This window comes from Schistocerca gregaria, chromosome 5 (genome assembly GCF_023897955.1).
Source record: "Schistocerca gregaria isolate iqSchGreg1 chromosome 5, iqSchGreg1.2, whole genome shotgun sequence".
Lineage (NCBI taxonomy): Eukaryota > Metazoa > Arthropoda > Insecta > Orthoptera > Acrididae > Schistocerca > Schistocerca gregaria.
This window is the reverse complement of record NC_064924.1, coordinates 393,015,837-393,087,925: the sequence shown is the minus strand read 5'-3', so window position 1 is coordinate 393,087,925 and position 72,089 is coordinate 393,015,837.

Here is a 72,089-nt window from a genome sequence, read left to right as displayed (position 1 = left end):
TGTGGGGATTTCTTCACTACCGAGGCATGGATTTGTAATTCTATACGTGGCTGGGTCCGTTTCTGATCGCGAACGTTTACTCGCAGGTGCTTTACATTTCATGTCAGCGAGGACACATGTGAGCTTGATTGTTCTTAGTTACATCGGCCAGGGTGGTCCGTCTGACTTCCTGTATCCAAAAAACTGAATAACAGTGGATTGTTAAACAATGGAACAGTTTCTAACCTAATAGGACTTAGATTCCACCTGTTAGCCACTGTTACAGGAATTACCAGGTTACACTCGATGCAGTCACAGTTACTCTGACCACATAACCCACTAGAAGTGCTCCCAGTACAAAATGTGACCTATCTTAATCTTACACTAAAACCTAAACTGCCCTCTCCCTTAAATAGAATGTAGAGGCCGAGGGTGGCAAATTTCTGCAGAATGGATGCTTCAGCATGTGTAGCAGTACAAGGAAAGACAGCGTCGTATGGTTGTTAAATATCCTCCGTTGTTATGTCTGACTGTGCTCTTTGTAGCGTTAATCTAATTTTAGCAGAGAGTCTATCCAGCCATGCGACACTCAGCGTACCAGGTAGATGCAGCCTTGCTCACCAGTTGTTCGTAAGGTACAAAGAGAGGTACTAGAAAGTTTGACAGGTTTCTTTAGGTGAAAATTTCGAGAGAGTTACTGAGCGTAAATGAACGACGAGCCAGAGAGGTTTAACTGCAGAGTTAGTTCAAAGCTCTGTACCTTGCGGTTCAAGCTGACTAGTACTTTGGAAGAAAACTATAAATACTGTACGTTGTTGTTTCCAGACTGCCCTAGTGTAGAGACTTGGGGGCTGTGTGTTCCGAAGGAGGAAGGTACTGTAGCAATCTCATTATTTTTTTGGCGTTACTTTGGAAAATGGCAGGTCAGTCACAGCAATTGAGGAAGCCACCAGCAGATGACAGGCGCTAAGACATCAGCATGCCTCTTGTAGCTAGAACTCTTTTTACATACTGTGGGGCTTTCTACACCGTCGAGGTGTGGTTTTGTTATCCCATACGCGGCAGAAAGCAGTACATCAGCACAACAAACGAACATCTAACCAGTATACGAGGGTGAGTCAAATTAAAACTTAAATATTTTTTTAAAATATTATTTATTGTGCAGAAGTGGTACAAAGTTGTATCACATTTCAACATAATCTCCCCCACGCTCAATGCAAGTCCTCTAGCGCTTACTACGTGCATAAATTACTCTAGAAAGAAATTCTCTTGGTAGTCCGCGCAACCACTCATGCACCGTGTGGCGTATTTATTCATCAGAACGGAACTTCTTTCCTCCCATTGCGTCTTTGAGTGGTCCAAACATATTAAAATCTCTTGGTGCAAGGTCTGGTGAGTACGGTGGATGAGGAAGACACTCAAAATGCAGGTCTATGATTGTTGCAATTGTTTTACGGGCAATGTGGTGCCTTGCAATGTCATGTTGCAAAAGGTCACCTGATGACAGCAGTCCACGTAGCATTGATTTTATTGTAGGCCGCAGATGATTTTTTAGGAGGTCTGTGTATGATGCACTGGTGACAGTGGTCCCTCTAAGCAAGTAATGATCCAATATGACGCCTTTTTCGTCACAAAAGAGTGTCAGCATAACCTTTCCAGCTGATGGTACTGTTTGAAATTTCTTTGCTTTTGCTGATGAGGAATGGTTCCATTCCTTGCTCGCTCTTTTCGTTTCCGGTAGGTGGAAGTGAACCCAGGTTTCGCCCCCAGTAACGATTCTTGCAAGGAACCCACCACCTTCTTGTTCAAAGCACCGAAGTAGTTCTCCACAAGCATCAACATGTCGTTCTCTCATTTCAGGAGTCAGCTGCCGTGGCTCCCATAGTTCAGACACTTTGCGAAGCTGGAGAACATCTTGCACAATGTGGTGTGCTGACCCATGACTAATCTGTAAAAATGCTGCAATGTCATTTTGTGTCACTCGGTGGTTTTCCTTCACTATGGCTTCAACTGCTGCAATGTTCTGTGGAGTCACAACTCGTTGTGCCTGACCTGGACGAGGAGCATCTTCCACTGAAGTCGCACCATTTGGGAACTTCTTACTCAATTCGTGGACTTGCTGCTTTGGCAAACATGCATCACCGTACTGAAACTTCATTCGCCGATGAATTTCAATAAGTTTTACACTTTCACTACGCAAAAACCGAATAACAGAACGCTGTTCTTCCCTGATGCAAGTCGCAAGTTGGACGACCATCTTTGTACTGATACTGCGACAGTATGTGTGCATCTGCACTATCTGCACTATGCTGCCACCTACAGGCCATTCTACACGCTGTTTGTGGCACGCTTACCAACTTACAGGATAACGGCGCGAAATTTCTATTTTTTATTGAAAAATTTAAGGTTATCATTTGACTCGCCCTCCAAAATACCTGTCAGTTCTAGCAGAGGTATTTGCATTCTGGCCACACCACCAGTGAAAACACGAAAAGAGGACTACACCAGGTGCTGGAATGATATGGGTCAGCAAACAGCCACCACGATGTTGGACCTCCACCGCTACCAAGACTTCTTCCCTCACCGTGGTATATATTTACTGGTGATCTGCCTCCGGGCCTACTTCAGCAGCAACCACTCATAATTCCTGCTTTTAGGGCGGGGGGGGGGGGGCAGGGAAGGGAGCAGCAGATCGTGAACAGGGTGGTTCGGCAGCTCTCCCTCTTATGCTGGTGTGGGCATCCCGGTGCCACGCGCCTACACCCATGGGGCGAGTTCAACCAATAGAGTCTGTCACATCATGCGAGAATTCTAGTGCAGTTCCGCACCGCAAGGAGCCATGCCGCTCCTGGAAAGGTCACGTGTCACTGTGCGGGCTTCTGTGCATCAGCAACACTTGGCGCCAACGTCAGCACACCGCAGCTAACCCACACCACCTAGTAAAGGTGTGGATACGAAGTCACAGCCCTACACATGTAGTAACACCAACCCCAATAATGTATTTTACTTTGTGATACTGTTTTTGTGAGCTACCGTTGGGCTGCACACTCGTTGCATCTTGTAACACCATAGCTCTGATACTGTACGGATTTATTTTGCTTTTATTTAATTTAATGTTACATCATTGAGCTTCTGTATGTGTGTTTGATAGAATAGATAACACAAAACAGTATACTCCTTTCTTGATGAGGTTCTATGCAGTGTAATATATCTGTCATTTAAATTCTTTGTCCCATTTGGAGGGAACAAAACTTATTTTATATAATTGTAATTTTGTGTGAATAATTTTTGGTAGAAATGTCAATATGTGCAAATGTTCTGTTTTATTTATTGTATTTGGTTCATGTTATGTAAACTTCTGATCCTCACTTAGGGTTCTTAGTTAGTTTGTATGTAAAAGGTGTTGTGGTTCCCCTCGGGAACGGAACTGTGTAGCGCGCGCATATTGTGGTTGTCCTAGGCAGAAAAGGTGAAACAAGAGCCAGTCGTGGAAGAGCCAGAAATCGGGGGCGAGCCACCAGTCGGGGACGAGCTACAAGCCGGGGACGAGCTTCCAGACTGTGCACTGCCATGTGAATGTTGCATATTGTGCTGGTTCTGAGAGAGGCTTTTTCTGCTACTTTCCAGTGCCTCGGATGGATGGATAAATAGTTGGAACTATTCTGGAATTTGTATCTATCATCGCTACCAAGAAATGACAAGAGTCCAGCAATTCTACCTGCAAATCCATCTACCAACATGCAGTTGCCACCACATTGCGCAATCACTGTGTCGGAATGCTATAATAATGTACAGTGAAGGATGAGCTCATCGGATGTTTTAGTGTGCACAAATATGAGGTAACTTATAACTGAATTTGTGTACCTATCTTGATTTTTCCTTATCAGGTTCCTCTCCATTTGAACTAAAGTGATTACCAGGTGTCCCTACTGAAATAACATTAAAGACCAGTGTTTTTGCTTATTAATGCCTCTTGAACGTTGAAAGAAAGTTAATGTGGCGAGAGAGTGAGTTTAAGTTAATGATGCTTGCTGAAAATAATTTTCCTAGTAAAACTGCTTATTAATGTGTTGTTGCCAACTTCAAATTAAGAGTTCGTAAGACTGAGGCTTATAAAGTTTTGCTGAGTAAATGATCACATTACTGCCTGTTGTAAATCGCAGAAGGTGAGTCAGTATCTTACATATATGTTAATTTTGTCTCTCAATGTAGTAAAGGTGGAAAACTGCAGTGTGAAACGTTATATACTAATGTTTGCTAAGTGTTTGTCTCTCTTGTGTATTAGAAGTGCATATTAATAATATGACAGGATCCACAGTTTGTCTATTGTGTTAATGCTAGGTAACAAGCAATGGTAAGACCACTAATTAGGAAAAACATTATTTCTTTATTCAAAAGATAGTGAGAAACAACCTGTTAGTGGATTCCAATTGACTTTCATTTTAAATAGTAAAGTATTTAACTGAGAGAGACTAAACCTATATCCAATTAATGATTCTCCCGTGAATAGTAATAATAACCTTATAAAGACCATTCAGTTTCTGTAAGCCCTGAAAGTAATAGTGTATTTCGGTATCTATTATAATTTTGCAAATAGTTTGTGCTGCTTTAACTGTTAGTTTCACTCTTACCATACATATATGTATGTGTCAAGAGTTCATTGCACTCGCGTGTGACAAAGTATAGGTTGTGTTTATCCATTAAAGTTATTAATAACTATGTTCTTGAACGAGAATGTTAATCATTCTCTTGCCTAGTTAGGCTGGCGACCGTTTTCTTTATCAGTTAAACTGTGCAGATAGGTAAAATGTTGTTTGTTACTATTCAAATATTTACGTAATTTTGACTTTCATTTCCGATAAGTCACCTCCATTAGGTACAACACGGTCAACATAACAAAATTCCTCTTAGAGGGTAACACTGCTCTGTTGCTTTATACCATAATTGCTTTAACAAGATAGTTTTATTTCACGACCTGCCTACAACTTTAAGGTTATGTTACAGCAGTATGAGCAGACGCTAATGTTATATGTGGCGACCGTGACAGGACGTTGTTCAGTTTGCACCTATAGACGGAAAAAATTATAAGTAATTAGCCATTTACAAGCATAGAGTGAACATAAAACGTCCAGCAGCACGAACCTGTACCTTATTTGACAGAACGGATAGTGAAACTTCAGTTTAAATTGAAAATAAGAGGTATCAATACTTAATAATAGCTTAAATGGACAGGAAACTAGAAATAAATCTAGACACGGGAGAACAGGATGCAATCGCGAGCAGTAAAGGCAGCACACCAACATATGGCATTACGCGCGAGTTAAATTACGTACGTTATCACGCGGAGGTAAATAAACAGATAGACGCTATGAACGTGGCGCATACTAAGCAAGACAATGTAGGCGATGTTGTCGAAGACTGTGGCTATGCTGATGAATCGCTGGATATGTTTGAATCACCATAAACTGAAAGGGAAGTAGGACTCGAACACAGAAATCTAGCAGAACCTAAAAGTGAAAAGACACCAGATCTGACTGACTTACTTAGAATACTGTCTGCGCAATTTGCAGCGCAAAATGACAATATCAATGACAATATTAAGGCACAAATTACAACACACAGTGACAATATTAATGCACATATTGCAGCACAAAGTAAACAAATCGAAATGCAGGGTACCAGACTTAGTAAACAAATTGAAGAAGTCATCTCAAGGGTAGGAACAGTGAGTAATGAAACCAAAAATATTAAAAGCGAAATTACTGTCATCAATGGCAATATTGCCAATGTACAAGGGCAAATTGATGACATTAACGAAAGAATTGTCTCTGATGTAATTAGAATTCAAGCTCAAATAGAACCCTTAGGCTGTACTAAAGTGGACGAAAAGGTATTCGGTATTAAATCCGGAATACAAACAGAGTGTAACGTGGAATTCGCACAGATTAAACAATCTGTAACAGAAACAAGTAGAGAACTAACCAAACAGATTGTTACTTTCGAAAAGAAGTGTGAACATAACACTTCACAAAGCCAAGGCAAAATGTATGAGTTGGAAAGAAAAATACAAACAGGACCTACACATTTTACTGAAAAAATGCCTTTCAGTACAATCTTAGAGGACGAGGAAAAATTCGACCCTGCAAAGAGGCATAACGGATGGCACCCTCTTGATTTTGTAAAGAATTGCGAAAGAAATTTTCCTGAATATTTGACTGACCAGGAAAAAATTAATGTGGTAATCAGTGCCTTAACGGGAGAAGCAAAAAGGTGGGGGTTGAATCTGAATACAAACCAGATGTCTTTTGAAAACTTTAAGCAAAAATTTATTGACGAATACTGGTCGGAACAAAAGCAAGACCAGCTGTGGCGTGAGTTCCTAATGGCCAGGCTGTATGAAGTCAGAGGCAGGCAAACCATGAAAGAGTTTTGCGAATCACGGTACAGGAAGTTGCTACATCTGAAGGCTAGGAGGACTGAAGCCGAGATCGTTCGGGTTCTTTGGCAGAAACTGCCTGAGGATTTTAAACGATATGTTGGGAGTACCCACAAAAGTTTTTCTGCGTTCTAGGAAAGGGTAGAGGATGAAGATCACTGGCGAAGAAATCGCGAATCGCGTCCCCATAATAATAACAATTATTCGTACGAAAGCAGTGACCAAAACGAACGAGAGATAGATATCGTGTAAATACGATTCAAAGAGGTCGTGCGAGAGGCAGGGGAAATTACACTACGCGCGGTAGAGGATACATGGCGCGGAATTTTCAAAATAGAGACGAAATGGAAAACTGAAAACCGCGTGTGTTACAGGCCGGATTCACGCGGAAACCGGTTTTGGGCCCAAATAAAAGATGTCAATTAATAAATTTGAGAAGGAAAGATATAAAATACGGGGCAGGATGGTTAAGAGCGCACCTAGGGAAGACGGGCGTGGAGTGATACATAGTGGTGGTCTCAGTGCGAGGTCATGTGACCATTTGTATACGGGGCAACGCTTGCCGGAGCAATATACCTTGCACCTGGCAGCACACACAAATGGCAGATGTCAGAACAAGATGGCTGCCGTAGAGAGAAACAGAAGAGGCGGGATCGAACACTTCCGTTGGCCGGTTTCAGTAATAGATGAATGTAAAAAAGGAAATAAAGTGAATATGTCATATGACAAGGATAACTCAATATCTGAATCGTACGAAAAGACATTATTAAAGAAAGAAAGGGAGACAGAAAAGGCATGTGAAAAGGGTAATATTTGTACTGTTAATGATGTGTATGAGGTAATAGACGTAGACGTGGAGGAGGTTATGATGAATAAAGAGGAAAGGAAGGTAGAATATGCCACGCAAAAGACGTGTGCACAATTAATAGTAGGTGAAAGTGATGTAAAGGAGGACGTTAGTGAACATGCCATTATAAGCAGTGACGTTGAAGTTATTGTTGATGGAAAGGTGTTCTGTGATTCTAAGGCAGAAGGGTCTAGTAGGAATTTCGCCCGATTGTCTGAAACTAATAGTAAGGAAGAAAATGAAATGAAGGTTATCGAAGTATATTACGATTATAATAAGTATGAAGTTAGGGCTGAAATCGTTCAAAGTGATACAACAGAAGTGTCTGAGTCTCCAAACGATGTGCAGTGTGTAGAAAATGAGTCGAAAAACGAAGTGGCTGAAAGATATAGTGATAATCTGCCTCACTGTTTAAAAGTTGCTTTCCTACTCGAATCTGATAACGAAATAGAACCTAGTGATAGCTCAGACGAAGGAGAGACTACAGATTCAGATACAGAAGAGTTTTCGGAGGAAGACAAACATACTTATACCTTTAATGAAAGAGGTTACGAAAAAGTTAATGACATCTTTTCGAAACAAAATCCGGAATGCGTAACTGAAACAAAACCGAAAGAGCTGCCAGATGACACTATATTAGGGCAGGCTTTACTTGATGTAATGAAAGACATAGATTTACAGAAACCTAAAGAAACTCCAGATATATATATATTAGAACGTGAACTGCTGAAAATCTGTAAAGATGTAGAGGTTAACAAACCCAAAAAGCCCCTGATATGCAACAGAAACCAATAGGTAATTTCCTGGAAAGACATTTTGTTGAGCAGGATCTGTTATGGGAAGAACAGGAGGAAAAGGAGCATAGAATTGTTAAACAGACTACAATACCTACAAATGTATGTAACATTGAATTGCAAGTGCTTTTAGACACAGGATCCTGAGCAGGATCTGTTATGGGAAGAACAGAAGGAAAAGGAGAACAGAATCTTTAACAGGCTACAATACCTGTAAATGTATATATAACACTTAGTTGCAAGTGCTTTTAGACACAGGATCCCAAATCAGTGTCATATCAGAATCTTTCTTTGGTCATATTTCATGTAAACCAGGACTAGTAATAATGTCTGTGAGTGGAGTAAAAATTATAGGAGCTACTGGTAGGTCCAGCAAACCCATTCAAAAACAAATATTGATGAACTTTGAAATAGCAAGCCAAAAATTTGAACATGATTTTTAGTGGTCCCTCAACTAAGTGCTGAAATGATTCTAGGTATTGATTGGCTAGACAAGGAAAAAGTAATTTTAGATTGTGGTAGTGCAACTGTTAAGATTAACAGGGGAACCAAAACAATAGAACTAAATTTGAAGGTGACAACCAGGTCCAAGATGTTAATGTTGAACCCATTTTGCTAAAAATGGAATCTAAAAATGATGGTTTATCCCAACTACATTAAATATATCATGTGAGAGGTTTATCACAGGAAGATCAAAAAACTGACAGTTTTAGGGAAATTGTCGATATTATCCAAGAAATCTCATGTGAACGGAAAGATGATTTATTTAATATCTTGAATAATAAATAAGGAAGTGTTCTCTGATAAACCAAGTGTCGTAAATAATTTTGAATACTGTATGGATATCCTGGAAGATGAACCATTCTTTGTCAGACCATATCCAATACCTATAGCTAAGAAAGAAGCAGTACAAGCTGAAATTGATAAAATGTTGGAACTGGGGTAATAGAGAGAAGAAATAGTGAATACAATAGTCCACTTATTATAGTCAATAAGAAGGATGGAGGCGTAAGAGTTGTCATGGATACAGGGACACTAAATAAAATTGTCAGGAGAGAAGTAGACAGACCTGAAAATTTAGACGATTTATTACAAAAGTTCCATAATGTAAAATATATAACTAGTTTAGACCTCACCACTGGATATTGGCAAATCCCATTACACAAAGATTCTAGGAAATATACCGCTTTTTTGTTTGCAGGAATGTGTTACCAATACAAAGTTGCACCATTTGGTTTAAATACCTCTGTTTCTGTTTTCATTAGGGCTTTGGATTCTGTGTTAGGAAAAGAACTTTGTGCCAGTTTGACTGTATATGTGGATGACCTATAGATTGCTACTGATAACTGGGAAGAACATTGTGACCTGTTAAAAAAAACCCTTATTGCTCTTCAAGCAGGGGGCATGACTTTAAAGTTAAAAATGTGTGAATTTGTGAGACAAGAAATTAAATTCTTAGGACATATAATAACCACATCTGGGATTGTCAAAGACCCAGAAAAGCTTAATACTATTGAAAAGTGCCCTCCTCCAAAGAACAGGAAACAGTTGAAAGCGTGTTTAGGTCTTTGTGGGTTTTACCGCAAATTTGCGAAGGGGCAAGCTTTCAACAGTCCACATTTGAATAGCTAGTTGAAGAAAAATAGTGTATATGTTTGGACAACTGAACGTCAGAAAGATTTTGAAAATTTAAAAACTGAGTTAGTAAGGGAAAACATTTTACATCATCCAGTTTTAAGTGAGCCATTCCACATGATTACAGACAGTAGTGCTTATGGTATTGGTGTTGAAATATTTCAGGAAAACACAGAATCTGGGGAAACAGCACATAAGACCATTGCTTTTGCTAGTAGAACTTTAACTAAATATGAGAAAAACTATACTATTTCAGAGAAAGAGGCTTTAGCAATCATTTGGGGATTAAAGAAATTTAGGAAATATTTATGGAGACATGAAACTATATTTCATACAGACCACAAAGCATTAACATTTTTGAAAAACTGTCGACTGTTTACTGGCAGATTGAGTCGATGGGCTCTCTACTTACAACAGTTTGAGTATGAGATATTGTATATTAAAGGTAGTGACAATTATGTAGCTGATGCCTTATCACGATTGCCTGATGATATGAACAACTTACCAAGGGAATGTAATGAAGATGGTAGATTTCATATAAGATATATTAAAGAGGTTCCAGGTAGGAAAAGAATAGAGCAAATTTGTAAAAGCGTGAGGTTCCACCAGAATGAGGATGAAATGTGGAAGTCAGTGAAAGTTAATTTTAGTAACCCTAATTACTCATAAATCAGTAGATTTTACAAGATATTTAATGGAATTTTATATAGGAGAAAGAATACCAGCACTGAAGAATGGAAGGTGTGTTGGCCTAGGCAATTTGAGACTGAAGTGATTTATTATTTTCATCTCGCCTTAGGGCATTATGGTCCCAAGAAGTGTATTGAAAAGTTAACTGATGTGGTTCTGATTAATGTAGGTGCTGCTAAAAAAAATTACTGAGATAATAAAATCTTGTGATGTATGTCAGAGGGCAAAAGTAACAAATAGAGTAAATCAAGGTTATATGCAGAATACAGTACCAGAGTACACTTTACAATTACTTTCAGTGGATCTGTATGGTCCTTTACCTAAAACCTCAGGTAATTGGTCTTACATTGTTGTAGTGTTGGAAGTGTTCTCCAAATTTATAAAATTATATCCAATCAGGAAAGCCACTGCTAAAGCAGTATTTAGTAGGATGACTGATTATTTTAACACAATCGGTAAACCTAAAGCAGTTTTGTCTGACAATGGACCACAGTTTATCTAAAAAATCTGGAAGTAAGGTATGAAGAAACATAATGTTCAAGTTAAATATATTTTAGCTTACCACCCGGAAAGCAACCCTGTCGAAAGATATGTGCGTGAATTAGGAAGGTTAGGTAGAACCTACTGTCACCATAACCATAAGGCATGGGGCAGATTTGTAAGTGACTTTGAAAAGACTATGAACACCTAATACCATGAAACCATCGGTTTTACCCCTAAAGAAATTCTGTTCGACTGTAAAAGTAAAAGTATTATTGAAGAGATCTTGCAGTTCCCATCTATTGTAGGAATTAACCTGCATGAGAAAAAAGAGTTAATTAAGAAAAGAATGAAAGAGAAAGCGGCCGCTAGATCTACCAACATGCAGTTGCCACCACATTGCGCAATCACTGTGTCGGAATGCTATTATAATGTACAGTGAAGGATCAGCTCATTGGATGTTTTATTGTGCACAAACATAAGGTAACTTATAACTGACTTTGTGTACCTACCTTGATTTTTTCCTTATCATAACACCTCTCAGGTTCCTCTCCATTTGAACTAAAGTGATTACCGAGTGTCCCTACTGAAATAACATTAAAGACCATAATTGCTTTAGCAGCAGACGCTAGTGTTGTAAGCTCACTGCCGCAACCCCGTCCTGCACAGCAGGTGCCATCCATCATGGGCCACTATGGTTCTTCAGATAAATTCATAGAGTCTCTTGGCAGTATTTTTAACGATTTCTGTTTGTTTCATACATTTTTCCATAGACTAAAACAAGTTTTTTCCGTTTTACCACATTTGGGCCAAAACAGAGTATTTTGTAACTAATGAGGTTGTTAGACTGAACTCATGTTCTTGAACTTTTAAGAAATATGAATTAAATTACGGTATGCTGATAATTTTTGATTTGGTACCATGTAGTCGCAATTGAATGAAACAAAATTTCACCTTTATTCTTTACAAGGCATCTCTGGTGGCGGGATTCATTGATGTTGATCTATATGCTATCAGCGATGAAAAACAAAACGAGTGTTCAGTACCTATTACTGTGAAGCCTAAAAACCAAATTTCAAATGGCAGTTATAAGAAGAACAGCTGCAACACATCAACAAAAAAGCATGTAGGTCGTCCACAAAATCCTCAAGAAATAAAGGCGTACGTGTATGGCACAAAAACTGTATTTCATTCTGTTGTGATTAGACAAACCTAATGTAAAAATTATCAACAAACTGTAATGTTATTCAGTTCTCTTTCATTTTCAACAACGTGATACCAGTCCGGTATCAGCTTTAAATAAACCATAGTAGCATAAAAAATAATAAACAGTGTCAAGGTAAAAATTGTCAACGTAACATTATATTATACGCAACTGAAGGCGCTGGACTAAAAAAGTAGAAGATGATCTGAATAGCCTTCTTTTGCTATCTTATCGATCACTATAAACAGCCTGCATGAAGTAGAAGTTAGGATACACAGTTCTGCCCTACTTTCCCCTATACACAAAAATTCAATAGTATCACAGGACTACAAGTGAAACAAAACATAAAGGCGTAGTACACTGGCATAGAAGAGATGGGCTACGCAATGTTGTTTTGTCTCCTCTAGCGGCGTGCTACGATGCTATGGCATGGTAATATCTGTGTGCACCACGAGTGCAGAGATTTACTTGTTTACAGACAAAGAATTAATAACGTATTATACCTTAACATTTCGAGTACATATTCAAAACTCTTTGACTGCTGATCATAGAAGTTACGTTACAGTTAAGATCTAACTGTAAAAATACCAATTGCGATGCCACTTACATATCGAACACCATTCGCACAAATTCAACAAGCTCACTTCGTCATTTACTCCTTCCATAAATTCTGTGTTACAGTTACATTTCCCAGTCTCTGCCTCCTATTTCTTATAGGCCGTAATGTCTTCCTAGTTCTCTCTTTCCAGTCTGATGATAATTAATTATCTTCTGTTACCTTTTCTGTTGTCCTACCAACATGGATCTTCGATATCATTCTATTTTCTTCCATTTTTTCATTAACTGTAAATTTATTTTAAGGTTATCTTACTGTTACATTCCTTATTTGATCCATTTTGTTACTGTCCCTTACCTATCTGTTAAACTTCATCTCTGCTGACTGCCTATGTTGTATGCAAGAGTATGTACATCCTTAAATATACTGAATTTCATTGGTGCTTCCTTTCTTATTTTTCTTCCCAAAGTTCTTCCAGATGTTCTGCAGATGGTTTCAAAATTATTAACATTATTTTTTATGTCTTAGTCGTAGTTCAACTTTATGTCACATATCAGATATTTGAAGTCAGATTCTATTTCTAAAATTCTCCCACTTATTATTATTTTAGATCTGACTGGATTCTTTCTTTTCAAAGCCATTATCTTTGTCTTACCTGCAGAAACAGTTAAATTATGGAATTATGCGTTCTGGCTCAATCTATGTACTGCTTTTGGTAAATTACGTTCAGTTTCCTGTATAATTATATGTCAATCAGCATATAACAGAATATTTAATGGTTTGCCAGGTCCTATTTTCATTCCAAACCGTGTTTCATCTTTTTATTTCATAAGTAGATCGACAATATTCATAAATTAAATAATATGAGCGTCAGTCTACAACATTTTGAACACCTTGGTTTATTAAAATTTAGTTTGAAATTTTCCAATCTTAGCTTACAACTGTTTTTGTATTTCCATATCGACTCACATCATCAATGAGGTGGTTAGGACAAGCTTTTATTTCAGTTATTATCAATAAAAGGAGTTCTTTGTACCTTATCAAAGGTTCTCTCGTAATCAATAAATGATAAATGCGTTTCTAAGCCTATGATGTTTTTCAGTAATTCGATGTGCTGTAAATATATTATTTCATAAACATCCCTTCTTGAGCCTGATTGTAATTCTGAAATTACTCTCAGCGGTTAATTTTCAATCTTTGACTAAGTATTTTCACATAAATTTTATATAAGCCTACTGCATGTAGTAAACTTACTCCCACATGACCTTCTCTGTCAGTCCTATTGCATTATTGAGGCCTCTACTGAGCACATGGGGTCTTTTGAGAACCCCTACACTTTATACTTTTTGTGCTTCATTAGTAAGAGGTCCTGCTGTGTTCATAGTCCCTGATGTCTCTTTCCTAGCTATTATCTAAAGAAGCAAATAAAGTAAACTAATTTCTTCAATTTATGGTAACTTAGTTCAAGAGTGAATGAAAGTGGGAATTGAGGTCTTCAAAGTCCACAGCTGATTTAACTGATTCAATGTTGTCAGAAAATGGCTGAAGTTGGCATAACTTATTAACAGTGAAGGTTACACAATTTTTGAGCTCTAGATAGCATTGTTGTTGTGAAGGAAGCAGATGATGACTGGCTGTGTTAGGTAACCTAAGTATTTCTTTCACTTATGTATGATACAGTTCACAAAAAGAAAAACATGTCAGTTCATTATAACGTAAGTAAGTTATAAATTATGAAATTTGTGGATCTACAGGAAGATCTATTGCCTGTTAATTTAGGTTAGAATTGATCAATAAGATTCTCCTTCATATGCGGAATAATCCTGATGTAAAAAATTAAAGTATTTTTGAACTGAATGGAGATGAATAATTGCCCTCAAATAATGAAAAAAAAAAGGAAGGCAGTGACACAACAGAAGAGGAAGATAATGAATATGACATCATTGATTGTGATTGTATGTAGTAGTAAGTAAAGACAATGCTATGTACGATTATCTCAATGGACAAATTGGAATGATCTGGTATAAAAACCCTCCATCTAAGTACCAAACTCCGTTTCATGATATAATTCCTCGTAAATCTGTTCCTAAAGCGCCTCCCCCAATTGGTTCAATAACAGAGGCCATAAAGCTCCTAATTACTCCACATATAGTCTCGCTCATTGTAAGGGAACTTAAAAGAGAGGCTCAGAGATTGCACAACAAGCGGAATGAGGATTATCGGAACTTTTTATTTATTTATTTTGAGTCAAAAGTATTTGGAATTCCTCTTCTATTACAACCTTTTTCTCTCAGATTATCAAATGCAATCTATATCCTAAATTATTTGTTAGATTTATTCCAGTCTCTGTCTTCGTCTATAGTTCCCCCAAATAATATGTCTGTTCAGTGGAAAGACTTTTCTAGATTCGTGTACTCAATATACATTTATAGCATCTTCAGCAGACGTGCTGTTCATGTGTTATCTGAACAAACTTTACCTCTAAACGTAACAAGTTGTTCATCAGAACTAGGTGAACGTCCAGTTCGACAATACACAAATAGCAAGTCTGCTAAATGTGGTATAAATATATGGTGATCATACAAATCTAGAAGTTCCTTTCCATCAAATGGATGGATTTACTTGGGGAGACAATCCAACCAACAGAGTGAGGTTAATCATGGTTCCGAGTTACAAGAGATCTAACCATAGAAAGTTTTAATTGGGCTGCAATATTATAGCTGAGATTTTTTTCAGTAGATATCATTAGTAAGGGCTTCACTGGCAGTCAAATCCATCTTGTGACAACTCTAAGGAGTTTTGGATTTCCTAGTTCCCTATAACTTGCATCATATAATGTAGTAAAGAAATCATCAGCAGTAGAAATTGTTTCCTTGCCACACTCATCAAGAACTGTAGTCTGTGATACGAAGAAGCCAGAAGTAACAAAAACTACAGTAAGCACAAGGGGGTGGGGTGTTGACGCCATGGATCCCCTTGTGGGCAGTTATAGCATGAAACGTAATACCAAGCGTTGAACTATTCTTCCATGTGACTGATATTACAGGTCTTTTTGCAAGGATTATACAAAGCCAGACTTGAAATCAGAAGAGGCGAAGAAAAGACTAGAGAAGGGAGCAAAAAGTGATTGTCTCGTCCTTGGATACAAGCCTAAAGGGCACAGTGCATATCTGAATCACCAGTATACAAGAAAGACCATCGTTTTCTATGTGTCGAAGAGATCTACACAAAAATTAAAAGACTGTAATAATTGTAGAAAATTTGTTTGCAGTTCACATTCGAGCTAACTGAGATAAAAATGAGTAAGCATATTTTGTTTATGTGGCTATTTCTAGGCACAGTAAGACTATAGTATTTCAATCTATTAAAGTTTTTTCACCTTGAAAAACATAAATTAAAACGATGTGTCCTTAAAATATTTGATATGTAAGAATAACAACAGCATGTACATCGAAAAAATTTTATAACTTACATTAACAATGTAAACAAAATGTCTCCTAGTATACAGTAATATTGAATTTTCTGCCATATGAAATAATACACAAATCCTCTTTTGATATGTATGATACACCAATAACAACAGTGCACAGTATAACTCTGTGATGTTGTAGCAAACTAATTGTAAATAAACCAGTAAATAATTAAAGTACTCTAGCAAAATGAACTGAGGTACTGAATGATACATAGTGCCAAGTCACGAATTTTTTTAATGTGCTCAATGGAGGGTTAAACAAGGAAGCAAATTTAGATGTGTTCCATTCTTCAGGTACTGAACAGTTCTTCAAACATGCATTTAAAAACAGTGAGAAGAAAAATTCTAAAAAATGGCCCCTGTATTTGATTAATTCTACATTAATTCCATCGACGCCATTAGCTTTTATATTTCTTATTAACATTAATGGCTGTTTATTCACTATCTTCATATTACCATCAATTTCTGTAATGTTGTGTCCATTACTTTTCTGTAGTTGTAACAATGTTGCAGTACCCTCCTCCATTTTACTCATATGTTTCGCAGGTTTAGACACTACACTATATCATCCATCAGTGCCATGTTTAAGATTAGCAATGAAATTTCCCAGCATTCACGATAATACCTGTTTATTAATTTTCTGCTTTAGTTCTTTTCTGCTTATATATTTCCCAAACTTTGTTTTCCATGGCTGTAAATAGACATTATAAGCTTTTTGTTTTTCTTTTCTTTAATACTGTTGGCTATATCTATATTCCGTATTTTCAGACCCCTTCCCTTGTCTGATATTTTGTTCCAAGTACCTGACTAATTAATTTGAGTATTGTGGATTTTGAACAATCCCATTTTTCTTCAATATAATCGTTAGTTTCAGCCATTTTGCAGTTCATGTGTGAGTCTTTGCTCACCTAATTCCTTATACTTTCCTTTTTATAAAAGATGGACTTTAAATTTCAGCCAGGAAGTGATCGGAGGCTGTATTGTTATCTCAAAATGCATGAGTATCTCAGACCTTATTTTTTGTGAGCAATTACGTGAAAAATTATGTAGCGCAGACCTTTCGTATCTGAGTTGTATTTGGTTTTGATTTTCATCCTAAAGGAGATATTTATAATTTTAGAATTTTTAAATGTAGCAAAATCTCTTATTATCTTACCATTTTCATTTAAAGTTATTTTAGTAAATGTCGCTACTGTATCAACAATTTGTGTTTTTTCCCTATTCGTGTAATCAAATCTCCAGATTTTAACTAATGATCAGTTTCATTATATTTATTTTCTGGTTTTTGCAGTTCTTCATAAAATATATGAGAATCTCCCATTTTCTCTCTTCAGTTCCATATATTGGTATGATGCATAAATGCCTTCTTTTAGTTCGAAATCTAGCAATTAATATCCTTTCATTTAATATGTAATTATTCAAATCTTTTGTTTCTCTGCGTTTTTTCTTGTTTTTGTTATTGTGCTAACATTTATATCTCTTTGTTTAAAATTTTCTATAAGCTCTGATGGCCTCATATTAAAGCCTCCACTTACGTTCCAGGTACCTATCCACAAAACAGCTTATACCAGCTAGATAATGCAACACCCTAAACCGAAGTTTAGCACCAATAGCTGCTTTATGAGTGTACATGTACAGTTTCATGGATTGGACTCATAGAGCATGTGAGGCACTCATGGAAAAACGTACTACTTCTTCGCAGATTTTAGCCAGCAGTCTTCAGAACTGACAAAGAAAGATTTTCAAGCAAGGAGAGGTTTTGCTCGTGATGAAATTTGTAGGCTATTTGCTCCATGGTAGAACGAATACACCTCACGCTCATGTAAGGTGGTGAGGAAGGGGGTCAACACCTCAGTGAAGTTGCCGATAGGTGTCAGCTCTCACTGCAACGAAAGTTTACTCATTTAACACAAGTTACGAGACGAAAATATTCGGAATGTATGATATATGTGTCAGAAAGAAGTTTCGTGGTTAACGGTTTCCATTTCCCTCAGAATATTTGTAGTATACTTGTTCTCAACACAGTTAATCAGTTTTTCAAACATCCAGAATGTATTGTTGTTGGTGGTGTTGTTGTCATCACGGTCTTCAGTGCAAAGACTAATTTGATGCAGCTCTCTACATTTTTCTATCACATGTCTATTTCATAATCTTGGCATATCTACTGAAACCTACACCATACTAAACCTGTTTGTAGAGTCAAGATTTTCTCTCAGTTTACAAATTTCAATCCTCTCAGATCTCTGCTTTAGGAAATGAGATATTCTCTGGTATCCTGATGTGTTCTATCCCACTATCTGCATACTCTCTTACTTGTCCTCAATATAACTCATCACTGCTTTTCAAACATACTACTACCATTTCACAAGTGTACCGTAAATATCACGAATCCGGTAAAACATTACATCTCTGACATCGCTGCCACTGAAAAAAGATCCTGCAAGTGCGGAACCAAACATGACTGAAGAGAATTGTTGAAAGCAACAAACTGCTACAGATTTCAATGCTAGGCCATAAGTGTCAGCATGTGAAACACTCAACGAAACATCAGCAATATGAGCTTTTGGAGCCGAATGCCAACTCATGTACCCTTGATGACTAAACGGCATGAAGCTTAATGCCTCAGGTGGGCCCGCCAAAGTAGTGGGACAAGGGGACATCACCCCAAGTTCCATTACCCAAGATGGCGGCGATGACGTCATCCAAGGTGGCGTCCGTGATGTAATCTGATGACATCATCCAAGATGGCGAATTTTAGGAGGAAGCTTGAATTGTGGCGGAAAGATAGGTCAATTGGGCTAACTCCACTAACCTAACCTGTCCTCCTCACCAGTTCCCCAGAAGATGGCAGGGAGTTCAAGTCCCATCAGGACAATGCAACACGCGTAAGAAAATGACAGGAAAGAAAGGACACTTGCACCACCTCCACTAACCTAAGTCACCTCATCCTATGAGCTGGGGGGAAGTTTGAATTTTGGTGTAGCTATGATAGTACTAAGAAAATGGTGGGATGGAAAAGGCAGTTGAACTAATCTAACTCACCTCTTCCTAGGAACTGGAGGGGATGAAGGACTCAGACTAAAGTCTTTATTTCATGCAGTACAGCCATCCAGTGTGTGTGCTAACCACGAGCTTCAGACTCTAACTGACCAAGTACACAGTACCACCACCATAGGGCACTCTCATCCATGATGTCATCTGATGATGCGACTAGCATTATTCAAGATGGCGGCGTGTATTGTGTTCACCACAAGGTCCATACTCCAAGTAACTTAGTACACACTACCAACATCAGAGGGCACTGTCGCACATGATGTCTTCTGATGACATGAGTATCATTATCCAAAATGGCGGCATACATTGTGTTCACCACTAGCTCCAGACTCCAACTTACTTAGTACACACTAACATCAGCAGAGGGCACTGTCTTCTGTTCCATGACATAATCCAATATGATGGGGGAAAATGGCGAGAAGCAATAGGGACCCTTAATCCAGTCACATGCTCTAATTCAAGCAGTAGGATGGAAGTATCTGGTAACGTCATTCTAGGAGATATAGGCGAGACTCAGCAGCTCTGGGACCTCAGTTTTGTCCAGTCAGTCAGCAGAAGAAGTACCATGAAGCGCCAACGGCAGTCACACTCCAGCACAGTCATGGAGAACATAATTAAACGAAAAGCAAGCATCCCACATCACATCTTCCTCTGTTGTTAACCTTAGTATTATTATTACTATTATTATTCAAAGATTTCTCATGTTGGTCCCTGTCTAATGCTTCCTCGCCTTTGTTCAACAGGGTTGAGCGCCAACATGCCAAACTCTGCTGCAACGTCCCCACCTTTAGCAACTTCGGATGCCATCTCATCGAGACCTGCAGTAGCAGCATCCAGAGCATCTGAACCAGTAGCGACTATGGGGATCCAGTAACGCACATAGCCCACTTGATGGATCAAGACAAGGAGTTGGTGTTATCCATCACAACAATCATTTGTGTTATGAGGACATGCGATCAACCCCCAAGACACCGAATTGTGTCCCTGGAGGTGTTAAGCAGCAAGATGGATGTCAGTACTGGTCACCAACATGTGACCCATCCCAGCATAACATCACTGTGATAGTGCAACCACCAAGTGTAGATACTGTGGATAAGTATGCATCGAGTGCACCCACGGTTTTCAACTACACATACAATTTAGCCCCCAGTGGATCTAAGTATGTGAACATTGTCTTAGAACCGCATCATGTCTGGGCGTTGCATGCGAGAATTAACATTGAAAATGTATCCAAGTGTGTTAAAGTGCCCATTTCCGAGTTCAACTGGGATGAAATATGCCGTGCAGTGCGCTACAACAATCAGCAGATGACTACAGAGCATTATCCAAGTCGTTGTCCGCCAGACATTCACCTTACTGGTGTCACACTTTCTATTACAACAGTGTATGATGACTGTGCATTATGTGTGAAATCGGATGACAACTGCGTTTGTCTAAGACATGCCTCAGTTATGAAGTTATACGATCTGGACACTGCTGTACTTCTAGCACTGGACAGACTGAATCGTGGGTTGCCTCGCGTGTTGACTCTGCATACAGTGATGTTGTAAACTCCCTACATGTGCACAACATACGTGTTGATGACCTCAAGCAACACATTTGTTCACACATGAGCGCTAAACCTAAAGAGAATTATATATATATATATATATATATATATATATGTGTGTGTGTGTGTGTGTGTGTGTGTGTGTGTGTGTGTGTGTGTGTGTGTGTGTGTGTGTGAAAAACCTGAGTACTGCGAGTCATCTATTGGTTTGAGTGACGTATGTGCTGAATTTATTGCTTGTCAAAAAGCCTTATTTCCTAAATACTGTACAGGTCCAAAGAAGAAGATAAAAACAGATTGTAGTGATATTCCTGAAATACTACATCCCATGTATCATATTTAAATAAATAATAGTTTATGTATAATCTCAAACCATGTTTGTGTTTTGTTTCATACCTTTTTTATTTTAATCGAAGTATTACGAATATTAATTTTTTCACTGCTATACTAGTTACTGAGATGATCATTGGCCAATTTACTCTTCATGGATAAAATATGCATCTGGTTTCTCTGTGTAGCCAATATGGCTAAGTCAGTTAAGTGATGGAATTCTACTGGGTACAGAAAATATTATTATCCTTTCAAGTGTAATTTTGTATATATGTCAATTAATTGTCTGTACCTGGCACAGTTAGTACCATGGTTGTCTGGGTGAAGCATCCACGCCACAAGGAGTTCATTGTCAGTGACTCGTGGTGTGAAGATGCAAATGAATACCTGAAAAAAGGACAAGAACAGAATTCGCTTCCTGATAATATATGAGCAATTATTGTAATTCCATCCAATTGTGTAAAGACTAATGTCCTCATAAATAAGCTAACACAACAACATGCTTGTGTATTATCAAAAACAACTGTTTCATCTCAAGTATCAGCATTTGCAGGAGATATTTCACATTGTAGATGGTGTTACCTACACGACATTGAGTGGAAGCGGTGATGTCCCTCCATCTGAGAAAGGAAAACCAAACACCAACTACATATTTGACGATGTTGCTCTGGAAAACCAAGACGAAATTCGAAAATATTTCTGCTTCGGTCATCATATGGGTGCAGATGTATTTTACCTAATTCAAACATATTGTAATGGTATCTGCTGCCGAATGTATGAGGATAACCAAATGTAGTGGGAAGACAGCAAGTGTAGTAGATTTGTGCCAGGATGTGCTGTATTAAAATTCGTCTGAGCTTTCCCAATGATTTATTTGCTTCGACTACAGTTCCCTGTTCACCCTGGTCCCACAATGCTGAGGCCACCACCACAGTGATCCATTGTAATGAGCTGTGTCGAGCCGACCCTGTACACCAGCTGCAGAGTTCCGATTATGGCATGATGGCTGCTCCAGCAGCCAGCAGAGCGACCACCGTCCCCGCTGCTCTTCCAGGAGCCATAGGCCAGCCCCACTCCTGCTTCTTACTAGCTGGTGTAGCTGACAACGCGGCGGCAATGACTGCCCGAGATCTGGTGTCCAAATCTGTGGCCCTCGATTCGGAAATCTCCGACATGTGTAGGGAGCTCAGGAGACTGCCCGTGGTAGCGAGCCCACCGCTGGCTGGCAGCAGACCCTGTGTCGGCCTCAGAGGGTCGAACTGACGACCCGCCATCGACTGGAACACTGTTGCCCCATCTCTTATGTTGTGTAGCCTGGAGGTGTGACATGCCCTGCCATCCAGGAGAGCTGCCACACTTCAATAAATCTCGTTAGCAAATGGTACCGATTTATCTACATCTCTACAGCTACATCCATACTCTGCAAGCCACCTGACGGTGTGTGGCGGAGGGTACCCTGAATACCTCTATCGGTTCTCCCTTCTATTCCAGTCTCGTATTGTACGTGGAAAGAAGGATTGCCGGTATGCTTCTGTGTGAGCTCTAATCTCTCTGATTTTATCCTCATGGTTTCTTCGGTGAAAGTATGTTCTCGAAACTTTAACAAAAGCCCGTACCGAGCTACTGAGCGTCTCTCCTGCAGAGTATTCCACTGGAGTTTATCTATCATCTCCGTAACGCTTTCGCGATTACTAAACGATCCTGTAACGAAGCGCGCTGCTCTCCGTTGGATCTTCTCTATCTCTTCTATCAACCCTATCTGGTGCGGATCCCACACTGCTGAGCAGTATTCAAGTAATGGGCCAACAAAACGTACTGTAACCTGCTTCCTTTGTTGTCGGATTGCATTTCCTTAGGATTCTTCCAATGAATCTCAGTCTGGCATCTGCTTTACCGACGATCAACTTTATATGATCATTCCATTTTAAATCACTTCTAATGCGTACTCCCAGATAATTTATGGAATTAACTGCTTCCAGTTGCTGACCTGCTATTTTGTAGCTAAATGATAAGGGACCTATCTTTCTAAGTATTCGCATCACATTACACTTGTCTACATTGAGATTCAATTGCCATTCCGTGCACCATGCGTCAATTCGCTGCAGATCCTCCTGCATTTCAGTACAATTTTCCATTGTTGCAACCTCTCGATACACCACAGCATCATCTGCAAAAAGCCTCAGTGAACTTCCGATGTCATCCACCAGGTCATTTATGTATATTGTGAATAGCAACGGTCCTACGACACTCCCCTGCAGCACATCTGAAATCACTCTTACTTCGGAAGTCTTCTCTCCATTGAGAATGACATGCTGCGTTCTGTTATCTAGAAACTCCTCAATACAATCACACAATTGATCTGATAGTCCGTATGCTCTTACTTTGTTCATTAAACGACTGTGGGGAACTGTGTTAAACGCCTTGCGGAAGTCAAGAAACACGGAATCTACCTGTGAACCCGTGTCTAAGGCCCTCTGAGTCTCGTGGACGATTAGCGCGAGCTGGGTTTCACACGACCGTCTTTTTCGAAACCCACGCTGATTCCTACAGCTGAAACTGAAAAGGTCGAAGTAATTGAAGGGAAAATATATGTGGACTTCCTTGTTGTTGAGAAGGGCGACCAGGATTTATACTCAGCTCTGCGCCTCTGTTTTGCCAAGCGTGCCATTTCGCGTCACGTATGCATAACACTCAGGTTGGCCAGTTGCCCTCTTCTGCCTGCGACTTGCGCCACGGAAATTGCTGTGTGCGCTCTCTCCAGCAGTTCTATGCCCCTGTGGCCTCTATTTGCTTTCGCAAATGCTGGTATGCATATGCATAACTTACTGAATCCAGCCCACACCTGGCTGCAACACGTGGCCCGAATATCGCAAAAAACTAACTTTCCTATCTTAAACAGTGGTTCCGCTACAATATTCCAGAAACCACAAACAGTTGGTTAGGAATAACGCAGACCTCATTATAGCCTTCAGACAAGACAACCTGAATTTAAAGCACACTTACCAGGCACATGGCAGAACGGACATGTCGTTCAATGATTTTGTAAAGATATGTACAGATTGCTGGAATCATTCACTGTATGGGTTTCTCGTTACTGATAGAACAAGAAAACTGGTTTATGATAGGTCCAGAATTTTTTTTAAATAGTTTACATATATATAGCACGGTAAGAGAGGATGGGTGTATGCAGACAAAAAATTCGCTTGTACGTGGATGGGAAAATTCAGGCTATTGCGCATAAAGTTGCACGTATGTACAGGGAACTAGAGACATTACCAGACTCTTCTGAGAATGGTGAATGCGTTAAATGAGCTAGCTAATCAAGTCAGTAAGAGAGTAACCAATGAAACTGAAAAGGTCTAAGTAATTGAAGGGAAAATAGATGTGTACTTCCTTGTTGTTGAGAAGGTCGATCAGGATAATACTAAGGGGAGGAAGAAAATGACCACATATATAGAGCCTCACGCTGTGGAGATGTCTCATTAGCATACACTGAGATGCCGACGAAGCAGAAAGTGATTCAAGAGCGTAAAGCAGTTCGTGAGAAATTGCGGTTGCTGAGGTTACGGCATATGGATTGACAGCAAACATTAAGAGGGAACTTTAAGCCGGTTACTGAAGCTCTCTGACAGCTCTCAGTAAAAATAAAAACACAAGATAACGTGGATGTTGCTATTGATGAATTCATTATTCGTCACATCCCTGGACAAATAGATAGAATATTCAGCATTAGCAGGGGAAGACTGTACATGTTGGTATACATCCTATAACTGTAACTGATGATACAATGTATATTGGTGATAGACCATATGAGAGAACACTCACCGTAACTAATCTTATTTTCCTAAGACATACAAAAAAACAATAAATTAATCAGCTAACGGTAGGAAAACCTAACTTGAAATACTGCACATTAGTGGTGTACACAAGATCACTAAGAGTCTGAGCAACCAGGAATACAAAATCATTATAAAACCAATACTTGAAGGCGACAACAACAATAGCATTAAGGATTGAGCATACGAACTAATAGAGCGACTACGGCTGCTCATGGCATCAGCTGCAGCAGGTGATACAGCTCATTCGAGTGAGGTTGTTTCAATAATCTCAGAGCTTAGAGAGAGAGGTATCATCCAATAAATATGGAGACAGTAGTTCGAGAACTGCACAAACCAGCATGCAGAACATAACTTCTCAGGCATGTTATGATTAAAGGGTTGGATGACTTAAGGCAAGCTGATCTTGTAGATCTACAGTTATACACCGCTAGCCACCCAACGGTGTGTGGCGGAGGGCACTTTACGTGCCACTGTCATTGCCTCCCTTTCCTGCTGCAGTCGCGTATGGTTCGCGGGAAGAACGATTGTCTGAAAGCCTCCGTGCGCGCTGTAATCTCTCTAATTTTACATTCGTGATCTCCTCGGGAGGTATAAGTAGGGTGAAGCAATATATTCGACACCTCATCCAGAACCGCACCCTCTCGAAACCTGGCGAGCAAGCTACACCGCGATGCAGAGCGCCTCTCTTGCAGAGTCTGCCACTTGATTTTGGTAAACATCTTCGTAACGCTATCAGGGTTACCAAATAACCCTGTGACGAAACGCGCCGCTCGTCTTTGGATCTTGTCTATCTCCTCCGTCAACCCGATCTGGTACGGGTCCCACACTGAAGAGCAATACTCAAGTATAGGTCGAACGACTGTTTTGTAAACCACCTCCTTTGTTGATGGACTACATTTTGTAAGGACTCTCCCAATGAACCTCAACCTGGTACCCGCCTTACCAACAATTAATTTTATATGATAATTCCACTTCAAATCGTTTCGCACGCATACTCCCAGATATTTTACAGGAGTAACTGTTACCAGTGTTTGTCCCGCTATCATATAATCATACAATAAAGGATCTTTCTTTCTATGTATTCGCAATACATTACATTTGTCTATGTTAGGGGTCAGTTGCCACTCCCTGACCAAGTACCTATCCGCTGCAGATCTTCCTGCATTTCGCTACAATTTTCTAATGCTGCAACTTCTCTGTATACTACATCATCCGCGAAAAGCCGCATGGATCTTCCGACACTATCTACTAGTTCATTTATATATATTGTGAAAAGCAGTGGTCCCATAACACTCCCCTGTCGCACGCCAGAGGTTACTTTAACGTCTGTAGACGTCTCTCCATTGATAACAACATGCTGTGTTCTGTTTGCTAAAAACTCTTCAATCCAGCCACACAGCTGGTCTGATATTCCCGTAGGCTCTTACTTTGTTTATGAGGCGACAGTGCGGAACTGTATCGTACGCCTTCCGGAAGCCAAGGAAAATGGCATCTACGTGGGAGCCTGTATCTAATATTTTCTGGGTCTCATTCACATGAAAAAAATGGATTCAAATATATACTACTGGCCATTACAATTGCTACACCAAGAAGAAATGCAGATGATAAACGTGTATTCATTGGACAAATATACTAGAACACATGTGATTACAGTTTCACGCAGTTTGGGTGCATAGATCCTGAGAAATCAGTACCCAGGATCAAACACCTCTTGCCGTAACAAAGCTCTTGATACGTCTGAGCCTTGAGTGAAACAGAGCTGGTATGGTGTGTGCAGGTACAGCTGCCCATGCAGCTTCAACACGATACCACAGTTCATCAAGAGTAGTGACTGGCGTATTGTGACGAGCCAGTTGCTCGACCACCATTGACCAGACGTTTTCAGTTGGTGAGAGATCTGGAGAATGTGCTGGCCAGGGGAGCAGTCGAACATTTTCTGGATCCAGAAAGGCCCGTACAGGACCTGCAACCTGCTGTCGTGCATCATCCTGCTGAAATGTAGGGTTTCGCAGTGATCGAATGAAGGGTAGAGCCACGGGTCGTAACACATCTGAAATGTAACGGGCACTGTTCAAAGTGCCGTCAATGCCAACAAGAGGTGACCGAGACGTGTAACCAACGGCACCCCATACCATCACGCCGGGTGATACGCCAGTATGGCGATGACGAATACACGCTTCCAATGTGCGGTCACCGCGGTTTCGCCAAATACGGATGCGACCATCATGATGCTGTAAACAGAACCTGGAGTCATCCGAAGAAATGACGTTTTCTCATTCATGCACCCTGGTTCGTCGTTGATTACACCATCGCAGGCGCTCCTGTCTGTGATGCAGCGTCAAGGGTAACCGCAGCCATGATCTCCGAGCTGATCGTCCATGCTGCTGCAAACGTCGTGAACTGTTCATGCACATGGTTGTTGTCTTGCAAACCCATGTGTTGACTCAGGGATCGACACGTGGCTGCACGATCCGTTACAGCCATGCGGATAAGATGCCTGTCATTTCGACTGCCAGTGATACGAAGCCGTTGGGATCCAACACGGAGTTCCGTATACCCTCCTCAACCGACGGATCTCATATTCAGCTAGCAGTCATTGGGTCTCGACCAACGCGAGTAGCAATGTCGCGATACGATAAAGCGAAACCGTGATACGCTACAATCCGGCCTTTATCAATGTCGCAAACGTGATTGTACGCATTTCTCCTCCTTACACGAGGCATCACAACAACGTTACACCAGGCAACTCCGGTCAACTACTGTTCGTGTATGAGTAATCGGTTGGAAAGTTCCTCATGTCAGCACGTTGTAGGTGTTTCCATCGTGCCAAATTTGTGTGAATTGTCTGGAAAGCTAATTATTTGCATATCATAGCATCTTCTTCCTATCGGTTAAATTTTCGCGTCTCTGGCATGTCATCTTCGTGGTGTAGCACTTTTAATACCAAGTAGTGTATTTTAATTTTTATTGATATGTATTCTAAATTTCCCTGGGCATTACCTGTCAAAACGAAGAGGGGTGAAACGACGTCAATGTTTTTGAGCATTTGCTGCTGACAGAAACCAATCAATGCCCAGACAACCTCCAAACCGATCACGGTGGGGAGTTCCACAATAGGTATTTGAACACCGTGATGCAGCGGCACAGAATACATCACTCCTCCACATTTACTGACTTGAAGGCACGTATCGAGGAGCGCCTGAACAGAACAAAAAAAGGTCGAATGTGGATGCATTTTAACCTTCGCGGATCATACAAATGGACAGATATCCTCCCAGAGTGTCTTAGATCGGCATGCGGAAAAGTTTATGTCGGAATGACTGGACGATCAGTCAACACCAGGGTCAAAGACCATAAGCGACATTGCAAGTTGGGGCAGGTGGAGAAATCGGCCGTGGCAGAGCAAGCACTGGGTGAGATCGACCACATAATAAAATTCGCCGAAACGGAAGTTCTGGCTGTAGGAAAGTACTATTACACGCGCTTGTTGAGAGAAGCTGTACAAACACAAAAATACGTGAACAGTTTCAAAAGAAAGAGGAATGCCTTAAGGAAAACGGGTCCTGGCTTCCCGTACTGCAACGAATGACCGTCGCAGGTAGCAAGAGAAGAACCGCACCGGAAATGACCGCGGAGAAGCCCTCGGACATTGGTGCACCTGGTACATATAGTCTGTAGCCGCAAGCTCGGTTCCTTTTCACCGCATGCAATGAAGAGTGAAGCTTTGACAATGCCAGCCACTCGTGCTGGTGCAACGTCAGTAAAATCATTAGATGAACGTTGGCAGAAGAACCCGAGACAGAAGCCCATAGGCAGTTTTTCAATAAGTACGTTGTCTACCGCTGCTGCCGCAGTGAGGAAAATGAATTCTAATGATCACACATGGCTGTATAAGGAGAGTGAGTGATCATCTTTTTATCTCTGCCTCCAGGGCATAAGCAGTTTGTCAAGCAACTCCACACAACAGTCAAAAATATTGTCGCAATGGTCGAGTAGTCGTTTTTATGGCTCTGAGCACTATGGGACTTAACTGCTGAGGTTAGCAGTCCCCAAGAACTTAGAACTACTTAAACCTAACTAACCTAAGGACGTCACACTCATCCGTGCCCGAGGCAGGACTCGAACCTGCGACCGTTGCGGTCACGCGGTTCCAGACTGTAGCGCCTAGAACCGCTCGGCCACCGCGGCCGGCTAGAGTAGACGTGATTTATCATGGGGGTCTTCACCTAGAACAAACAAGACAAATAAATCGATTTGTTAGAAATAAACAATCCCTATACTATTACTACTAGCACTACCATTATTAGAGAGGGGTAATCTTTTTTTTTTAAATTTACAAGTATGCTGCTTTGCCATCTCATTATTATTTGCTAGAGGCTGCTCTCGCATCCGTTGATGAACAGCCTCGAGCTGCCTATCCACCAAATCCAAATCGTCTAGAGCTCTTCCTGTAACAGGATGAGATATAATTTTTTTTTATTTTGAATATTTAGTTACACTGGTAGATCATACACATAGATATTTTTTTCTATACTTATGTGAGTGCTGTTCTCTGTTATCTAGGGCTGGGGTCTGAACACAGTTATGTAGTGCAGCAGCGCTACATCAAACATCCCCCATCTCTGCCACCAACTGAATCTGAATTTGCATTAAGTGATCTAGAAACAAAAGAAATAAGAAGCACAAAATAAGAAAATAATTTGATTTGCTAATATAAAAGAAGAAGTACAAATTAGAATGAAAATTGTACTCACAAGGCAATTGGGACTGTGCATCGAGCACAGGAGGCTGGACCTCAAGAGCCTGTCGCTCTCCAGCCCGCGCCTCACACTCTAGGACGAAATCCACGAGTTGCACCATAACAAGGAGATATAATAATTAAGGGAATCTACCATAAACACGAAAATTCGCACGCAAAATAGAAATTATTTATTAACTAGGCACTCTAAGTCTCTTCCCAGTGGACTCTGAGATGTTCTTGGTAACTCTAATCTCAACAAGGAAAGTGAAATAGCTGCCACACACACAAACAACTGAACGATGCGACAAACAAAATACGATTGAGAAAGAGTGCCGGAGAGTGACTCCTTATGAAGATTTGATGACTTAGTATCATGTGCTCTGAGCGTGGACCAATGGGTGTTGAGGATTTTTGGAATGGACTCACTAGCACCCCTAGTGACTGAAAACTGAACTAGTCAGATGCTTCCAGTACCTCCAGGAGTGATGAACCTATGATAATTTATCAAATTACAGCTTAATAATTCATACTATGAATGAAGATCCTATTTTGAATACATACTGAATGATACTGAATTTAGGCTTTGAATCTGAAGTCATTATGAGTGTATATTATGAACTCGTCTGAAGAGGATGCAGTTAGATATATTCTTGATCAAAGATGTATTGCATCTCGCTCACAGTGTGTGAGCTTAGTGACTTTTTCGAACTTTAATGGTATATATATGTGATTCAAAGGCTCCTGGTATTAAGGCAAGTGTTTGTCACATTTAACTTAGCTTCGTAAACGCTGAAGTAAATCATTTAGAAAGTATTGAGACGATAAAGAGTTTTTTAGTATTTAGGCATAGTGCTCAGCAGAAAAGATGAAATTCTGGGTTACTTTGGTAAAGAGATTATATTAGGGAATGAATTTCTCTATGGAGACATCAAGAAAGCGAACATTAAGCTTGTGTGGGACACAATAGAATTTCGGATAGTTCGACTTGGTTCTTTTTTTTTCTACATAGTGGTGTGACTTGGGAACTTCGTTAGATCCGCTTGTGGTGGTATGTAGCTGCAAGCGTGCGATGACTCATGCGTACCCTGTTTCAATCGTGGGCAGATATCTAGAGCGTGATCTGTGACGACAACATGCCCTGTAACGTCAGTACACGCACGGGAGCGCTATGCACGTCAGGCACGGTACATTAGGATGGCGCGGTAAGACAAGGCACTGCGACATCTCCCTCTCGGCGCTTGACTTCATGTGAGGCGAGAGGTGACGTGTGTTTCACCTACTGAGAGCGACCATCTTGGATTATATAATGGGAGCGTGCTTTGTCTTTGTCCTAGACCACGTGGCGAATACAATGCTTCTCACCATCCTGAATAATGGTACTCGAGTCATCAGCTGACGTCACGACGACGTCGTCTGTGTACCAACTACGTGGTTAACACAGCGTATGCCACAATCTTGAATAACGGTAGTTGCGTCATCAGATGACGTCACAGACGACAGCGCCCTGTGCTGTTGGTAGTGTGTACTAAGTCAGTTGGATTCTGGAGCTCATGGTGAGGAAACACACTGGATGGCTGTACTGCGTGAAATAAAGATTTCAGTCTGAGTCCTTTTCCCCTTCCAGTTCCTATGAAGAAGTGAGTTAGATTAGTTCAACTGCCATTTCTTTCCCGCCGTTTTCTTAGTAGTAGTAAGGATACACCAAAAGTAAAACTTCACACCAGCTACTAAGATGAGGTGACTTAGGTTAGTGGAGGTAGTCCAAGTGCCCTTTCGCTCCCACGATTTTCTTAGGTGTACTGCATTGTGCAGTTTGAACTTGAACTTGCTGCCATTTTACAGGGAGCGGGGGGGGGGGGGGGGGGGGCGGGGGGGAGGACAGGTTAGGTTAGTGGAGGTAGCCCAATTGACCTATCTTCCTGCAAAAATTCAAGCTTTCCACCAAAAATTCGCCATCTTGTATGACGTCATCACATTACATCACATATGCCATCTTAGATGACGTCATCGCCGCCATCTTGGATAACGGTACTTGGGGTGACGTCCCCCTTGTCCCACTACTCGACAACACTGAAAGTGGGCTGTTGATAACTGGAAACATGTTGCCTGATCGGACAAGTATTGTTTCTTATCGTGACAAGTGGATGAACGTGTACGTGTATGGAGAGAACCTCATGAATCCATCGACCCTGCAAGTCAGCAAGGGACTGTTCAGGCTGATGGAGGCTCTGTAATGGTGTGGGACGTGTGCAGTCAGAGTGATATGGGACCCGTGATACGTCTTGATACGACTATGACAGGTGACACGTATGTAAGCATTCTGTCTAACCTCCTGCATCCATTCATATCCATTATGCATTCCGACAGACGCGGGCAATTCCAGCAGGACAATGCGGCAGTCCACACGTCCAGAATTGCTGCAGAGCGGCTCGTACTCTTACGTATTTATGGACAGCCCTGCCGGACTCGTGGTGTCAATTCCCACCAGCTAGTCCATGCCACGTCGTGTTGCGGCACTTCCGCGTGCTCGCGCGGACTCTGCACGATATTAGGCAGGTGTATCCGTCCCTTTGGCTTTTCTGTGTAAGTTATCTTGTTAATAGGCGGAGCTCCAAAACATTCGAATATTTCTTCGTCTTTGTTTTATGTTCTTTTATACAGAAAATGGATTTCTATCTCTTCTCATACACAGTGGGGCTGCTGAGAACGTAGTGTGCCTAAAACGTCATATAAAACGTTTGCACTGTGCGAGAATTGCTTTAGCAGCTTCACAAAAGAATATCTCGTTGTGCCGAACTGTTAAGTCAGCTAGAGATACAATCCGAGTGTACGCCCGCATGATATTGAAGTATATCGCTTCAGACTGTTTTTCTACCAAAATTTCAAATACCGGTACAATTTTCGGTGAGAATGTACGATATGTTATTCTTCAAAGTTATTTAGTTCACTTAAACGTCGAATCCAAATCGAATCCTGAACTGTTATTTAAGAAATTACCACATTTGCCATGACTTGAGGTAAAGTTCGGTAAGCTAATATTCTGATGTTAACTGTTGAGTTATCAACAAGGTCAGATTTCAGCTCAAGGGATTAATTGAAACTATTTGAAGATATTATTCAAAGTTAGTCACTTTAAAGAAATTAAGGTTTCCTGTTTCTAATATTTCAGAATTATAATTTTCCCCCCAAATAGGTGACATTTTTGGTTTATATTTCGACATACCCAACATTTACCAGCAGAATGCTCTCTAATAACCTTCACGAGAGCGTTAATTGGTCAAGGAAAATCCAAAATTAATGAGTTCTCCTGCAGTTATGTATCTATATGCAATTACATATCTCTCTTGGTCAACAAAAATTCAAAATTAATGTCTTTTGCTGTAATTAAATATCTGTCATAGGCTGTTAAATGGTATTCAGCAATCAATCAAACTGAAGCAATCTCTTCCTGGCTTGTTCGTAGGATCACTGCGCTATTCAACATATGAAGCCTACACACAGTTAAATGAACAGGCTTTTTGCTTGTAACACGTTGATATAAGTGGCAGTGGTCATTACGCGTAAAAGATGTCTCGTGTAGCAACCAATTAAATATATATGGATATCAAACATCCGTTTAATAAGAATGAGGAGAAGAGATCTAATAGTGATGAGACTGTCAGCGCCTTTTCGTTTAGTAACCAGCACTGCCGGCTGCTGTGTCTGTTCGACAGAACCCCGTGGGATCACTTTGCCAAGATCTTGCCTTTGCGACATGAAAGAAATAGAAAAAATAATGATATTTTAATGCACACATCACATGACAAACACGTAAGTAAACAATACACTTTTCTTGGCTGCTTGGTGTCGCTGAAGCGGGAACTTAGGACGATGCTGCTCACTGAAATGTTGAGTGCCATAACTGTCAGCATTGATACTCATGCGATTTATGGAACAATCGATGCACTGATAATTAAGATAATTTTTTCATCTGTATTTTTTAAAGTTCTGGTTTAATGGTGCGGAGCTAGTAGCGATTACAGTCGCATGTAAATGATGTCTAAAGCTTTAGGAAGGAGTGTAGGAGTAATGTCTAGTCGAACAAATCACGCAGATTCCCTTTCTTAGAATTCATCTCATTATTTGAGAAATTTACGAAAAACCGAGAAATGGATGCCCGGACTGGGGTTTCCAACTACGGAAGGGAAAAACCAATGCCAGTATTTTAGTTCTGAATGACCGGTGTATTTTGGTATTGGTTTGGTCCCGGTTGCAACAGCTGTTTTTCTTCTTTACAAGTCACTGGCTTAGAAAAGGAATGTCAATTCACCACAGTACAGTGCTAACTTTTTTGAATTTTAAATAAATCTTTTTCTAAAAAACGAATTGTTGTTTTTAATCGTAAAATTTCCGTTGCTTTGAAACTTTGCGTTATTAAGGAAATAGCAAAAACAATCAGTGTTATTTTAATATCAATGCCGACACAAACAAGCAACTGACACATTGCATAAGAATTGGTACATCATTGCTGAGACAATACTGTACCTGTTGCCTAATGGGGTGGTCTATTAGACCTGTATGAAGTGTGTAACTCTTGCTCCATTTGGTCTATTCGGTAGTTTCTCGCTGTCGCCGTCGGACATCACTTGTATTACAGAACGGCATCGTCCGTAGTCTTGAAATACCTTTACTAAGTACAATATCAATGAAGTGTCGTAAAGTGCTCAGTTTGTTTTAAGAGATTAAAAACCGATGGAGCCACGACAAACTTGCGACATCATATAAGGAGAAAACTTGAAACATAACAACTAATTCACACTTCTCAATAACAACAGAAAGTAACTGATCTGCTTTCTGCGTCTACATAATATGCTTTTATATCCTTGTAGCCTTCAAAATGGTCACATTAATACGACACATACAGTTCTTCAACCACAGTTTTCACCCTTTACCACCGACAATTAGCACTGCAGAACTAGTATTATTACCCTCGACAACAATAGGTTTCTGAGTAGAGTTTGAAAAAATTAGAATCAACAGAATACTGGCGATTTTTTTATAATATTCAGCTACTTACCACTCTCCGAGAAAAGTAGCAAATGGTGGACAGACTAAGTTTCTTTCATTTGCCTGTATAATTTAATATTTTTAATGTACATATCTTAAAATTGAAGGAGTCAATGATTTTCAGTCTTTGTTGGATTTCTACGTTTATAACAGCAAATAACAGTAATAAAAAACAAAAACGATTGGTCTTTTCAGTAATTGGTTATTTTGAGCCATCTTACGAGTCAAAGTACAGTGGAAAAGCAAAAAAAAAAAGATGTAACCGAGAATCTGTCGTCTCAGAGATAACTGCCTCCCTAGTTTAAACGGTGTCCTCCTGAAAGTGAGTTGAGCGTGCTAAACACTGAGCGAGATTGCGTAGCTGTGAGTGTTTGCCAAGATATGCAAATCTCGGTGCTGATTTCCTAGCTGAGCACACTCTCAGAAGCACCAGTTAGTTTTGCGACTATCCGATTGCTTTGAAGGCGACACAAATGAATGTGTCAAAACTTGCATCTGAGAGTTTCATTTACTTGCGTGAACCTCCGCATATAACGAAGGCTAATAGAGTACTGTTACGAAGTAATTAGATATCATTTATCTAAATACACAGGCAACCTACAGTTCTGTCGCACAAAGTGATTTCGAGTTGGTGCTGGTAATTTAATATCCGTTCTCGCCTCTAATTACCTAACGTCCCTCGAAAACAAAGGCCTTTGTTTGCAGTAAATTCACTGTAAATACGTCTGCGCATTGTTAGTAGGGCTGATGCTTCTTATCTTACCTCCCACCAGATGAAGCAAAGCGCTTGCCATACGTCTACGTAGAACAACACAGGCCGTAATTTACCCGGACTTTTTTAATAAAGTTAATTTTATGTCTTTCTGTTTCCGAATTACGGCGATTAAGGGTGACAAAATACTTTTAAATGTGAATATTTTAGGTTTTGCTTTACCGTGGCTGTTATTGATATCGAACGAAGCAATAAGTTTACTGCAAGCAGTCACTGTTTTTTTTTATCAAAATCAACAAAGCAAATCGAAGGTTTAAACCTCCACCATCAACTTCACTTAAATATGTTAGTACGGCATGTGTGTGTTGCGTTACGACTTAGAGTAACTTCGGGCACTCTATAGTGAAGAAACAAACACACTATTTCCAAATATGCTTTTGGGGAAGTTTTTGGCTAAAAACTAAACGTCTGGCTAAACGTGAAAATAAGTCACAAAAAATAGAATACCTCCAGTGGTCACAGGTTCCTTTCGCTGTGGTTCACGTGAAAATTTTCATACTTTGTGAACAAAGATGGTATCCTGAAATTATTAGATGCAAAGAACACATAAAAAACGAAAGAAAAAACATTATCAGAAAGTACAAAGAATACACAGCAAAACAATACAATTATATATTAAAAATTTTAAAGGATTGTGGAGATCTTTGGTTAAGTTGATGAATACATGCGTTAGAATAAATATTACAGGTAGTATACAAATTACACTAGTCAACAGCTATTTTGCATCTGGGATGTGATACATCAACTAGTATGTATTTTGTTGTGTAGAATCCGAATATACCTATTAAAATGTTCTAGCAAGTACTATTTTTGAGTTTATATAGGTTTTTTCATCATTCGTCGTCAATATTTCGCTTTTTACTGTTCTTCTGTTTTGATGTTTGTTTGTTTTTGGTTGCAGAGGAGAGTTACAAGATCAACAAATCGTCAGTAAATGGTTGGTGTGAAAGAGATTCTCAGTGAGTGTTTCCTGTGAAAGATAGTGCAAAATGTTTGTGTTTAAAACTTACACTAAGAAAAATGGCAACTAGTAAATCTCGTTGCTGTTTAAACAACCCCTACAACTAATGTTATGTGTGTGGGAAATTCACTCCAAAGGCCCAAAGAAAACCAATCACTGATTTGCTTAAGAAGGCATATAAACTTTAAATTGACTGTCCTGTTGGTGATCGAGATAAAAAATTTTCACCTCATATTGCCTGAATAATCTGTACTACAGCCTTAACCGAGTGGTTGAAAGGAAAACGCCGATCCATGCCATTCGATGTTCCGATGGTGTGGTGCGGGCATAAAGACCATTATTCACACTGTTACTTCTGTCTTAGAAATATTTCGGGTCACTAAAGCAAAGCTAGACATAATATAAAGTATCCAAATGTGTCATCAGTGCACTTGCCTGTGGCCCATGATGAGGGGTTGCCTGTTCTTATTTATTTATCTATTTATTATACCTGATTCTTGTCTGTCACTTGAAAGCCAGTGAATCAGACACCATGTCAAGTGAATCACAAAGTATTTAACATAAGAAAGAGTACCGCCCTCAATATCATGACACTTCGCCTCAGTTCTTTAATCAAAAGGAACCGAAGTATTTGGTTCGCGATCTAAAATTTCGAAATAGCAAGGTGAGCTCTTGGGGTCGAGACTGCATCAACGGAACCTTTTAGCTCCAGTGACAAAACTTTCCTACTTCACATGAAGAGGTGTTTCCTTCGTTCAGGATTTCGATACGCAGAATTCAATATGTCGATGTAGAGATGTCAGTGGTTTGATGATGCGGCTAGGTGTACAAAATAATACACAGGAGTGGCGACTATTCATTGACTCCTTTAAAACCAGCCTGAAAGCAGTGCACAATGGCAAAACATTTCCACCGGTTCCTTTGGCTTACGCAGTGGACATGGAAGAAACTTCCGAAACCATGGCTTTGTTCCTAGAGGCAGTCAAATATAAGGATCATGAATGGCAGCTGTGTTGTAATTTAAAATCTGTTGCACTCCTTACAGGTTTACAGGCTGGATTTACGAAATACTGCTGCTTTTGGACAGTGGTGACACCAAGAACCACTATTCAGTCAATGTACGGCCTACAAGGAAGTCATATGTTTCTGGAAAAGTAAATGTGAACAATATCCCATTGGTTGAGCCCGATATATTCATTTTGCCTCCCTTTCATATCAAGCTGAGCCTTATCAAGAACTTTGTAAAGGCTCAGGATGAAGAAGGTGAGACCTTCAACCACTTAAAAGAAAGGTTCCCAAATTAAGTGACGCAAAGCTGAAAGAGGGTATATTTGTTGGAACACAAATAAAAATTTCCTGAAAGATCCAAACTTTGACACCAAACTCACAGATATCCGATTAGCTGCTTCGTCTTCTTTTAAAGCAATTGTGAAGGGCTGTTTGGGTAACAGAAAAGACAATAGCTATATATGTTATCATTGTAAATGATCTGTTGGACAATTGTAAGAACACGGGATGTAGACTTTCGCTTGAAATTCACATTTTACATTCTCACCTTCATTTCTTCCCGGAAATTTGGGAGCCGTAAGCGATTAGCATGGTGAAAGCTTTCGCAAAGACATTGTTACCATGGAACACCGTTACCAAGGTCATTGAAACCCTTCAATGATGAATGACTACTGCTTGGATCTTGTTAGCGAGAGTGATGAAACGCCAAACATGAGAAGAGCTCCGTTGTCGCATTTTTCAAAAACCAAAGTCGATTAAAGGTGAAAATATCTTTTCAATTAATTTGGACCTTTTATTGGCATCATGCCCATATATACATACAAAGTAGTATTGATTTCTAACTTTTTGAATGCGTATTTTTGTTTGACTTAATTGTGTCAGTTTTCACTATTACCGTTTTTTTACTGCTGTATACATAGGAAATGTGACGTTATAAAGAAAAAATTGATTTTACCAGTGTAATTCTCAACCAAAAATTTAAAAACCAGATGCAGAAAAAATAGTTTAAATTTGTTAACTAGTGTTAGTTTCTGTCATGTTTATATAGCTTAAATATCATACTCGTTTACATAGTCAGGAGAGATGTTGCAAACATTAAGACAGTAATTATGTAGGTTAACGATGATAAAATTGATCATGAATAACAATTTTGTCTTGGACTCAGAGACTAGGGAAGGATTTCGAGATAAAGAGGTAAGTTTTAGATCTCCAAGAGCTGTGGGTTTGTTAAACTTACATCTGATATTTGTTATAACTAACTTAATGCTGAAGTAAGTCACTGATATCGTGTTGAAGATAGTTGTGAGGCACTATGTGAATCTACTTTTTCGAATTTCTTTATAGTCGAATAGTCGAGGATATATTCAGAGCCGTATTGAGGTGATCCTGCGCCCATGGCAGAACTACGAAATCTTCCCACCCGTGTCTCCTCCCTCATTCCACCCCAAAATTTGATATCATTTGTTGCTCATAAATAATTAATAGTCACATGTTATTAATCGGAGGTATAAGGCATATCGTTATAATTGAGAGTTGAGAAAATACCCCTTTCGAAGTGATGTTTACTTCAAATTTACTTTACATTTATTCCTCTTCAGCTGACCACACTCACTGATTATGTCACTGAAGTCGCGTTTTAGAGTTGCGTTGTTATAAGACAGCTAAAGCTGACAATCTTCTTTCACCAATTCATTGCCTGACAACTGGTAAGGAACAGATGACACTTGCTGAAGCACAACTGCCAGTCGCTAGGGAACAACCTACAACTGCTACATAACACCCAAGCATTGACAGTAAAAGGAAATGTAGAGGGCGGTGCACGAACACTCTGTATGCTTCCGACAGTTCATGCAGTACGGTGTATGAAGAAAGTTTATGTAGGACCGTTTAGTGCGACACTCCGTGTGGTTCGCCAGCGTACCTGGAAGAGACCCTTTGAGTGTTTACGATCGTGGAAGATCAGTTGGACGGCTCAAAGCGGGTCAGCGTATCACTACTGTGGCCACAGCAATAAGCATGCCATCAATTGTCAACGAGCGAATAAAAAAAAAGGAAAAAAAAGAAAAAATATTGAAGGTGGAAATGCTGTACAAAAGTGTGCCGGTGGTCCTGGACGGACCACCACATGTTAATAGAATTGATACGTAGACCTAGTGGCGAAAAGGATGAGATATCTCACTTCTAGGAAGATCGCTACACACCTTGCAACCGCTGCTTGAATCATTTCGGGGTCATTATATCAGGCTGTTCTGTCTGGTTGGAAGACTGTTAAATTCATACCACTTCAAGCACGTCATGTTTCAGAAAGAGGTCGCTGGTGTAGCAAGCATATTGGTTGGGCCTAGCAACAGTGGTGGAGGATGATGTTCCCCGACGACTCCCTCTTCATTTTGGCAGTTTATTCTAGCCACTAGTTAGTGAAGAGAGATGGAGAGGGGGGAACGCGTTGCGTACCACAGAATGTTCATGTACGTCATCGGTACGGCCTAGGCTTTATGGTGTGGACAGACATTACACAGTCCGCAGCTCGTGGTCGCGCGGTAGCGTTCTCGCTTCCTGCGCCCGGGTTGCCGGGTTCAATTCCCGACGAGGTCAGGCATTTTCTCTGCCTCGTGATGACGGTGTTGTGTGCTGTCCTTAGGTTAGTTAGGTTTAAGTAGTTCTAAGTTCTAGGGGATTGATGACCATAGATGTTAAGTCACATAGTGTTCAGAGCCATTTGAACCATTTGACATTATACATAATTGCCGAACACCACTGGGTATCTTTGAACGAGGTACCGTTAGAGCACAGAGGTACTGCAGGGAGATTATTCTGCATCATGTCCATATGTTTAGGGGGCGATAGGCCACGACTTTCTGTTTGTGGACGACAGTGCTCACCCATACAGGACCGCTGACCTGTCGGTCACACCGGGAAATGAAGATGATGAATATTTGGAATGATCTACGTACCCCAGATATAACCACTATACAGCCTGCCAGGGATACTGTTGGCAGATGTCCTCTTCAAACTAACCCCTCATGCGTGAATCACACGTAGACTAAAAATAGCCTTGGAGTGGTACAATATTCTACAAGGACTCTTCAAAAGTTTGGCATCTGGCATGAACAGCAGGTGCATAATGTGCTTTAGAGTCCGAGGAGGGCATATCCGATATTGACCTTCGTAGTTTGGAGTCTGATCTGCGGCAAACATGAACGTTACTTATGTTTGTTATACTGCTTTCCCATGTAAGAATTCTGCACCGTGTTTCGTTATAATTATTCCACTTCACCTTTATTACGTATGTCGTCCATCATTGCCTGTGATTAATCCTGTTCACCAATGTCTCTGTTCCTTGGAAACTGCCAGGCAGTGTAGTTGTGTTATTACCTTTAATTCGCTGAAACTCCATCCACAAAGAATCCGTGGTTGGACAGAGGCAAGCTGCGTGAACCGAGTACAGTGTTGCCATCGAAATCATGTTAGAAAGATGTCTGTTAGGCAGAAACCGTTTCTTGATGACGGTGACACAACGAAACGACACTGTGACACAGCTTGTGCCTACAGTCGTGGACAGAGGGAAAGGCATCCTGCCAAGGGAAGAAGAGACGACAGAGGGAGTCTCCATAACTCACATACTTCTCAACCGTCTCTTTGCACCGCTTCTCTACCTGTACGATTGGTGGTGACCTATCTCACCCCATCCTCGGTACGTATTTATTTCTGCAAGGTACCCTCAATTACTTCTTCGCTGATTCCCTCTACACAACTCTAATGTTTCCTTTCCTTAAACAATGTTGTTCTTTGCAGACTTATTTAAGGTACTGTTTGCAAAAAAAACCTCTTTTCTGCGATTATGTCACAAACTTAGAGACCGTGGATAAGCAGGAATCTAACAGCACAGCTTAAACTTACACCAAAGCGCAGTTACATTGTCGAATATTACTGCAACGCAGAATCAGTGACTACAGTCCTATTACAATTACTTGATAGTTGACGTCTGTGGCTTACCACTACAGTGATGCTACATCGGCTGCCAGCTAGGGCTCGTTTATTGGTGACAAACAACACGTACGGTCACTCCACTAATGGTGTTAATGTGTAGCGGCAGCCACCGAGCCGAGAGGACGCGAAGCAGCAATTTTATGATAAACAGTAAATTAATTTAGTCTTTGTTTTGTTTCACGTGCTTCTGTGAAGAACTATAGGTGTGTATTTTACTATGTAGACTAGTGGTTAGAAAATGAATTATAGTTTTTTTTTCTTTTTGCGTGATTCTTGTGAATATCCTTGTGTAGGGCTGCTATCTAGAGTAAATTTTCCTGTCATCAGAAACTCCGCCACACCACAAAGTTTTAATTTTGTGCTAGTAGACAGCATGCAATTTAGATCAGTACATTCTACTTTGAATATTTATGTCCTGCAGTAACTTTTCGGTAAACGAAATCTGTAATAACAGGTATCTGTAAATACATCAACTTCAGTAGAGAAATTTATTTCTGTTCAGTAGTTGTGGTCTCATAGTACAGTGAGAAATCTGCACAGCACCGTTTACTGTTACTTTATTCAAAAAATGGTTCAAATGGCTCTAAACACTATGGGACCTAACGTCTGAGGTCATCAGTCCCCTAGACTTAGATAAAGTAAACCTATCTAACCTAAGGGCATCACACATCCATGCCCGATGCTGGATCCAAACCTGCTGTAAGTGGACTGCTTCTGTGTTGGCAGCGCTGTGCAGTGCCTCGCATTGGATCTCTGACTGCGCTTTCTTTGTAAGAGATTCCGTGGCTGCTTGGACTAGTTGGAAGCTAATCGCCAGTAGTGTTTGCCAGTTGGAAGTTAGTCGCCAGCAGTGATGGATGTTAAATGTGAGGAGTTAGCACTGATGGAGCGTAGAGGTCTCAAGTGTTAGCGTAGGCTAAAGATCTGTACATGTTCGACTTGGAATATTATTCACGATTATATACCTTTGTACTAGATGTCAATGACGACTTATTTTCAAGTGTCAACTGGATGTCAAATTATTACGGTAAAAAAATACATTATTTGGTTTGCAACAAAATAATTCCTTTGCGTTGCCGTAGAATATTGTGGATCAGTATTGACATGATAAGAAAAAATAAAAAGGAAGTAGGCTCAGTACGTTGAGTTTTACGCAGCTGTTTTAGAATCAAATAACGTAGAAGTTTCATCTTCCCACCAGCATGAGTGGCCGAGCGGTTCTAGGCGCTAAGGTCTGGAACCGCGACACCGCTACTGTCTCAGGTTCGAATCCTGCCTCGCGCATGGATGTGTGTGATGTCCTTAGGTTAGTTAGCTTTAAGTAGTTTTACGTTATAGGGGACTGATGAACTCAGACGTTAAGTCCCATAGTACTCAGATCCATTTGATTTTTTCATCTCCCAGTAATTCAGAATTTAAGTACAGACACACACATTTAAATAATGAAGTTTCACTGCGACGGTAGCAACAGCATGGTTCCGGACTGAAAGGCGTAGGTAGCTCAGCCACAGCTTACTTTATTCTTCTTTGGTATATTTTGTATACATATCAAACTTAATAGCGCCACTTGAGCCCATATATCTATTTTATAAGCAATACGATATGGCTAGGTACTGAGTTTGTTGTGAGCAGAAACATGGCGAGTTGGCTGCTGTCCTAAAACAGCTCGAAGCTGCGCTGGCTATCGTCGACAAACTTCTGGCTAACGCTCAGAGTTGCAGTGACGAGACCTGCGACACACTTGGTGCCACTGGAATCTCCTGGTGACCCGGACGACGCTACGGCTTCTAATACGCAGCATCTAACATGGAGAGTTGGCTGCGATCCTAAAACTGCTTGAAGCTGCGTTGGCTACCGTCGACAAACTTCTGGCTAATGCTCAGAGTTGCAGTGACGAGACCTGCGACACACTTGGTGCCACTGGAATCTCCTGGTGACTCGAACGCCGCTACGGTTTCTAATACACTGCATCTAACATGGAGAGTTGGCTGCGGTCCGAAAACTGCTTGAAGCTGCCTTGGCCACAAGAGACAATATTCTGGCTAATGCTCAGAGTTGCAATGACGAGACCTTCGACACTCTTGGTGCCACTGGAATCTCCTGGTGACCCGGACGCCGCTAGGGTTTCTAATACGCAGCATCTAACACGGAGAGTAGGCTGCTGCCCGAAAACTGCTTGAAGCTGCCTCGGAAACCGTCGACAAACCTTTGTTTAATGCTCAGAATTGCAGTGACGAGACCTGCGACACACTTGGTGCCACTGGAATCTCCTGGTGACCCGAACGCCGCTACCGCTTGTAATATGCAGCATCTAACCGGTTCGTCCTCACTCCAGAGTGTGTGGCAGACAATGGTGGGATCGCGTGTCACTGGACGGAAGTCGAAAGAGAGAGAAGGGCGCGCCGCTGGCTCCCTATGTCTTAGCAACAGGTACGAGGTGCTACTCAGTGTTTATGATATCTGTGAGCCAGCACGGTTTGTTTCTCCTGTTGGACTAGCTATTGATTTTGCTGCATACTCCGGACAAGTACAGAGGTTGGGTATGGTAGTCATTTGGAGCTCAAATGTTAGGTGGGTGATGGAGCCCCTCAGGCATATAGCAAGCAAGGCGGGAAACAATTCCAGTGTGCATTCGGTATGTTTGCCGGGAGATCTCATCCGTGATGTGGAGAAAGCCGTGCCGGTAGCTATCGAACACAATAGGTGCAGCTGGCTGCATGTAGTGGCACATGTCGGCAGGAGTGATGCCTGCTGGTGGTGTTCTGACGCCATCCTCGGCTCCTTTCGGCGGATGGCTGATTTGGTGAAGGCAACCAGCAACGCACACGGGGTGCAGTCTAAGCTGTCTATTTGTAGCATTATACCCAGCGCTGATCCCAGTCCTCTGGTTTGGAGCAGAGTGGAAGTTTTAAACCAGAGGATCAGATGACTTGCGACGGTATTGGATGCTAATTTCTCGACCTACGCTATCCGGTGCAGAATTGTAGTGTTACCGGTAATAAGTCAGGAGTGCATTACATGCAGGAAGAGGCTACTATGGTAGTGGAGTACCCTACGTGTGAAGTACACATGGGGTTTTTTAGGTTTGATAACCCCTCCCTTGGGATAAAAAACAAATTCCCTGTAAAATCAGCCACAGTGACATTAGAGAATCTTGGTCCTCGTAGATCAGAGATAGAAAATATTACTGTGCAGGAGCATCCAAGGAAATGTTCCAGAATTAGTCCTACCTCACGCATGGATGTTTATGATGTCCTTAGGTTAGTTAGGTTTACGTAGTTCTAAGTTCTAGGGGACTGATGACCTCAGAATTTAAGTTCCATAGTGCTCAGAGTCATTTGAACCATTTTGAACCCAGAATTAGAATCGCTTACTGAATGTTATAATTCACGGATGGTGTTGGGAACAGAAAGCTAGTTGAAACCAAGCGTCAATGAAAACGAAATCCTAAGTTCAGATTGGAATGTTTCTCGTAAGGATAGGTTAGTCGACAATGGTGGCAGCGCGTTGATATCAGAAAAAAATTCGATACAATTAAGCGAGTTTATCACGAATTCCGAATATGCATTAATCTGTGTGGAATCGGGCAGCGAAGACGGGCATAAAAGGTGATCGGATGCTTCTATAGACCAAATTTGTCAGGATCTTTAGTTGTAGAGCGCTTCATACAGAACTTATAGAATACCATTAGTAATTTTCCTGACGATGCGGATGTAATAGGTGGTGACTTCAACATACCACTTATACGAGTAGATTGGGAGTGTTGTGCTATCAAAACTGGTGCCAGAGACAGGAATTAGAGTGGCATTGTTCTGGATATCTTGTTCGAAAATTACCTTTAGCAGATAGAGAACCAATTCGTGGGGCGTAACGTCTTAGACCTCCTGTCAATAAACAGACCAGAATGTATCGAATCAGTTATGGCAGAGGAAGGCATCAGTCTTCATAAGGCTGTGACAGCATCTATGACGACGGGTCCTAAGAGAAATGTTAAGAAAGGTAGGAAGATATATTTTCTCAGCAACGGTGACAGGATACAAATTTCAGAATACCTCAGCAGTGAAATATTCGGAGATGAGGACGAAGACGTGGAGAACCAATGGAAAACGTTCAAAGGCATCGTTCAATATGCCCTAGACAAGTATGTTCCGAATAAAATTTTAAGGGATGGGAAAGATCCACCATCGTTTAATAGCATGTTGAAAAAGCGCTACGTAAACAAAGACCCATTTATCTCAGATTCAAGAGAAATAAAAACCTAGCTGACAAACAAAAGCTCAATGAAGGGAAAATGAGAGTAAGGAGAGCAATGGGAGAAGCACTCAATGATTTTGAAAGTAAGTAAAAATCCTAGAGATTTTGGTCGTACTTAAAATCAGTAAGTGGGTCAAAATCATCTATTCATTCTATCAGCCACCAAACCGGTTTGGAAACGGAAGATAACAGAGAGAAGAACGAAATACTCAATTCGGTCTTCCGAAGCTGTTTCACCACGGAGGATCGTAACACCGTCCCTGCTTTCAATCGTTGTGCGATCGTTTAAATGGCAGATACTGAGATAACCGTTCGTGGAATTAAAATGCAGCTACAATCGCCTAGTAGTTGAAAGGCGTCAGGACCAGATGAGATACCTATGATGATGATGATGAGTCCCATACTTCTTTACAGAGCGTAGGGGAGCGCCTGACTAGGCAAGGTCCTGCCGCAGGTGGTTTGCCATTGCTTTCCTCCGACCGTAATGGGGATGAATGATGATGATGAAGATGACAAAACAACACCCAGTTATATGAGGCAGAAAAAATCCCTGACTCCGCCGGGAATCGAGAGATGAGCTCAGCTCGCTCTGTTCCTCCATGAGCTCCACAGCGCACTGGACAACGGCGCTCAGGTTGATGTTGTGTTCCTTGATTTCAGTAAGGCTTTTGACACCGTTCCATATTGCTGTTTAATGCAAAAAAAAAATCGGAGCTTATGGAGTGTCGGAGCAGACCTGGGATTAGATTCAAGACTTTCTTGCAGACAGAACTCAACACGTCGCTTTTAACGGAACAAAATCGACAACTGTAAAGGTAATATCCAGAGTACCACAGGGAAGTGTGATAGGACCATTGTCGTTTACAATATACGTAAATGATCTAGTTGCACTTGTCGGATGCTCTTTTAGGCTATCGACAGATGATGCAGTTGTCTATACCAAAATAGCAAAGCCAGAAGTTAGTAAGAATTTGCAGAACGACCTGCAGAGAACTAAAGAATGGTGCAGACTCTAACAGTTGACCCTGACCCCAATCCTGAATGTAACATATTGCGTATGCATAGAAAAAGAAATCCACTAAACTGTTGATGACAAACAGCTGGAGACACTGTCTGCCGTAAAATATCTCGGCGTAACTATCCAGAATGACCTTAAGTGGAATGACCATATAGAACAGATAATGAGAAAGTAGACACCAGACTCAGATTCTTTTGAAGAATCTTAAGAAAATGTAGCTCATCCACGAAAGAGGTGACTTATAAGACCTTGTTCGCTCGATTCTTGAGTATTGTTCATCTGTCAGTTATCCCTGTCAGGTGAACTGATAGAGGAGACAACTAAGAGCGGAGCCGGCCGGAGTGGCAGTGCGGTTCTAGGGGCTACAGTCTGGAGCCGAGCGCCCGCCCCTGTCGCAGGTTTGAATCCTGTCTCGGACATGGATGTGTGTGATGTCCTTAGGTTAGTTAGGTTTGCTTAGTTCTAAGTTATAGGCGACTGATGACTTCAGAAGTTAAGTCGCATAGTGCTCAGAGCCATTTGAACCATTTTTTAACGAAGAGCGGAGCATTTCGTCACGCGATTGTTTAGCTGGCGACAAAACGTACCGGAGAAGCTAAACAAACTGAATTGGCAGACGTTAGAAGATAGGCGTTGTGCGTGTGGCGTTGTGCATGTGCCTTGCTGTGTATGATGTAGATGTAGATGCAGATACGGAACAATGTTGGAAGTGGCCGCCGCGAGGTATGTCGGGAACGGCTCTGAGCACTATGGCACTTAACTGCTGAAGTCATCAGTTCCCTAGAACTTAGAACTACTTAAATCTAACTAACCTAATTACATCACACACATCCAGGACCGAAGCAGGATTCGAACCTGCAACCGTAGCGGTCGCGCGGTTCCAGACTGTAGCGCCTAGAACCGCTCGGCCAATCCGGCCGTATGTCGGGAATGTGAGATGCTCTATCGACAACTGATTTTAATTGATCTGTGACTGAACTGAGGTGGGCCACGCGTTTCTTAGCAGTGAATTTAAATTCAGGGCCTAAGCTAACCTAAAGCTTGTGATATGTATCCGACAAAACGGTGGCCAACAGTGCACCAGTGCACCTCGGAACTAAAATCACGATCACTTTGTCCACGGCGATGAAAGCTTTAGTGTACGAGAAAATTAAAAACAGAAAAAACTAAGTTTCAACGTAAAAAGCAAACGCAGCTTCCCGCTGCCATTGGTTACCTGAGAGTGTCGTCACACTGGCTACACGAAATACCGCGTTACCAACCAATGAGCATTCCTCGTTCACGCTTGGTTACAGACTAAGAGCGACGCAGACCATTTTCAGACAAAAGAAGAACGATAGGAAGAAGAACAAATGCAAATAAAACAGTCAGTACAATGATGAAAATGACGTGTCAAAGAATTAGAAATAAAACATTACTTTTAAACCAATTGGATAAAACTATCAGTCAGAGTCTTTTTATTTGATTTAGAAATAAGAAAAAATTGTTGCATTTAGCGAGATTGAACAAAATGTGTTAATACGCTACCCACTGCGGTACACTACAGGATAAGGGTAAGTTGTTATATTTATAACTGGTGACCCAGTCGCAAAGATATATTTCAGTTTTCAAAAATTCAGCTTCACGCAGGTTCGTGCGAAGCTTATTTCATGTAAGCCGATCTTGGTAATGATGGTAACTGTATACATGACACCGAATACCGGCTTCTGCGGAAGTATCGAGTAATGTTTAGCTAGTGTTGTGTTTGAAACGTATTTCATTAGCATAGTTGTGTGTATCGAGTAATGTTTAGCTAGTGTTGTGTATGAAACGTATTTCATGAGCATAGTTGTGGGTGCGTCTGCGTGTGTGTGTGTGTGTGTGTGTGTGTGTGTGTGTGTGTGTGTTTGTGTTGTTTTTGGCGCGGTTCACATCCGTGATTAAATACGAAGTAAAAGTGGCAGACTTATGATCCAGGATTCAAGCACACCAAGAAAGAATACCGTGCAAGGAATTTGTAATTGAACTTACCAATTGCTGTGGTAATTTGGTAGCGGCGAGTGGTTCAGACGTGACGTTCAGCGCTCTGATTGGAGTAAACCATCTCCAACGCGTGAAGTGTCAACTACCAGGAAATTTTAATCAGACCTTAGAACACAGATTACGGAGCGACACAGATAAGGATACCGAATATCATTGTCTGTATGAATCTGACTTTGATTGGCAGTCTTCTCTTCCTGTGCTTCATCACGCCATTACAAACACATACAACTCACAGGAATAAAACAGATATCGTAAGCACACTTTTAGCCACTGCAAGGAATGATTACATACAGCTGCTAGTGAGCATAAAGCTATATTACGCACACAGTCAGATTAAAGTCTAAAGGTTTCACTCAGATGCTAGAATTATAAGTCTATTTTGCAAAGTCATGCAGACAGCAAGTTATAAAACGTAAAACTTTCACCACGAAAAATTTCCACTTGTTGCTTTTTTTGCTTCATACGATGTCGATGGTAACTTCTGATTCAGCAGTCTGATGAAAGCTTGCCTTGCAACTGCATCTAGAACGAAATAATATTGGTGAGCCTTTATCTTTTTGCCTAAATATTTCATGTATTATTTATAACATACGTATTTACACACCACACACATCTATAAGAGAGAAAGCATAATTTTTTGCGACACCACACTGTAAATGTTTCTACTGTTCGTTGCCAGTTAACTGCATATAACAATTCTCTTCGTAAGGTGTACTGATAATTTATTCCTGCTGGGAAATGTATTCTGTGAGGAACACTGGGAAATATTTTGAACAGTTAATCTATGTGAGATAAAAAGTACTGATTTTCTATTGCTGGTTGGGACATGTGAGGTTGTTTATGGAAAATAATACTGTATTACAGCGATAACAAGATTATTGCGTAATTTTCTGAACTGGCATTTAGTTTGTAAGATAGGCATCGACTGTGGAACAGTTTTCTATATTTGATACGATATTTCTATTATGTGCTTATTTAGAGTAGCTTATTTATTTAATTTGACTATATTTTCGTTTCTATTGGAATTTTTTCACTTTTAGAAGAAGATTTTGTTCCCGATGAATAGTTTTCTAGACTTGTACTGTTGTAGAGTTAGACACTGATTTATGCTCCATGTTTATACTGACCATTTACTATTGTGTTATTTATTGTAATGCCAATGTTCCTCTTTCTCGGTATTCACACAGCAAAACACGTTTACATTTTTCTGGAAAGTATGTATTTTGAGACAGTGGCAGTCTAGCATTTTCAGTGCTTGTACTGATTCTCAGAGCTCTTGCAAAGATATTTGTGATGTCCTGTAATTATTTGTGTATAGTAATTATTCACTGATATGTAGGGTACTGGTCATTTTCATTTACAGCTGTCTACATTTACAGGAAGTTGTCAAGATTTACTAGAGCCAAAACAGGTGTTAAAGGCCAGGGGCAAACTGATGCCAACAAGTTATTAGATGAAGGTTTGGTGTCACCGTCAGACACCACAGTTGCTAGATGGTAGCCTTTAAATCGGCCGCGATCCGTTAGTATACGTCTGACCCGCGTGTCGCCACTATCAGTGATTGCAGACCGAGCGCCGCCACACGGCAGGTCTAGTCTAGAGAGCGTCTCTAGCACTCGCCCCAGTTGTACAGCCGACTTTACTAGCGACGGTTTACTGTCTACATACGCTCTCATTTGCCGAGACGACAGTTTACCATAGCCTTCAGCTACGTCATTTGCTACGACCTAGCAAGGCGCCATATTCAGTTACTATTCTGAACAGATTATGTTATGAATCTTGTACCGTCAAGAGCGACGTTCATCATTAATGGATTAAAGTTAAGTATCAAACTAATTACGTCCGCTATCTGAATTCTAATTCTTTGTCATGTTCCATACCTCACTTCAGTACAGTTCTTCCCTCCTCACGCCAGCTTGGTGAGCTAAAACGCATGCATTTCGGCCTGCATTCCTAACACGTTGTGGGCTCTTCCGCCAACACAACAGAAGGAAAGATCAGTAGTGTATCAGGTGAGGTACAAGCAACATTGATAGACATGAGCAGAGTAGGCACCTTCTTGTACGTAGAGATGAACGCGAGATACCTAATTGAAAAATACACTACTGGGCATTAAGATTTCTACACAACGATGACGTGCTACAGACGCGAAATTTAACTGACAGGAAGAAGATGCTGTGATCTGCACGTGATTAGCTTTTCAGAGCATTCACACAATGTTTGCGCCGGTGGTGACAACTACAGCGTGCTGACATGAGGAAAGCTTCCAACTCATTTCTCATACACAAACAGCAGTTGACCGGGGTTGCCTGGTGAAACGTTGTTGTGATGCCTGGTGTAAGGAGGAGAAAAGCGTACCATCACGTTTCCGACTTTAATAAAGGTCACATTGTAGGCTATCGCGATTGCGTTTTATCGTATTGCGACATTGCTGCTCGCGTTAGTCGAGATCCAATGACTGTTAGCAGAATATGGTGTCGGTGGCTTCAGGAGGGTAATACGGAACGCCTTGCTGGATCTCAACGGCCTCGTATCACTAGCAGTCGAGATAACAGGCATCTTGTCCGCATGGCTGTAACGGGTCGTGCAGCCACGTTTTGATCCCTGAGTCAACAGATGGGGACGTTTGCAAGTCAACAACCATCTGCACGAACAGTTCGACGACGTTTGTAATAGCAAGGACTATCAGCTCGGAGACCATGGCTGCGGTTACCATGGACGCTGCATCACAGTCAGGAGCGCATGCAATAGTGTACTCAACGACGAACTTGGGGGCAAAACTTCCTTTTTTCGGATGAATCCAGGTTCTGTTTACAGCATCATGATGGTCGCATCCGTGTTTGGCGACTGCACGGTGAATTCACACTGGAAGCGTGTATTCGCCATCGCCATACTCTTGTATCACCCAGCGTGATGGTATGGGGTGCCATTGGTTGCAAGTCTCGGTCACCTCTGATTCGCATTCACGGCACTTTGAACAGTGGAAGTTACATTTCAGAGGTGTTACGACCCGTGGCTCTACTCTTCATTCCATCCCTGCGAAACTCTACATTTCAGCAGGAAATGCACGACCGCATGTTGCTGGTCCTGTACTGGCCTTTCAGGATACATAAAATGTTCGACAGCTGCCCTAACCAGCACATTCCCCAGATCTCTCACCAACTGAAAACGTCAATGGTGGCCGAGCAACTGGCTCGTCACAATACTCCAGTCACTACTTTTGGTGAACTGTGGTATCGTGTTCATCGTGTTAAAGCTGCATGCGCAGCTGTACCTGTACACGCAATACAACCTCTGTTTGACTCAATGCCCAAGCGTATCAAGGTCGTTATTACGGGCAAAGTTTGTTGTTCTGCGTACTTATATCTCAGAATCTATGCATCTTAATTGTGTGAAAATGTAATCACATGTCAGTTCTAGTATAATGTATTTGTCGAATGAATATCCGTTTATCATCTGCATTTCCTCTTGGTGTAGCAGTTTTAATGGCCAGTAGTGTAATTCTGTAAGATGTTACTAGTCACAACTCCCTAGTTCAGTTGGTGAAGGTTCAGGTCTTGAGTCTGCGATATCAGTGCAAACTGACACTGCTTCTTTACCTTCCATTTACAATGCACAACTTGGCAGGAAGGATTCTTTGCAACCTACAAAGACTAATGCAACCTGCTCCTCTTAAAACTAGAATGCTGTGCGAGCTATCCAGGCAGCGGTTAAAGAACGTATTAAGAAGCAGGAACAGAATAACAGAGAGCTTAGACATGAACTTTAGGTTAACTTAAATGAGATATCAATGCTTGTTAGTAAAATAGTGTGTGAGGAGTTCAAGTTTCCAGTAAACGGAGGGCATACTCGAACAGAGACAGACTGTTAAGTTTCGCAACTTATAAAGCAAGGGAATTAGCATTACACACGTAAATTAGAAACTTTCAGTTTAAAAACATAAACTTCGTGTTTAAATATTAATCAACATTTTAGTACAGTCACAAAGCAGGTAGAGGAACTCACTACAAATATTGTTCAACTGAATACCAAATCTGGCAAAGATTCCGATAACACACAGCTAGTATCCAGTAGTGGCAACATTTCAGGCAAGATCAGATAGCCAGAGGTTAAGAAAATTCGTGAACATCTTTGTCTTCTATGGATAATAAATCCGATCATTTAGGTAATAACAGTGGGTCTGACAGTCTTCTGAATAAGTGAACTCTGGGAGAGTTTACGCCGCGCGGGAGTTGCTGAGCGGTCTGGGTGCTGCAGTCATAGACTGTGCGGCTGATCCCGGCTGAGGTTCGAGTCCTCCCTTGGGCATGGGTGTGTGTGTTTGTCCTTTGGATAATTTAGGTTAAGTAGTGTGTAAGCTTAGGGACTGATGACCTTAGCCGTCAAGTCCCATTAGATATCACACACATTTGAACATTTTTGGAGAGTTTACTCATAAACATAATATTTTTCAGAGACAAGATAGTGCTGATGCAACTTGTGGTGCAAGAGAAAATTCATGCACACACAAGAATGATGGATTTAACTACAAACATTTTCTCACTGTTAGGAAGTTTAAACATCTTCGAAATGTTGATAACGGAATACGTCCAAAAGAGTGTCCTCAACAGCTTCATTATTCTCTCACACCTACATGGCCAGTTTGTCGTAAATTAGAAATTAAGGGCAGTTATACCGAGTGTGAACAGCCCACAAGAATGGGTTCAATAGCTCGAGACTGTCATGATTCGTATCATGCATCTGTATCAGCTTACTGGTAAGAGACTAACTAAATTCGTTTGAAACACAGTTTTATTGTGCTTACGAACTCTGAACAGCCTCAAGTTTCAAGTCAAGTGCGCTGTTTCGAGTATATGGAACACAGTAATAAATTCTTGATAAATCCATACAGTCCCTCTGAGTTAATAAGAATTTGTAACGAAATTAAACGCCTACAGCAGTCCTTATGATCTTAGATATTGCGTAGCTACCCGCTTTTTGGGCTTCAATGCATCATCTTCAAGCTGTAGTTGATGCTGAAGAGGATAATACGAGCCATATATGTATACCACATCAATGGCCAACATAACTGACAGTTGACAGTTGGAGTGCTGACACCTATGTTTATGGTCTGCTTAAACAGTGATGTTGACCACTGATGCGGTATATTCAGAGAGTCTCACCTAACTCTGCCACCTCAAATACCTCTCGAATAACAACAGATATTTAAAAAATGGTTTTCACCAGCATTAACGTACGACAGGGGCTTAAGAAACCAAATAATATACGAAATTTTAAAACGTAACTCAAACTTGTGTATTTTAAAATGGACACCCACCCATTATTTCGTATGCAATCAATAGCATGACAAATCACAAAAATAATTGCGTTGGTTGCATCGGAATACGTCAATTACATGACGAGAAAATGAGAAGCGAAGTTGACACTTAAAACAAATTAAGTGCACAGCTAGCGAATGTCCCGAGACACAAGCGTGCACCTCACAGTGGCAGTAATCATGATGTGATTGACGTACTGCGTCAGTGAAGTGTTGATGTATGGTGTGGTATTGTATGACAACACATCATTGGCCCATATTGCACTGATGGCACTCCTAAAGGGGGATAGTTTAGCCCCTTCTTCAGCTGTACCTTACTTGAACCGGTCCACCTCTTATAATGTGTCAAATAATGCGGTAGCAGAATGATGGATGTCCTGCGCATAATATTTATTGTTGAGAAATGATAACTAGAGGTACAATTGTAAGTAGGCTGTTTACATTTTCTTATTGGTAACGCCACGTAGCGCTCTGTATGAAAAATCACTGGCTGTGCTGTGCGCAGTCTGTGGCTAGTTTGCATTGTTGTCTGCCATTGTAGTGTTGGGCAGCGGCAGCTGAATGCTAACAGCGCGTAGCGTTGCGCAGTTGGAGGTGAGCCGCAAGCAGTGGTGGACGTGGGGAGAGAGATGGTGGAGTTTTGAAATTTGTAAGAATTGGTGTCATGAACTGAAATATATATTATGACTATTAAGGTAAATACATTGTTTGATCTGTATTAAAATCTTTCATTTGCTAACTGTGCCTCAGTAGTTAGTGACTTCCGTAGTTTGAATCTTTTAGTTAGCTGGCGGTAGTGGCGCTCGCTGTATTGCAGTAGTTCGAGTAACGAAGATTTTTGCGAGGTAAGTGATTTGTGTAACGTATAGGTTAATGTTAGTGAGGGCCATTCTTTCGTAGGGATTTTAGGAAGTCAGATTGCGTTGCGCTAAAAATATTGTGTGTCAGTTTAAGCACGTTCGTGTATAATTGTTCAAAGAGGACGTCTCACATAGACATGTCGTCTATAATTTTTCTAAGGGGACGTTTCATATGTCGACCCTTAGCCAAGGATACCTTACTGGAATCTTCTGATTTTTTCTTGTAGTTTGTGTAGCTAGTGTAGCCTTTGTTTATTGCTAGCGCTAGCTGACATGCATGTAGATTTTCACAAAGTATTTCGCAGCTTCGTTTGCAACTAACTAGATATTATTTTCAGCGCTATGTTAATGTGTTCTCTTATTATTGGTCTTCAAATTGTGCTTTTATGTGTTATCGTGTGAAATATTGTGACAATAATGGCGTGTGAAAAACGTAACACTAGGCTCCAAGGTAAACTGAGAAATAATAGTGACGACGAGCGTCGCTTATCAGCGCCACTGTGTAGTGAGTTAACAGACATTCGAAGTAGAAATTTGGTAATTGTGCATAGGGAAATGGAGCGGGCGGCAAATAATGGTGTAGACAATGAAACAAGTAGTGAACAGGGAACAATTATCGATCGAACAGTCGTCAACAGCTCGCCTCAGGAATCCGAAATGACAGAACACAATATTGCAAATACTGTAGACTTAGGTTATGAGTCCTCACCGTTTTCTCAAATGAGTCAAGACATATTTTCTGCCTGTCAAAATGTGAATATTGCCGGTGCAAATGCACTGCCAATAAGCATAGAAAAACAGATTCCAGACACTAATACATTATTATTGCAATTAATGCAACAAATGTAACAAAATCAGAAACAAATGGGACAAAATCTTCAAAAGCTAGACACAATGGAACAAAATCAGAGACAAACACAGCAACAGTTGGACACAATGGAACAAAATCAGAGACAAACACTCCAACAGTTAGACACAATGGAACAACATCAGAGACAAACACAGCAAAAGCTTCAAAAGTTAGACACCACACTTGAACAAACACGTGAAGATTTAACTACTGAGTTACATAACATTGAATCTAAATGCCAAAAAATCTGTAATGAGGTAAAAACACAAATTTGTGAGAATTTTCAACCTATTTTTTCGCGGCATGAAAACGCATTACAGAATCACGAAGCAGCCATAAAAGATCTGTAAACAATTGTTCATGAAAATCATGAGACCTTGCAAGCTAAAATTGACTCAGTTGCATTTACCGATTCGGTTACGCAACTTGCAAAAACTCAAGAAAACTTAAAGGACACAGTAGATACTCTGAAAATTGGTTCAGAAAGACACATGGAGGACATTAGTTCATTATCAGAGAAAGTAGTTGAACTTTCGGATCAGCTAAATAATTTATCTACGAAGGTAGATGATAATCTGAATGACCCAAAATCGATAGTCTTTAATGACACAGAAGAGTTTGAACAAATTAGGAAATTCAAACAAAATCAAAATCAAATTAATACGCAACACCAGAGAGAGATCCGGGAAGTACAAGATCAGCTGACACAGGTAATACAAGAATTACGTATTTCAGAGGACTCTCGCACACCAATATGGGAAGAGGGACATAAAAATACGGAACCGCCACAAAATAATAACACAGGGCACTTTGGAGATTATGAAAGAAATTGGCAGAGTACACCGAATTTTGAGATGGAACCGCCGAAACGACGTAACAATGACCGACATGCAACCCGCCGACACGATGATTTTGACTATAAGCTATTCATTACTACACGTAAATTCGAAACATTCAGGAATTCTGGCAACGACATTCATCCACAAGCGTGGCTTCATCAATTCTCTTATTGTTCCCCCACCCCCCCCCCCCCCAACTGGTCATTAGAGCAGAGATTAGAATTTATGTGTGGCTATTTAGAGAATGAACCAGCTGTAAGAATGCGATCGGTCATTCACGATTGCCACAGTGAAGGAGAATTTTACCACGCCTTCCTCTCAGCATATTGGTCTCAAGCCACACAAGACCAAGTTAAACATGGCATCATAATGATGAAAAATTTCGAACAATCTGAATTTTCAAGTCTTGTGAAATATTTTGAAGACATGTTACATAAGAATCAGTATCTTTCAAACCCATACAGCCCTTCAGAACTCATCCGCATTTGCTTAATCAAATTGCCTGAACATTTACGGCATATTATTTTGGCAAGCCGTTGCAAAAACGACATAGAAGCTTTACAGAGACTCTTACAAGAATTAGAACTTGACACTGACAATCACGGAACGCGAAAACAGGAACACAACAATTACAGGTCACATCCGTCACAATTCCGCGATGACAGAAGTAATACACCACAAGGCTATTCGTACAACGTAAATCGTGACCAAAACAGACACCACCCGTATGACAACCGTTGGCAGAGTAGTAATAATTACAGAGAAAGATCGCATTTCCGTAGTAATGAATATGACAGAGACAATCATAGAAACAGACAATATGGCAACCAGAACTATTATTATCAAGTGAGACGGAATAACTTCAGACGCAACGGTCCAGCGCGCAGTTCCGATTCAGGGAGAAATTCTCCACCACTTAACCGACAAGAAATTAATTACAGAAATTACCGACATGACGACAGACGATATGATCGTAACGACAGACCTGAATTGCATCACAACTGGCGGGATTCAAACAGAGCAGGGCCCTCTCGGCAAGGTGAAATTGTAGAAATTAGGTCTCCTAATCCCAATAACGACGCGCGCCAACAAAGAAACAGACAATGACTCGCACCGCAGGCAGCCGCGTGCGCCGGCTGGCTCAGAGAAAAATAACATAAGGTAACCTTGAGCAAAATTCCAGTGTTCCTTACCGATGCAATCACATGATTATTGCTTTTCTGTTGACAGTCTGCATACTAGGAAGAATAAAGGTTTACACCACATTTCACATGTAAAACCGTTTATTGAAAGATAATCTGCTTTTTAACTTTGTCTTTGCCATAAAATTTTTCACTTCACGCTACTAGTACAATTTCTCAGACTTAGAATCTGTTAACATGCAACCATGTTTGAAGTTAAATATCCAGTCAAGAACCAAGAGGACTTATGTAAACAGAAATTACGAATGCATTGTTATAGTGAACAGACGACACAGTGTTGCTATTTGTACATTCTTGCTTGTTAGTTGCACGATTACGTAACGACTATAAGGCTGACATACTTAGAACAGTTACCAGTACTGCTAATGAGATTTTAATGCAACATTTTGGTTTACTTGAAAATAAATTCTGTGAGATTAAAGATGACTTAGCGTTTGGTTTCTTTGATAGCTACACGACTATGTCACGACGCTACTAATGTGTGACACAATTTACATTATGCTTTTGCGGTGTATCTGTTTTATATCTGCACAGTTTTTCTGAATTCTTCTGGAAAGGAAAACATATTTTAGTAGTATCTTTGTGGTATAGCTACAATGAGACAGCCTTTTTTGTAGCACAACAATACGTTACAGTACAGTACTTACTTCATCACGGCAATAAGCGTAGTAACTACGATATCTATACGCAAAGCATTTCATTTGGTTTATCATGAGGTAAGTACGTTGACTTCTGCAGAACTTAGATTTCGGAGGACGATAACTACGACACTTCCACGGAGATTGTCTTACAACATGACGCACAGTTTAGCGCTACAGTACACATAGTTGAGTGATTAATTTTGTACTTAAAACATTTATTTTTAAAGATTTTTGGATTACAATGGTACAAAGGTGGTCCGTGATACATTTCATTCCATTGCTGCAATCTGTAACACCTGAGGATATAATTACATTAATCCTCAGGGGGGTACACGCTTACTTTGTGTACCATGTGTTTGGCAAGCACAAGGAGCCCTAGCTAATATGGTATTTGCTTATACAACTCTACACATCGGTACCATATTTATCTAACACATAAATTACACAGCTATCTGTTCACTTAACTGAGAGAAACAAACATTTACTATACTACATCAGTGACAGATGTTTACGTAATTACACAGTTGGATAACTTCACACTTATAAAATTGTATTTTTTTCTGTACTTTGTGAACTGTTCATATTTTTTCAGAACGATTGTGATACTATGAGAGCTTTGAATGACGTATTTGGTATGGGATCATGATTTTTAAAGTACGTTTGAGGTAGATGACACTTTTGACATGAGCAGAGAATTTTTTTAGGTTTTGAAATTAGTGGAGGAAGCTACGACGATTTTGAGAATTTGACTAAGGTGTTATGATGTTGTTATCACGATGACTATGTGTATTATGCTATTGCGGTATGTTTATGATGAATAAGCTGATGCTATATGAGTTATTTGATTATGCTACATATATGTTATGATGAAATATTGAAGAAGTGTCGACGAATAAGGTAAGAAATAATGAGTAGAGATTACGGACTCTGGTTTGTGAAAAAGGTTGTTGGAAACCAAGAATCGTACTTTAAGAGCTATGAAATGTATGTAAATGCGTGAATGTATTACAATGCCGACGAAAATTTTTTCCACACTGTTATATCAATAGGATTTGGTTTCTACTGATGTGTAAAGCAAATTCTTGACCTGCGAATGTTTTTTATATGAGACTGTCACTGTAGAGGAAACTACTGTCGTAAATTTTTCAGTAAGAAAGGTAAGTGGCCACCTGCCCGTAATGCGTCGTGGGCACCCAGCTGTGCGACAGTTGCCTGGGAAAAAAGCCATTTGTGTGTGCCTTTCAGAGGCACAGGTAAAAACAAAAAAGGGTGTCATTATCCTCGCTATTGACATTTCTTTTTAGAAAGCGTCGCAAATATGACACGCTCAAACTTGAAAACATATGATTATACTGTGGAGCTCTTAATTTATGATATTTACTAAAACGCCTAATGAAACAATGAGAAATATTACACGGCTATTGTCTTGCTAGTTGAGAGAAATGCCATGTGGATTGCTTTATATATTTATTTACTCATTTTGTTTAATATCTAGTTTCTATCTGCACTGCAGCATTGGTTAAAATACAATTTAATAGATGTACTAATATAGTTATTTTATGCCTAGAGATGCAGTAAATAATAACTTTACGATGTACTTAAAAAAACGAAGGAGCACAAAAAGACTTCCCTTCACAGGAACTGCATACATAATTTTCTTTTCAAGTACTTGGTAATTTATTTCATTGAATAAGTAGTGGTGCACCATTTTAATTACATAGACATTAAGATGTGAATATACATTTCCCTTATCTGCGTTGTTGTCTTCAGTGTACTATTTTTTCTGCTTGTGGGTTTGTCATGTTTAGATATAAGTTATTTCATTTATTGCTGCTTGCTTTGCTTACCTGCACCTTTTTTATTGCTGTTCGTATTCATTCTTTTGATCTGCTGCATTGCCTCGTCCCTTAGTTAAGCATCTGAGCTCAGTAGATTTAAGTTAGCTTAAGAGGGGGTAGCCTATATAAGAGAATGAGTTGCGATGGATTTGAAGAAATGCACTGAGAGGTTATATGAGAAAAGTACAGAAAGCAGGTATAGGTAGGATTTTATTGGAAGTAAATGATGAGGTAAGATACTGGAAAATAAATGATGATGTAAGAAATATGTGAACATATAAATACAGAAAGCATGCTTGGATAGGATTTTTTTGGTGGAAACAAATATTGCAATAAGACGAAAGATCTAAGGAATGAAGTTTTGGGTTGGACTGCAGTACCAAATGTTACACTGACAACAAATCCTGCCCTTTCCTCTTGTGTTAACCCACTATATGTTTGTGTACCCTTGGGTATTTGTGTTCTTCCTGTGTTTATGTGTTTATCTGATGAGAGTTGCGTAGTAGAATTTTTATGATAGTGTGTTATTTACTTTGTAAAGATGTTTAGACATTATTTATCTGTTCTGTTTTATTGCTCATGTGTGAAGTTGATGTTTCAAAAGTTATTCTGATCTTTTATGTATGTACTTATGTCATAATTTTTGCAACACTGATGTATTTGTTATTTCGATTCTTTTGTAAAGCCTGTACTACTACAAATGTTATCTGTATTGTTTTGTTCTTTAATGATATATTTTGTACCTTTGTTATTGTATTCTTATGTTATAAAATTGTAATTGACACCAGTTCATCAAATTAAGTAACTTGTAAATTACATTTCACTGCAAACGTTTCTGTTGGTCATAGTATATGGACAATATGTGAGAAGTAGGGACTGATAGTGTTTGCACGTGTGTTAATAATTCAGTAAGGGACTGGATAACAGCATTGCTGGTTGTAAGGACATTTCAAAAACAATTTTTGTGAGTGTACAAGTGGTGGTTATGGACTTGTTATATTCTTCGCAAGACTCTTCGACGGTGAATGTGCACCTGCACATTCGCAACAGATGGCTGCTGGCCATCTCTACAAGGACTACAGTGGGTCTACACCTTTGATGACCCACCAATACCATTATTTCTGCAAGGACTACAGTGGGTCTACAGCTTTGATGACCCACCAATACCATTATTTCTACAATGACTGTAGTGGGTCGGCACCACTGGTGGCCCACCAATAGTAATCTCTACCAGGACTACACTGGGTCTGCTCTGTGATGACCTACCTACCGATAGTCTTCAATGTCGACTGACTCTGCTGTGCCCTATTACCTGTCTGCATGTCAAGAGTCAGCACTGTCTTTCGTTGGAAGGACAACACTACTTCATCAAGACTGCTTAGAAATCCACTACTTCCAAGTGCAATTTGTTTTATTGCTCAGACTTTGAAAAAAACACTACAATTTTACTATGATGAACGATCAGGACTGTCTTTATGGACTGTGAGAGAATTTTAGCTTTTGACCAACATTGTATCGATAAGTGTGTGCATTTCATTTTTTTGTTATTGTAATTATGAAAAAAATTTTCAAATCTGTATTGACCACGGCCCAAAACAATTTGTAAATTTTTTTGTGTGGAGCATGGGGGCTATGTAAGTAGGCTGTTTACATTTTCTTATTGGTAACGCCACGTAGCGCTCTGTATGAAAAATCACTGGCTGTGCTGTGCGCAGTCTGTGGCTAGTTTGCATTGTTGTCTGCCATTGTAGTGTTGGGCAGCGGCAGCTGAATGCTAACAGCGCGTAGCGTTGCGCAGTTGGAGGTGAGCCGCAAGCAGTGGTGGACGTGGGGAGAGAGATGGCGGAGTTTTGAAATTTGTAAGAATTGGTGTCATGAACTGAAATATATATATATTATGACTATTAAGGTAAATACATTGTTTGTTCTCTATTAAAATCTTTCATTTGCTAACAGTGCCTCAGTAGTTACTGACTTCCGTAGTTTGAATCTTTTAGTTAGCTGGCGGTAGTGGCGCTCGCTGTATTGCAGTAGTTCGAGTAACGAAGATTTTTGTGAGGTAAGTAATTTGTGTAACGTATAGGTTAATGTTAATCAGGGCCATTCTTTGGTAGGGATTTTAGGAAGTCAGATTGCGTTGCGCTTAAAATATTGTGTGTCAGTTTAAGCACATTCGTGTATAATTGTTCAAAGAGGACGTTTCACATAGACCAGTCTTGTATAATTTTTCTAAGGGCACGTTTCACAATTAGTGATAACACTCTTGGTTTCGCGTTTCCAAACCCCATAAGTTCTGAAATACGTGCCTTCTAATGGATAGCAACGGCGTCACAGTTTCTGAAATAATACATCGCATGTAGTACTCTGCTCAGAGCAGGGGTTGCCTGCACTGGCATCTGTATCCTGTCGTAAACATACCGATATCACCAAGGCACGCTCTACCTTGAGTGCACAAGTGTCTCATAATCTGGTCTGCTGAATTGGTCTGTGACGTAATTCATATAAGTTGCCACATTAAAACCTTATTTCTTGTGGCTTATTACATTTGCCATGATCTAGTCGATATGCCGGCCTTCAGTAATGAAGAAAAACTATATACAATTTCAATTTATGGCGAATGTCACAGAAATGCAACCGCAGCTGTGACACTGTATGCTGAACCCTACCCAGATCGGCGGTGTCCGTCACATCGAACCATGGGCAACATCTGCAAGGCACTCAAGGGCACAGGAAGCTGGGCTTCCACAAAACATCGGCTTACAACTCCAGCGACTGTCTATGGAAAGTAAAGTGCTGTTCTGGCTGCTGTAGCGCACAATCCTCAGGTGGTGTACGAGAAATACCACGAGGTGCAGGAGTAAGCCACAGTAGTGTGTGCAGAATCTTGCATCGGTATCGGTTTCATCCGTTCCATATCTCGCTACACCAAGTTCTGTATGTGATTGACTTTGAATACCGTGTGGCAGTCTGTCGTTTTGCACTTCAGCAGTTGAAAGGTAATCCATTATTCATAAGCAACACGTTGTTTAGGGACGAGGCTTCATTTACAAACCATGGTAATGTGAATCTGCGAAACATGCACTACTGGTCCGTGCTAATTCCCCACTGGATTCGCCAAGTCGCTCATCAAGGACAGTGGAGTGTCGATGTTCGGTGCGGTATCATTGCTAAGTGTACTAATTATCCCTATTTTTACCGTGGAACATTGAATGGACAGCTATATGCATCATTTCTTTAACACATCCTAGCGCCCCTCATGAAGGATCTAGGATTGGAAACTAGTCGATCAATGTGGTTCCAACATAATGTATGTCCTGCACACAATACAAAAGTTCTCAGAGACGTTCTAGATGCGACATTTCCAAATAGGTGGATGGGGCGGGGATGTACTGATCGATAGCTAGCACGGTCTCCGACTCGACGCCAACAGACTTCTTTCCCTGGGGCGCAATGAGAAGCAGAGTGTATCAAGAACCCCGAACGACAGTAGAGGATATGCAACATCGTATTACTCCGGCGTGTCCGGCAATATCTGTAGAAACTCTACAGTCTGTGCAACACTCTCGTTAGTCGTCTGCAAACGTATATTGATGCAAACGGAGGGCACTTCCAATATATGTTGACGTGACACAGTTTAATTGGTCAAGATGTGGGTCTTGGCTGGATGTACTGCACAACAATATAGTTTCTGTGGGCGACAGGGCACTAGCAAATGCGTTTAGCAAAGTGAATTCAAGTGAGTTATTTATAATTGTAGCTCTTTTTCTCATTTCGCTAGAATAAACATACATTTTTAATTTCATAAAGGTAACTTTGCGTTGGAAGTGTTACGTGTTTATTTTTGTGGATGGTGCATACCTTCCCATTGTCTGAGCCCCTGAAACATGCAGCGTGAGGTGCACGCTCGAGTCTCAGGACGTGCGCTAGCTGTGTGCTTCATTTATTTCAAGCATCAACTTCGCTTCGCATTTACTTGGGATGTAAAGAACTTATTTCGATGTAACCAAAGCCATTATTTTTGTCATTTTCCATGCTATTGGTTGCATACGAAATAACAGGGGGTGTCCATTTAAAAATACACAAGCTTGTGTTGAAAATAAGTTAACGTTTTAAAATTTTGCATAGCATTTGGTTTCCTAAGTCCCTGCCGTAAGTTCATGTTGGTGTAAATCGTTTTTGAGTATCTACTGTAGTTCCAGAGATATTTTAGGTGACAAGTTAGGTGAGACTCCCTGTATATGGATCGTGTTAACCATTTCAGCATCAACTACGGCCTGAAGATGGCGTATTGAAGTACCTAAAGTGGTAGTTATACAGTAAATGAGACCATAAGGACGGCTGTAGCAGTTTTTTTGTTGTTGTAATAGTGAACGGCTGTAGTCCCCACGGACCCCCGTCAAAAAAGATGGTCATACAAAAACTTAATAACTATACTCCTGGAAATGGAAAAAAGAACACATTGACACCGGTGTGACAGACCCACCATACTTGCTCCGGACACTGCGAGAGGGCTGTACAATCAATGATCACAATCACGGCACAGCGGACACACCAGGAACCGCGGTCTTGGCCGTCGAATGGCGCTAGCTGCGCAGCATTTGTGCACCACCGCCGTCAGTGTCAGCCAGTTTGCCGTGGCATACGGAGCTCCATCGCAGTGTTTAACACTGGTAGCATGCCGCAACAGCGTGGACGTGAACCGTATGTGCAGTTGACGGACTTTGAGCGAGGGTGTATAGTGGGCATGCGGGAGGCCGGGTGGACGTACCGCCGAATTGCTCAACACGTGGGGCGTGAGGTCTCCACAGTACATCGATGTTGTCGCCAGTGGTCGGCGGAAGGTGCACGTGCCCATTGACCTGGGACCAGACCGCAGCGACGCACGGATGCACGGCAAGACCGTAGGATTCTACGCAGTGCCGTAGGGGACCGCACCGCCACTTCGCAGCAAATTAGGGACACTGTTGGTCCTGGGGTATCGGCGAGGACCATTCGCAACCGTCTCCATGAAGCTGGGCTACGGTCCCGCACACCGTTAGGCCGTCTTCCGCTCACGACCCAACATCGTGCAGCCCGCCTCCAGTGGTGTCGCGACAGGCGGAATGGAGGGACGAATGGAGACGTATCGTCTTCAGCGATGAGAGTCGCTTCTGACTTGGTGCCAATGATGGTCGTATGCGTGTTTGGCGCCGTGCAGGTGAGCGCCACAATCAGGACTGCATACGACCAAGGCACACAGGGCCAACACCTGGCATCATGGTGTGGGGAACGATCTCCTACACTGGCCGTACACCTCTGGTGATCGTCGAGGGGACACTGAATAGTACACGGTACATCCAAACCGTCATCGAACCCATCGTTCTACCGTTCCTAGACCGGCAAGGGAACTTGCTGTTCCAACAGGACAATGCACGTCTGCATGTATCCCGTGTCACCCAACGTGCTCTAGAAGGTGTAAGTCAACTACCCAGGCCAGCAAGGTCTTCGGATCTGTCCCCCATTGAGCATGTTTGGGACTGGATGAAGCGTCGTCTCACGCGGTCTGCACGTCCAGCACGAACGCTGGTCCAACTGAGGCGCCAGGTGGAAATGGCATGGCAAGTCGTTCCACAGGACTACATCCAGCATCTCTACGATCGTCTCCATGGGAGAATAGCAGCCTGCATTGCTGCGAAAGGTGGATATACACTGTACTAGTGCCGACATTGTGCATGCTCTGTTGCCTGTGTCTATGTGCCTGTGATTCTGTCAGTGTGATCATGTGATGTATCTGACCCCAGGAATGTGTCATTAAAGTTTCCCCTTCCTGGGACAATGAATTCACGGTGTTTTTATTTCAAATTCCAGGAGTGTAGAAACACTTCAAGATATGACACAAGAGCTTGAATTCCACAGTGATGACGGACCGCCGCGAAATACCGGTAATAATAATCTCAGGCTAAATTACTACTCACAGCTCGATGAACTGCACTACTGGAATTCAAGAGGGCAATTTGATATTACAGTGTATATAGTAACAGGTTCGTCAGCCATTTATACGCACTGAAATGAATCAGTCGTGAAGGTTGAAATTTTGTGCTGGACCGGGACTCGAACCCGGATGCATTGCTTCTCTAGAACGGTCGCCTTAAAAGCATCGGCCGTCAGGACAAGATTCATGCCTGACCCAAATTCTTAACCTATTACGCACAAGTCGCGCGATCTCCATGACACATGCCTTAATAAGCAAGAAGGTACCCACGTTGAGACAAGCAGAAGACAGACTGATGCTCTTCGTCAAGTCTCACAGGAATACAAGATCTGCCAGGTGGGTCTAATAACGAATTTCTTTATTTTATTTATTTATTTATTTATTGCTTACATTCTCTCACCTATCTGATTCATGTCGACAGCATGTGTAAAGCACGGATAGAACTTCAACTTATGCAAAGGCAATGACGAATCTCCCATTCGTTTTCCAGAAATTCGAAAGTTTTAGGCAGATGTACATTTACTATTGTGTGATCGCTAACGGGCAAGCAATCAGTAGCCAAGTAACTAAGTGGTTAGTTTCATATGTGCAGGGTCTGTGAATCGAATCTCGCTGCTGGTGCTTCTTTTCGTTTCTTTATTCCCACCTAACTCTAACAACAGATTTATTATGACTGTCCAAATTGTGTGTGTTTGGAGATTCTTTATTATTTGCGTAAAATTTATCCCGAAACATAGTAAAACTAAATATGTTTCTAAGGACATTGGAGACAAAAAGGATAAACAACCACTTTGAATCTAACCAGTATAATCTTTTTATTGACAACATTGTACCTACAAATGTGGTGCTATGAAGCGCTGCACGAATCAGGATGATACTGATCGTAGAACAACATAAAACAATAATTATTCGGACATAGAGAACACGTAATGAACACAGAGCTTTTTTTTAAAAAAAAATCTTTATTGCTAACCATAATCTTTATACAATAGTAACCCACTTCCTTATCTTATTAGTGGGTCATAATAATTATACAACTGGTATAATTATGTTACAGCTAATTACAATTTTCAAGTGAGCTACAGTTGGTATTACATACAATGGGCATTTAATATCTAATACCTAGGACTTATATCTATTTCTTACAACTAGTTCCTATCACCTGCAGCGTCACAAGTGTGCCAGTGAGAGATATAAACCTACTTTGATAGCCTTGCTCATCGAGCTAAACCCGAAGAGCGTGCCCCTGGCACTGGGCAGACGACGATGTTTATTCGCTGCAGTTCCCTAACTTAGTTTTCGTAAACTAAGTCGTACAAACAAACTTATCCTACGTCATATCCGGTACATGTCTATATCGGTAGCATTGATCGCCACTCCCCGTAATCCTGCACATGGCGGATTCCAACTATGATGGAAAGTCGGCCAGTCCACGCACAGGCGGTATGGGAATAGGGCTCTGGAGGCAATCGCTGTTGGTTGTCTCAGTTAGTTAGTTCATGTCCCTCAGATATTCTGTTAAAACTTTCCGTGATACCTCCTTAGATAATATATGTAGTAGTTGGAAAGTGTCCTCACGCCTAAGTAGTTGATATGTGTCATGGTTAGGAAGTCTGTCTCTATGTGTAGTCACAACATCATTGAAGAGGAGACACTCGTAAACCACATGGTCGGGAGCACCCTCTGACACGCCACAGTCACACGCGGGTGAAGCCCTCTTCCCGAATCGACCTAAGTATGTCGGGTAGGGTCCATGGCCAGTGAGAAAGTGGATCAATCCTCGTGTTGGCTCAAAGTATTTCATGTCCAAGCGCCCCCTCACATCTGGTATGAACTGGAAAGTTCTACGTCCAGTTTCTTCTACCTCCCAAGACCCCTGCCGAAGTTCCTCCCCTCTTTTCCTATTTCCCTTTTGTCCTCCACCCTCACACCCATGATGTCTACAATTTTCTCACAATTATCCTTTTTTGCACAGTACCAAGCCGCTTGTTCCCTTATTTTGATATGCAGTAGGCAGAGCCTCATTCTGACTAATAGGGCTCCTCTTGGAGATGTTCTGTAGGCCCCCACAGATCTCAGTATCATACTTCTCTGGACCCTCCGCCACACACTGTCAGGTGGCTTGCGGAGTATGGATGTAGATGTAGATGTAGACCTTTCTCACTGTCATGGCGGGCACAACACTCGTGAGCCTGTGCTCTCAGACTCCCGAGCCGTAACCCACTATTGAGGTTGAGATGCTGTTATGGTAAAGTTTAATAAGGTGTTGGGGAGATGGAATCTTTTGTGTCCTATCGAGATGAAATGGTTTAATATCTTCAGAGCTCTCTGGGTTACGGTATCAATGTTTTTCCCGAAGTTCCACATCTCATCAGTGATGACTCCTAGGTAGCGTCTGTCACGTCGCCGGAGAACTGGTGAGCCGTTAATTCGCACAATGGGATTTCTAATTAGATGTCCTTTTAACACCAGGTAAGTGGATTTGTCATTTTAGTCATGTGGCAGCATTGGTGGAGTCTCTCTATGGCTCTATCAATGTTCCGTTCTATGTCTTCCCGGCTACGGCCGCCGACGAACAGGAGGAGGTCATGAGCGTAGACTATCACCTCCAGCACTTCTTCGCTTTGCTGTAAACTGTCTAGTAGTGGGCCCATGTGGATGTCCCGAAAGAGTGGTCCTAAAACGGATCCATGGTGGCATCGTTTAGTGATTGCTTTTCCAACTCTCTCGCTAGGTGATGATAGCCAGACCTTTTGTATGGTCATTCTTTTTTTTTCAATTTTTCCACAGCATAACAAATTTGGTTTAAATTCATAAACTGTTCTCGGTCATGACACATTTTCGCGGAGCACCGCGCATGTTTAATCATGTCACTAAATATTGATGGAGGCAACTGATGGTGTACGACTGTTGAATTTTTACACGATCTTATCTTGATCTTTCTAATTGTGTTCGATGATATACAAGTAATTTTGTAGTCTCCTTGTAAGGTTTTTCACCTGCTTGTAAAAACAAAGGTCGCAGGGTTGCACCAATGAAGCACATTTGGATGAATTAATTTAATGGTGCACAGAAGCAAAGCCTCTCTATTTTCAAAAATTTCATCGTACAAACCCAGGTTCGTTTGGCCTCCTCATGAATCGAGGGGCCAAGGAAATTGTTCTTCTCTCACGTACGGCTTCAAGAGGTCAATTAGAAATTTACTGTATAGTACCGTTGTGCGTTTGGTGGACTTTAAAGATGTCATAATAAGGTTTTTGTATTTATGTGCGTACTCATCAGCTGCTTTTTGCTCCCTTGGTCCAAATGATCGCGTGGTCTCTTGCAAGCAAACGAAGATGTATGATAGGAATTTCTACATAAGGTGACAGCGTATTCTGCCGGGTATGACTGCCAACTTTTGCATATCTTGTCGCTGCACATTTTGGTAAGAGGGCTTGAGCCTGCGTTCGGAAATTTGCTACCGCATCAAGGACTTGTTGCAACGCGTTCCCCTCGGATAAAAATCTGGTGATTTTTCGCTGTCGAATCCGATGTCTCCGTGTGAAGAGCAACACCCACGAGTCAGAAGCTTGCAGATGTATCTAAGGTAATTGGCTAGCAGCAGCAAGAGCACATTGTTGCAGGTTTCTGGTCGTCACCTGCCGATTACATTCTCGGACCTCTATGAAACGATCCCAGATCAACCAATCAATTATCTTAAGTTGTTCATGCTTTGTCCCACCTTATTTTATTTGTTCTTCCCATATTTTTGAATCTTTCATGCTTTTGAGGCTTGAAGCTCCCCTTCCACAAAGAGTGGCCAAACTGTAACCTTCATACTCTCTCGCAAGAGAGGCGAAGCTAATTTGGTAATACAGCGGAACGTAACCGCTATCCATTTTCGACTGCTTCTCTTCAGCCTCGTAACGTCTGATGTAGATGAACCGACGTCTTCAGTCTCTTCAAATGCACTCACTTTATCGACGTTTTTATTGGCAATTAGTTCGTCTTGTGCCACGTATTGTTTCTTTGCTAGTATTTCTAAAACTGTATGAAACATTTCTTCTCCAATTTCCAGGTAGCGTTATTACTGCAGAATGTTTAGAAACGATGAGATTGTTTTGGAGAAGGAGCTGTTCACTGAACACAAGTGCTGTTTTTAATCGTAGTCCTAAAACTCCACTGTACAGCCACTCGATTTAAAAATGAGGTTCACGTTTTCTTGCTGTCGAAATTCCAGGCTTGTCAGCAGAACTAGCGAGTAGTTAAATTAATTATATAAAACGAAAATGTAGCATACAGGGTGATTCAGTTGGCACTATGGCACTACCCAGGGATTTCTTGCAACGTGTAATGCCTTAAAACACCATGCATGAGATTTTCATAATCTCTCACTCACAGTACATAATCTATTAGTCCTACAGAAAAAATGAACAGTGCTTTTTTCTAGCGAATATGATGTAGTTAAGCTTTGTGTAGGGATACGTTTTCGCTAGAGGCCATAGTTTTCGATTTATTCCAGAAAAACCCACAAAAATGACTTTCAAATGTTTTTTCTTGAATAACTCGAAAGCTGTGGCCTCCTGCAAAAACTCATCACAGTACAAAATCTAACTACATTTAACTTCCTACAGGAAGGTCCTGTTCGTGTTTTTTTCTATGTTTTTTGAAGGCGTTGCAGATTGCTTGACCCGCATCAGTAGGAGCACTGAATCACCCCGTATACTAAATATTTGCTGACTAAGTGAAATACACAAGAGGGCTTGGTAGTATTAGAAGTAGCAGAAGACACACATTAAATATGTCAATTTAACGAAATTTAATTACACCTCAATGAACTATAAACAAATATGAAAGCCCAGAAGACAGGCGAGAAACTATAGTACTTATAATAACACGATATACAATCGTTAACAACAAATCGTTAGGCAATGTTTCGTAATCTTCACATCAATACTCAAAGAATAGGAGTTCAACAATTTCTTCAGTGTAAGTGAATGACTGAGGGATAACAGACAATTGGTCATAAAATTTACTTTGGTAGAAGGTCTCATATAGTGGGTGCACATTTTAGTTACAAGATGTAAAGTGAAAAAAGCATTTACATTTATGCATTAGTCATTAAGAAAGTTGGAAAGTTGTGGTAATGTCTTATGGCACCAAACTGCTGAGGTCATCGGTCCGTAAGCTTACACACTACTTAATCTAACTTAAACTAACCTACGCTAAGGCCAGCAGACACAACAATGCCCGAGGGAGGACTGGGACCTCGCGCGGACCGTGACAAGGCGCATGAGACCGGACGGCTACCCCGCGCGGTTGGTCATTAAAAAGATGACTCACGTAACTGCAATGAAAGCATAGTGTACTGACTACAGATAAAATATGCATCAAATACTTTTTGACAGTGTCAGTCTTCACCGGGCGAGGCAACTACACAGTGGCTGATTGTAGGCTCGTAGTGTGCTCCGATGCGTCGCAGTTTTTTTCCGTTTTCAAGTGATGCTACGATTCGATTGCACTGAAGACACAATGAGACTTTTAATCCGCAACCTAGGCTTCCGGAAGGAACAGAGAGCTGGAGGAAGACACGAGATGGGCCACTTTTCCGTCAAGGTATCTGTATAGAGGTTTTTTATTCAGTGCATAATTCTCGCCGATGTGTTTCAAGGAGTGCAATTGTACTAAACTGTGTATTGAACATTGCCGTATGTGAAGTGGGATTATACTGTGATCTCTGCAGTCACTATATATCTTTAATTTCTTTGCCGTGGAGCTCTTGACAGGAAACTATGGTGCGCATTTGGCGCAGTCCTTTATTCAAGGCGGAAGCGAACATATACAGAACAGTGCAGAAATATCGCCGTAATCGTTCATCTGCCACTATCTCGTAACGCCCCTATCGAGCGGCA